Consider the following 72,089-nt stretch of genomic DNA (forward strand, 5'->3'; position numbering starts at 1 on the left):
CGTCCACAAAAATTATAAAATATCTATGTACAGTAGAAGAAATAGTGGGAGAAGGTCCCCAAATGTCACTAAAAATTAAATTTAAAGCAGAACTACTACAATGGGTTGATTCACGAAGCGTCAAACGACTCGATTTGCCTATTTGACAAGCTGGACACAAATGCGCAGAGGAAGGGATCTTGACATTAGGAACCATAAGATGAAGTGAACGATCATGAGGATGACCCAAAAGTTGGTGCCAACGATCATAGGAGGAGATCTGAGCAACATTGGTGGAGGCAGGATGTGAAGATGGCAGGTGGTAGAGACCGTCTTTGCTAGGCCCCGTAAGCAGTATGCGATTGGAAGTCGGATCCTTCACATGAAAATGAGTGGCATGAAATTCAAAGAAAACGTTATTGTCAGTGGCAAACTTATTAACAGAAAGTAAAGAATTAGAAAGCGACGGTATATGTAAAACATCAGAAAGAGATAAAGAACCAGAAGAGGAGGGGATAGAAGAATGGCCAACATGAGAAATGGGAATAGATTTACCATCACCAACCAACAAACCTTGCTTACCATTGTAAGGAGCATATGATGAGAGAGATTGCAGGTCAGGTGTCGCATGATGTGTGGCCCCAGTGTCAGGAATCTAAGAGGCTATGCTGGAGTTGGTGGAGGGCGGAGGGTAATGGCCATGATGGGGTGGATGGGACGGTTGGGCTGGTGGCTGATATGGGTAAGGCCGTGGGGTGGGGAGCAATGGGGCATTATTGTTCGTGGCAATATAGGCAGATGGTGTGGGAGTTTGCTCAGGCTGTTAGCCAGTGATCTTATTTTTGTAATAACAGGTGGCGGCCTGATAGTTTGTACAACCACAAATGGTACATGGACTATGTGCAAATGCATTTGACCGCCCAAAGCCACTTGGGCCACGACCCCTGCCTCGGCCACGACCACCAGAAGTGCCACGGCCTTGGGGCTGGGTAGGGGGATTGGTTTTGTATTGGGAGACATTAGCAATGGCATTGGCAGCAGGATCAACAATTGCTTGGCGCGACTGGAGTAAGTATTCATAGCTGACAAGGAGGCCATGTAGATTGGTATAGCTGATCGGGTCCTTGCGATCCATCATGGTTGGAACAAGGGGCTGAAATTCGGCACGTAGAGCACGAAAGATATGCAGGTTGAGATCCTCCGTGGGGAGGGGTTTGTCGGCAGCCCCAATTTTATCAGACATGGCGTTGGCCCGGCTTAAAAATTGTGTAACTGTCTTTTCTGGTTTTTGAACCAGCTGTTGAAGAGCGGCATTAATTGCTAAAATGCGTGGGGTTGAGGCATTGCTATAGGCAGCATGAAGGACGTCCCAAAGCTCCTTACTTGTCTTATGTCCGACTGCTAATGACATTGCTTCCTCAGAGAGAGAGGAAATGAGAATGCTCATAATCAGGGAGTCTTTTTCTTCCCATTGTTCAACCTGCGATGCATCCTTGGGGCAGGGATTGGAACCAGTAACATAGCTATAGAATCGCTGGCCCTTTAGATAGGGAACAATTTGTGTCTTTCAATAAACAAAATTTTTTGAAGATAGTTTGATAGAAAGTATTTGAGAGAGACTAGGTGTAGGTGGAATCGGAGAAGAGATAGAAGAAGAGGTGGGGGTGGTGGGAGGGGAGCCCATTTCGTCCAAGGGAGATGGGACGTTGGGGACTAGGAGGTGGAGAAAAAAGAAGATGGGTTATCTTGCTCGGTGGAGCTAGAGGCTCTGATACCATAATAGGTTGAGATCTTATGATTTTATGTGATGATTCATTACATTTGAAAGGCAATAATAGGTGTATATATAGGTGAAGGAATCCACATGTTGGAAACTCAATCACCTATAATACATATTCCAAGAATAAAGGATTACAATATTATATTATACTATGCATGGAAGATTGAGAGAGATATCATAGAAGATTGCATGGGATTGCATGAGATTGTGAACTTGATTCCCAAGCAACAACAGGTAAGGAAAGAAATCAGGTACGGTTGATATGGTCTGCTAGATGTTGTATATTAAAACAGTTCTGTTTGGCGGCAGGCATTCATTGTTTGCGGTTGTCATTCTTAAATCAGTCGTTACCTGCTTAGTATAAACTATCTCTGATGTTACTTTTATTTAAGAACAAAAGATTTGACCATCAACCCTTGCACTTTATGGACAGGTGTATCGTGTGACTGTAGAGCTAATTATTCCTACCATTTTTTGAGATCGAAAGCAACATGCTTTGTGTACTGACAGATAAGTCTGGCAATTCAGACATGCTTCTCAACATTGCACTCTGGAGTCTTACCTTGGATGAGTATAGGGTCAGATAATGGAAAGTTACTGAACATGTAAAATGTTATTTTCAGCCATTATTATTTTGTTGAAGGTAAAAAATTGTTAAATTTATTACTCGTGCTCCTTTTTTTTGGCTTTCTTCTCAATTTAGTAGTCATCATATCAAGGTTTATCATTCTTCTAAGGTTTGTCATTCTTATCGGTTATAAATTTCCGCAGTCCTATGTTACAAAATGGTTTCATTGTTATCATCCTTAGTTCTCTTATTTACAACTTACAAATGAACAAATAAATTCTGCCAGTTAATTATTGTACTTGGGTTTATTTTTTTTCTCTGGAAGCTGGAGTTTTGAATTCCTATACTTAAGTTTCAGGTAGTGGCATGACATTCACCATGCAACCTCTGCCTTTGAGAGCAGCAAAAGACGTTATATTGTTGATCAGTCAACATACCGTAATCAGAGATTTAAGTTGTGGCTTAGCTATTATTAGGTATATGGAGGGAAACTCTTTGATCTGCTCTGTGATAGGAGGTCAAATTTCTTTGTTGTTGTTTGATTGATTCCTTTTATGGCATGGGTCTTTGAATGCTCATATCTGATTATAGTTCCTCTGTTCAGAAATTATGGGAATCCTAGAATAAATTTCCCCTTCCCTGGGAAATGGGTCTAATATCAATGAATATCTGAGAGATTTAAATCTTGTTAAACAGGAAACTTTGCATGAGAGAAGATGGCTGGCAAACCTTGCACCAATGGGTTGTACCTGAATTTTATACATGAATCAGTAGACGATGGAAATGAATTACATTGTTTAAGACAAACTTGTGCAAGCCATTTTTACTTTTTTCTGGTTAGAACACAACAATCCCTCTGAGCCAGAAGATGTACAGCAGGTGAGTGACCCAGGTAGTGATTATACTCCCTTTTATAACCCACTTTTCTGCATCTATTACATTTTCCAATAATATGCATGTTATGCCATGTTTCTTAGGGCAACAATATTGCTCTTAAGCTCTCATTCACACTACTTAACTATCTTTGGACCTGAATAATTACTTCAGTGCTCCATCATATTGATGAAACGTTATCTGTCCCAGAACCTAAGGAGTGATCTGTAGTTGGTTCATTGTTACCTCAGGAGTGTTGTGTAGTTGGTGCATTGTTGCCTAAGTCATATCAACTAGAAGGGTCCATGGCTTGCTGAAAAGAATTTCCCAGAGCCTCAATACTTTAGGGATGAACTGTGAACCAGTAGACCCAGTGGATTTCATCCAAATGGTATTCATGAATCACACAATATTGAGTTCACAGTGGAAGTGGCATGTCATAGAAATCAAATTTATTCCATTCAATTCATCAGTTCTCTTCTTTCACAGTTTCACTAGCCCTGGGCCAAAAACCTGTCTCACTTTATTCCCTGGGATACCCTATGTTTTCTTCTCGTTTGTCTTGCCTGCTTAACTCGTTATAATGGATGGTCCTATGAGGTCAATAGGATTATCTTGCTTCGTTATTGGAATTCAGGCTTTGTTTTTTATTTCATAAGGTGGTATTGCTGAAGTTTTTAGCGTTTTGTCCAGCCTGAAACTCCCAAGCTTTTGATGCAGACTCTGATTAAATTTATTTCCCCTTTAATCCTTCTATTAACTGTATTTTGTAGAGGCTACGACATTCAACTAGGATCCATGTACTCAACCCCATTTAGTTGGGATTAGGCTAAGTTGTTGTTGTAAAATATTCAACTAGGGATAAAGAACTTTTGTTTTTTATTCTTTATTTCTGTACTTTATTGGGAGATTTTTTTTTATCCTTGTTCCTGTTTTCTATTTGTGCTATTTGTTCCTGAGGCTAAAACTTTTGTGGATAAGATTTGCACTAAGGTTTGAAATGTACTGCTCATATCTCTTCAAGCTCATGCATTTCTATCAAGATTTGCAAGTTAATATATTATGCTTTATAAATTGTTGGAAATTGGATCATGATTCAGCTGTGAGCATGTTAGCCGATGGATGGAAAAAGTGCCAAGAGTGAAAGCAAGTATAATGAAGGTGTTGCATTTTTCAATGGACTGTACATTTCGGATTTTTCAACTTTCGTAGAAGATATGGCTCTCTTCAACCGGCTTCTTTTGGTTACCCTTATACCTGAAATAATCGACTTCAAGGGCAAGATCAAATTGAGGGAAGATTGGATAGAGTTTTAACTAATTTGGAGTGGTCAAACCACTGCCTTGAGTCTTATGTTGAGCATCTTCTGATCACAAAGCTCTTATATTCCATACTGACTTGGCTCCCTGTTGGACTCAATGTCCTTTTCATTCTGAGGTTTGCTGGCTGATGGAACCGAGTTTTATGGAAGTGGTCGCTGGTTCTTGGGTTATTCTTCAAAGAGGTTCCCCATCTCATAAACTCATAATGAACTTATCTTCCTTGCAACACCCATTATCTCGATGGAATCATGAAGTAGTGGGCAACATTTTCAGAAAGGAATCTACAATACTCTCAGCCATTCAAAGCCTATATGAATATGACATAGATCTTCAGAATGCAGAGTGGTTCTATTCAGAGAATTATCTTCTTGCCCTCTTACAACGGGTTATGTCTTCACAAGAAATATATGGCAACAAAAGTCCAGAATAAACTGGGTTTTACAAGGAGTTAGGAATTCACGATTTTTCCATATTAAAACCATGAAACGTAGGGCGATATTATATTAGGGGACTTCACCACATTGATCTGTATATTTCGGAAAGGTCTTCTTGGCCACTATGGTTAAGGCTCACTTGTAGAATATCTTTAGGACCTTGAGTCCCTCGATGGAAGATTCTTATTTTAGGCATATTGCTGGAAAAGTTTCTGCAGAGGATAACACTGCTCTCCTTGCTCCAGTGACAGTGGATGAAATAAGGAAAACAATGTTTCAAATGCCCCAATCTAAAGCTCCTGGGCCAGATGGATAATCAGCCATGTTTTATACGAAATCTTGGGTTATTGTTGGTCAGGATATCATTGAGACTGTCCAACAGATTTTCTGCTCACCCTCTTAATAAGACATATATAACTCTTATTCCTAAAATAGAGGTACCAAATTCTATTGGTGATTTTCGTCCTATAAGTTTATGCAATTTTTGTTATAAATTCATCTTGGATTCTTGTGAATCGTATCCTTCCTCTTTTGCACAAGCTCATCTCCTTCAACCAAAATGGTTTTATTAAAGGTCGGCATATCCAAGATAATGTCCTTATTGCTTATGAGATCATGCACCATATCAAGGTTCAGCGTCGTGGTGGGCCGGGGTTGATGGCCATAAAAATGGATATGAGTAAGGCCCTCGATAGACTGGAATGGGACTTTCTGAGGCCACTCTCATGAATTATGGCTTTCATTCACATTGGATTAATTTAATAATGTTATGTGTGGATTCAACCTAGTTATCGGTGCTTTTAAATGGCTCCCCTTAGATTATTTTTCTCCTCAGAGGGGGCTTCGGCAAGATGATCCTCTATCTCCTTATCTTTTTGTTATGTGTGTTGAAGTCCTCTCTACTCATTTAGAGGAAGCAGCGGCTGTGCATTCTTGGTATAAAATTGTGGAGAGGCGGGGAATCTATTACTCATATGTCTTTTGCAGACGATCTTATTCTTTTCAGTCATGCATCTAGTTCAGAAGTTCGAAACTTGACAAAAGTTATTTCTACATACTGCTAATTACCAGGCTAACAATTGAATATTTCTAAAACAAGTGCCCATTATAGTCCGAATGCTTCCTCATCTCTAAAATGGGATTTGTCTGCTAGATTTCATGTTTTCTCAATCTCAAAGAAGGATATATATTTGGGCATTCCTCTTATATCGGGTAAGCTTGGAGCATCTGTCACACCTCACTCCCTATAGCTAGGGTAGTGTGACTAGGATTCAAACTTGCACCCTATTAACCACTAGGATCTCAGAAGTAGTAGCTAGCCCTCACAGTCCACAATCAAATAATCATAAATTAGAGCAATGGAAGACAGAATGTAACAGTATAAATCAAAGATTAGAAGTTAAGTTGTAATACCATATAAGTAATCATGCGTAGATATTCCTTAAAACATCCATTGTTCTCACCATGACATATGTACTAATTATCCACAAGTATTTACATCAAAGGAGAGAGTACTTTAAAAGTAAAAGTTGGGGTCATGTCCACCAAATATATCAAAACTGAAATAAATAAAAAATGTCATGAGGACCGCATCCTTAATCACTGTGCTTCATAATCACACTCATAATAGCTAGTCAGTTCCATGTCCCTTGGACTCTGGAACCCACCAGCCATCACCATGATCAACCGCATCGGAAACATCATCTGTGCCCACTGGTAAGCTAAGTCTTGCATCACAATCTAAAAAAAAAAATGGCCCCATGTGGTGTGAGCTTCACTAAGCCAAGTGAGAGAACTAGAACATGCAAGTATACACATATAGTCTATAAATGCAATGCACATGAATGCATGAATGAGTTCATTTTAATTTTTCACCTAAGCAATAAATTCTAAGTTTGGGGGTAAAGTACTACTGCAATACATTAGGTAGTATCATTGGTCCCGGAATCACCATCGGTTGCCAGTCCTTGAATGTACCATGGGTCACTCAGCAAGCCCCAACAACTCCGTCCTGGTGTTCGGTCCTGGAATCAACCATCGATCACTCGAACTCAGTCCGCCTCCGGTAAGAATCACATCGTACCACCAAAATGGTAACTTGGAAAATCTCATCAAGCACACCATTATGGGTTGTCTAACATCTATCCCCATGTTGGCAAGGCGTAGTACTAGGTTTTTCCATCCTAGTCAACATACATCTATATGACATGAGTCGCATGGATATCGATATGTATAGAGGCCGATCATGGTATCAAAATCATCCATCGGTCACACCATCCTCCTATCTCCTCTAACATACATATACTAAGAGTACGGCGAATACGGTACCAGAATCCTCCATCGGTCACACTGCAATTTGTTTCCAAGCCTAATGCAAGCAAATATCTCTAATGTAGCAATTATCAATTTAAAATAGTTTCTATGGCGAATACGGTACCGGGATAGATATCATGTTGCAATCACGGGCCCGATATTAATTCAGCTCCTGGATCCCATTTCTTAAATATCATTCGCATTTTCATGATAGCTTAAGTAATTCGAAGCATAGATTTCAAGAATTAAGCAATCATACATGTTGAGCAAGCATAGTGAGAGTTAAGACATAAATAGATTTAAGCAAGCATAGTGAGTAACATGAATGACATTAACTAAGCATACCTAGTAAGGGTTAGGCATACATCAAATAGGAATGCATGAGGTGCATCACACAAGGTTCCACATGCTCAAAAACACTCCTCAAATTAAATCAATCTGACCCACTCACCTAGTCCTTTAGACTTGGCGATGCAATCCCACACTTCGTGACCTGTGCGTACCCGTACGTCCTCATCGGAGGTTTGTATTTGCCCTAATTATCAAGTTATAGATTTATAAATTAGATGTAATTAACCCATGCAAAACCTCCCTAAGATACCCCTCCCTTAGTTACTGGTTTGCACCAAGCGACTGATGAGGAGTGAGGGGTCAGTTGTTATGCGACTGATGCAGCTGAGCTCAGCAAAGGAGGAGTGGCAGATCATGCGGCTGATGTTGATCTGCAACTTGGGATCAGCCATGCATGCCCAGATTTGTTGTATTTCAGCAAGGGTTTGAGTCTGGGCCTACCCAAGCTTCAATGCACATTGAAGAACTCCATCTGCACACTCATTTGAGTCAATTGCACCCAAGCAACATCTCCAAAACATGGGGGAGGGATTAGGTCATGGTTCCTAGCTTAGAAACCCAAGTTTTGATAGGGGAAAAAAAAAAGCCCCCAAATGAATGTTGAGGTTTTGCACACTTTGAGGTGGAGAGTTTGAAATGGAGTCTAGAACTCCAATTAGATTTTCAATTAGGTTAACCACAAGTGTGGCTTAGGTTTCCCAATCAAAACCCAAAAGAAAATCCCCAATCAAAGATCAACTAATGAAAGAATTGAGAGACGAGAGAGAAAAGATGTAACCTTAGTGAACTAGGTCACAAGAGGGGGTTTGCAACTGCACCTCTACCTTCTCCTTCTTCTCCTTCCTTGTTTCTCTTCTTGTCCTCTTTTCCACGAATTTCGTAGTGTGAGGGTGAAGATTAGGGTTTTAGAAGCCCAAGTCTATTTATAGATAGGTGCTACTAAGGCCTGTTTGGATACTTAATGTGATTCTCAGCCCAAAACTACATTATTCTCACATTTGAGCTATGTAGACCCATCACCATGACCCCACAAGATATGTGAAGGCATGGGTGTGTCTCACACTACCTAGGGCCACTCCAGAATGAGTGTACCTCAATGTATAGTGTGTCCCACCTCAAAATGACCCAATTTTATGTTGTTCAACAATGGTGCGGCGGATCATACGGCTGATCACCATAATCTGCCGCTTGGTCTACCATTGGCCTATTTCCAAGTCCAAATAGGTCATGCCCTTCATCAATACTTATGTCCCCTCTCAAGGACATAAATGAGTAGTCAAGGTACATCAAGGCCTTCATGTTACCATTCATTTAAGGTTGGAACCATGGGGTTTGGGTCACTCACCACTAGGTCCAAATTAGGTCTAGTTAGGGTCTGGGTGTAATAGCATCTCATTGCTTTGATCTTATTTCAAGGGTTAACTCAAAGTTGCAAGGTTGGAATACAAAGCTCCTCAATATGGCTAGGAAGCATATACTCATTCAATCAACTCTCTTAGCGCTTCCACTCTATTGTATGTCTTGCTTCAAACTCCCAGCCTCAGTTCATAAGGAGTTGGATTCTAAGCGTCGCAAATTCTTTTGGTCTAGTGGGAAAGGTTCTCTTATCTCAAAGGTTAGCTGGAATTCCATATGTCGGCCTAAATAATGTGGTGGTCTTAATCTAAAGTTATCTAGCCCTATGAACTCAGCAATGCTTGCAAAGAAAGCTTGGGATCTACTACACCCAAACAACTCCCTATGGGGCAGACTCATAAAACTAAATACTTTCCAAATTCTGATTTTCTACATGCCACTACTCCTACAGCTTCGTGGTGTTGGAAATCTATTTTGGGGGCAAGATCTGTCTTATTGAAAGGTCTGTTTATTCAAGTAGGGAATGATATGATGATCAATCCTTGGACGGATTTCTGGATTCCCAATACTCAACTGAGTTTTTCTCCCTATCCTTTACCAAGGAATGCTCCTACCATGGTTTTTCAACTAATAGACCAAGAGTTTATGTATTGGAAAGTGGATTTCATCTTTTAATGGTGGCCGCCGGATGTCGCCTTGCAGATTTTGCATATTCCAATTCCTATCACTGAACAAAGAGATAGATATATTTGGCTTCCCACTTCTAGTGGTGGCTTTACTATTGCATCGACTTACAATCTTGAAACTGAAGATTATAATAGGATGGATCTTGTCTGGCTCAAGTTGTGGCATATTCCTATGACACCAAAGATGTTATTCATTATTTGGAAATTGCTCCTCGGAAAACTTTCAACTGTAGACCTTCTTAACCAAAGGTTTGAGAATTTACCTGCTCAATGTCAAATGCGTTCCTTCCCAGTTCAGGATCCTAACCATTTATTTGTGCAATGCCCTATGGCATGGAATATATGGAGTTGAGTGCCATCTCTTTTGATGAACTTGGGAATGAATATTCAGGACACTGTACGACAACTTATCATTTCGGGCAAGGGCTCTGCTATGAAGAGTAAATCTCTATCAACTATATGCAGCTTTCTCTGGCACTCATGGAATAATTATTTATCATTCACCTTCCAGAGGCATATAGTTTTAGCTAGAGATTTGCTCTTTAAGGCAAGGAGATTTGCTAGGGAATTTCTTCCTAGTACAAGGCTTCAGAATTCCCCATGCAAGCCCACAAATATCTTTTGGTCACCTCCTCTTCAAGGCTTGGTTAAAATCAATGTTGATGGGGGCAAGTCACGGTAACCCTAGTGCAAGTGGTTTTGGTGGAGTGGGTAGGGACTCCTCAGGCTGCTTTCTCTTTGGTTTTTCTGCTAGATGTGGCAATAATGTGGTCTGTGTGTAGCTGAAGCACTTTCAGTAAAAAATGCCCTAAAGATTTCCCAAGAACTGGGTCTTCGTCTATTTGCATTGAAAGTGATAGTGCTTTAGTTATCTTGATCCTCAAAGGTCAATCTACACAAATTCCTTGGCGGATTCAATTCATCGTTAAGGATTGTTTACAGCTGGGGTCCTTTGATTCTGTTCTTTCGCATTCTCTATGTGAAGGAAATTTTGTGGCTAATGCACCAGCCTCGCACGGGGCTAACACCCAATGTCTGTTACAATACTTCTTCTCCCCTCCCCCTTTCTTATGCTTTTTGCTCTTTTTGGACTCTTGTAAGGTGGGATTTCCTATAGGTTTTCATTAATAAAGTTATTTACCAAAAAAAAGGTCTGAAATTCGTAGCAGATACTACATGACAGAGTAGTGTAATGTCAACTCTTTTACATCCCTCTCACGGGACAGGCATTGATGACTTTGAAATTATGAAACCAATCAGTCGTGGTGCCTTTGGGAAAGCCTTTCTCGCACTACACTGAACAACAGGAGATCTATTTGCAATAAAGGTGACTTCTGTCATGTGATCATGTTGATCCTCTTTTCTCCCTTTCCTTTTTTATTTTTTATTTTTTATTATTGCTTATATGAGGTTAGGTTGTAAGTAATAGAGAATTGTTCTCTATTGGGGAGTGTACTCCTACGTCCAGACATGTGGGGGAGGGAGAATGACCGCCCTACCTCATGAAAGGCAATAATGACTGCCTTGTTGATGCCGTCGTGTGCACTCCCATTGGCTCCCGCGCGTGCACAACCCCCCCCCCCCCCAAACAGAGAACTCTTGCCTTAAGTGACGGTCATGACCATACAACATTACAAACTTAAATGTAATTTTCAAACATATGGGTTGCAATTTGCCAATTGGTCAATTACAATTTTATGAAATTAGCATACATTTACAACAAACATTTACCTCCCTGCATATCTCTCTCTCTCTCTCTCTCTCTCACACACACACACACAGATACACTATATAACACACACATACATTCATGTCCACACGCGCGAGTTTACTAGTATCCTATAAAAGTACAAACCCATATTTTGACAAACTTTTCAAGCTGCCAGAAATACCTTTGACCCAAGGTTTAAAGTATTGGTATCGGGTATCGTATCGGTCAGGCAATTTTAAGAGACGTATTTTATTGTATCGTATCGAAGAATCAGAGATATATATCGAACGGTGCATAAACGCATGAAAATGGTCAAAATACATATGGAACTACACTTTTGGACACAAAAAACAATATAAACAAGCAATATATGACATATATCATGCATAAACTAAAATGGAGAATTATGTATAACTAGACAAGTGTGTTAAATTGAAATATTGTTATAAAAGATCAGATTTTTTACATGTAGAGTCACTCTATAGCTATGAAGAATGTTGGGGGTGGAACAAACTCATGTCTGGAAGGGTCTTTAAGAATAGGAGAGACTAGGATGATGTTGTGTACTGATCGAACATAAGCATAATACTAAACACAGTCGAAATATTGATGGTAATGTGTCTCCCACTTATAGTAGAATTGTGTGTATTGCTCTAGAGTGACTAATGTTGGTAAAGCACTAAGTTGTGGTTGTGCCTCATTGCATCCATAACTTCCATACCCTAAAGAAGCCCCATGTCCATAGCCTAAAGAAGAACCTGACGCATAATGCCCATGGCCTGATGAAGCACCAACATGATCTGAACTAATGCTAAGTGACTCTATGCTACTCATAAGCACATCACTATCATGTGGATTGTGGGAACGCTTACCCTTCCAATTGTAAGTCTGTTGATGACCACTGTGATCAGTATCTTGGGTAGCATGTGTGTAACCTCCCTCACATATGTGCTGCATCCTAGCATTATTGTGAAGCCCCACAACCACCAACACCACTACCACCATGTAGGGCTGTAAATGGATAACCAAAAATCTGAATTCGATCCGCATCCATATCCGTTTAGGGGCATCCATATTCAATTAGAGATATTCGGAAAAAAAATCTGAATCGTCCGATAAAAATCCGAATCCGAATACTTAATTATAAAAAATTAAGTAAATAACGATCTTGAGGGTTTTTGAAGATTCAACAGGTTCTAAAGTATGAGGAAAAGAGAATCATGATCTAAAACTATGGATTGAGAGTGAATTGTATCCATTAGGGGGAGGAAGGTTCGGGTTACACAAGGCAGAGGTGTAAACGGATGGTCAAAAATCCGAATTTGATCCGCATCCGAATCCATCCGAATCCGTTTAGAGGTATCCGTATTCGACCAGGAAATATCCAAATCCGATTACATCCGACCATTTTCGAGCCGAATCCGATCCATTTACAGGCCTACCATCATGGCCACCAACACCACTACCACCATCATCGATGCCTTCATTAGCATCAATATCATGTTGAGTTCCTCCATACGGATGACCTGACCTCGTCCTTCTAATTAAACCTTCATCAGGGCTACTAACATCATCTTCAACATTAGGATCTTGTGCTTGTGATGGTGCCTGTGTTTCATCATCATCAAATTATCGAATGATGTTCTCTATGATTGGATTAGCTGTGGTTGTTTTGCGGTCCTCAATTAACTGATCCATCACCAATACCTCATTAGTGTCTTCTATCCATACTCTAACTGGATCTTCTTCGTCAAGTAGGTAGTTGATGTCGATTGAGTTGACATCTAATTCATCCCCTTCTCTATCCAACTCTAAATATTTTACCTTCAACTTCATATTGTAATGTACATATACTAATTTCTCCAATTTTGAATAACTGAAATGATTGCGGGATTTGGTGTGTACAATCCGAATGTACTCCAATTACGTTCGCAGCCATTAGAGGATGTCATTAGGGATAACACATGAATTGCAATTGTCATTATGTGTGGAGCACTAGTACCCCCATAGTTGAGCTACCAATCAGCTGCACAATAATAAATGAAATATTTAAAGTTTGAAATAAATTTTAAATAACATAACAAATTATTAAACCTAACTTACCAGGGCGTTGTGTGCCCCTAGCATAGATAGTCATTCTATCAGTAAAACCACGAGTGAACTCTAAAAATACTTAGCCTAGAGAGGTATTAGAATATTAGTTAACCACTCAAAATGTTCTTACTTCTTAGTCTCAATCTTTTATATATTAATATATTACTAACCTCATCAATGGCAAGTGTGGCCTTGGCCACATCTGGCTCCAATCTGTTGACAACTCTCTTTACGGATTCCAATAGATCCGGTCTACACCCTATATTATTGTTGTATTGAATATTCATATTCTAATAATATGCTGCACATAGGTTGGAATTGATGGTTAGAATACTAATAAATAAATAGTAAGTGTTTAAAATGAAACCATAGTCATCTACATAAAGATGAGTTATAAGATTACCTGCCCGATTAACATCTTGAATCAACATCTTTTCCCATCGCTCGTCTATAATTTTCAAATACCTCTTGTTTGATGTTGGGTTATCATCATATATCTCATTCTTAACTATTTCCATAGCCTCCATCATCTTACTTATGGTCTGCTCCTTATCCCCATCAACCTCTTTAAGAAGACAAAAGAGTGGCATCATAATACCATCGAGTCAGCGCATCATTTTCCAAAACTTTAAGGAGGTGACAAGGTCTTGAATATATCTCCCAATTTTAGACCTTGCATAATTGCTCGTCAACTAGTTAGAAGAGGTAAACATCTTAAGCAGACCATCCTTTCGGGAACGGAGGCTTTCAATTGCAATATAATTTGTTGCAAATCTTGTGGTTGCAAGCCTCACTAAATCCCCTTTTGTGTGCCTCCTCATCAATGCTAAAACCACATCTAAAATCTCAAATGGGCTATAAGGAGATGGAACCCTACCTTTGGATGTGAAAATCCCTTTTCAAGCTTTTCCCTTTAATTACACTTTGATTCGGATGCTGTATTGCAAGTCCTAACCTTCAAATTCACAAACCCCAAATTTTGAATCCCTTCTCTTGCTCTTTCTCTTCTCCTTCTTTCCCTTTCCTTTCTTTCTTCTCTCCTTTTCTATTTTCTTTCAAATTGACTAAGTGTCAAATAAGTTTGGTTTCCACTTAATAGGTCACATTTTTTTACCAATCAGCCACCTGGTTGTCAACTGACTAAGTTGTTGTACTACCAGACGATTCAACTTCATCCAATTGCTTGATCCGGTCGACCAATAGACTAACCGGCATTAGTCGATTGCTCACTATGAGTTCTGCCTGTAGTCATCTGGTCGACCGCCACCATGAACTCTTAATGTCCATATCGGGTCCTGAACGCAATCTTTGGAATATCCTCGTTCTGTATCTTCAGCTTTGATACCCATATCTAAGATCAATCTTATAAAAGATCTTTGCACCCTGTAACTAGTCAAACATGTCATCTATATGAGGCAGTGGATACTTGTTCTTGATAGTGACCTTGTTCCAACTCTCTTTGGTTAATGCACAATCTCATCAATCCATCTTTCTTTTTTACAAATAACACTAGTGCTCCCCATGGGGATGAACTGGGTTAGACAAATTCCTTACTTAGGAGCTTGTGCAATTTCTCCTTTAACTCCCTCAACTCTACTGACAACATTCTGTATGGTGCCTTTGAGATCGGTGTTGTACTTGACACAAGCTCTATAGAGAACTTTGTCTCTCTGTTAGGTGGTAAGACCACTAAGTCATCAGGGAACACATATGGGGAGTCCCTAGAAACCTCTATGTCTCCTAAAGTTGGTCCCTTCACCCTTGTATCCAATATTGGCTAGAAATTCCTAGCATCCCAATCTTGGTAAACAAAAAGAGTATGCATATATGGAAGTACAAAGCAAGTGTATCAAGTTTACGAAATACACAAATACAAATCATACCTCCCATGCAATGGAACAGGTCTTGGTTCACTCTTTTATTTCTCTCTTAGAGAAAACAGAGGCAAAATTGTTTGAAACATCATCAACATTAATATCAACGCAGTGACTTAGGATGATGCTTTTGAATGCATTTTTTCCAACACTAACAACATATACGTTACAATTGGATATGTATAATTGTTAGGAGAAAATCCCCTAACAACATGCAGTCTGATCATGGAATTCCATATGAACTAGTTTTGTTCAATGACTATTTTGGAGAAGCTTTGAGGAGGGAGATGATATGCTGGTGATTTTGTGCTCGTCTTATGTTCATTGCGATGTTTGTTGAGGCTGAAAGTAGAGGTAGGGCAAGAATCATGCTGGTCAAGGATGAAGTATGGTTTTTTTTTTTTTTGTGTGGGGGGGGGGGGGGGGTGGCGGGGGGAAGAGAGAGAGAGAGAGAGACAGAGTTCATTGGCTCATTGCAAGGTCTTCTTTAGTGAATCAAAGAAAAACGAACATTTAAACCCCTGAAATCGTCTCTTAGATATTAAAAAAAATGCAACATATGCATCTTCATAAGAACATCTTAAATCAAATAATACAACACGGATCTTTATTTACAGATACAAGATAAGAACATCTAAGTTCACAGACAATTATTCAGCTAAAGAAGTTATCAGCTACCATTCTTAAATCAATTAAAAAAATCTGACACAATCTATATTCACTTCTTCACATCTTTCCAGCTGCTTGCTTAATGGAAAGTAACAAATTCATTACTTTCATATCTTCACAGCCTTCTTCATTGTCTTAATAGATGATTTGATGAAATTGTTAGTTGCCGCACGTTCCTCTTCTCCATCTTCATCAGACCCAATTACAATCGGCTTCTTCCGCATGCAATCGACTCCCTTCTTCATTCCCAATATCACAGAGGGAGAAGATGGAAACGGCCTGAAGGACCTGGCACTCTCACTCCGTACAAGCCCCCTCTCCTTACCACTCTTTTCTCTTCTTTCCTTGCCTTCAAAGCTCATGCTACCTCCAACGTCTTTACCTACATTATCCACTTCTCTTCCATTGGTTTTCTCACAAAAATTTCCACCATTTTCCTTCTCGACAATCTCTTTTCTCTTTCCACTGTCTCTCTGCTGGACTGCTTGTACCCCAGTTTCTTCCTGGAGTGATGGTTTCAGATCTGTTTTGTTTTCTGATAATGGAAACTGCAAAACTTTTACCTCCTGGTTCTGGGGGTTCTTGAGATTCAACTTTCTTATCAATTCCTCAGTCTTGCTCATCCCGTTTTCATCCACATTTTGAGGAGGCGAGTTCACAGCCGGTCCTTGCTCGGTGTTGTCTAACAGCATTTGAAGCCACTTCTCTACATTCCCCTTTCCACGTTGCTTCCTGCATTCTTCATCCTCCTCTATTTCAGGGCTCCGAAGAACAGAGATCCCCATGTTCTCCTTCCTTTCATCTTCAATCTCTAAATTTCGAAGATTTTCCTCAATAGGTATCTCATCGTCCACAACAGGAATGGGTTTATTTTGGTCCACAACCTTCTCTATATTAATAACTTTGATCAGTTCATTTCTTTCCTCATCGACATTTTCTTGCTTTCGCTCTTCATTAAGTGATAACCCTGCTTCAGATGCCTTCTGCTCTTCGTCAAGAAACACTCGCAATTCCTTCTGTAAATACTCCCTCCTGGAACTGATTCCAGGTAAGTAAAGAAGGGTTTCATCATCTTTTTCATAAAATATAGTATCATCATCCATCCTCGATCGCTTCCTTGCCTGGTCCCATTGAGGCCTGATCTGTTCCTCAATCTCGTTTCTTTGCTTGAATTTTATGTGGAGTTCCTTCTCCGAAGAATCACATATTGCTTTCTGAGCTTCGAGTCTTGCCATCAGAGAACTAGTTGCAGCTTGGTTCAATCTTATCTGTTCCTTATAAACAACACTCCTGCAAGACAGAAAAATGAGAGTAAATTATTTAGCACCAAGGGAAGGAATTGTGATTATCTTTTATTCTGTTTTCTGCAATCAATCTTACTGGTGCATGGCATCCCGAATCATCTTCTCTATTATAGCTCTGTAGGAGGACTGCGCTTCTGCAAGCCGCCTACACTTCTCAGCTCTCCTCCTACGCTTTATTAGCACCAATTCCAAATCTTGTAGAGCAACCCTTTCTACTTCATTCTTCTTCTTCATTTCATACAATTCCTCGTCCAATGTTCGTATTTCTGCCTGCATATTTTCTGCCTCATCCTTCTGCTTCAGGGAATCCCTGGTCATGGCAATTTCCATATATGGATTAGCAGTGATGTCAGGATTCTCATTTTCCTTTGATATACTCGGTCTGAATCTCTGAATTGAGTAGCAGTGTGGCTGATTGTTGTCGGACAAGAATTTTCTTGAAGCTGGTAATGTTCAGAGAGAAAGAAACAAAGAGGATGTTCAGTCATTAGGAAACGAAAAAAATGGATAGAAATAAATAATTTATTTTTGTTCTATCACTACCAGTTGCAGGGGAGTTTGGCCTGAATCGTCTGTTGGGATCAAAAGATCTTAATGCTGATGATGCTTCACAAGATTCTCCCTTGGATAAAACGATGGCAGCTGGAGCAATGCCTATTTTTCGCTTTGTATCAACGAAATGCTTTGGAAAAATATGTGACTGTACTGTCTGTGAATCATTTAATTCTTCATTCTCGCCTTCAGAGAATAAAAAAGAGAATGCTCTATACCTTAACAATATTTTAATCTCCATTAGTGAATTCTAGTTTTGATCATTGACAAGTGAAGAAAAAACATTAGGAGAAACCAAATGATTGAAGGGATGGAAAGGTATGAAGAAACTTACCTGAAATCAGAATTGGAAGAAGCAAATATGTTAAGGAACTGGTTTACAGAGATACCCAGCTGAAGATCCCACCAGGGAATGAGAAATTCCAACTTGTTGTGCTTCTTTTTACATACTTGCCATTGTAGTATCCTCAGATTGCTAGGAACAGTCCGTCCTCCCCCTGCAGCCCCAACAGAAGAACCACAAAACCTTCATATGAGAGAGAGCACTTGGGAAGTAAATTTTAGGAAAAAGGCTGATAAGCCCTTACTTGAGCAAGGAAACCAATGATCGATATTCCAAGAAAGGGGAGAAGCCGAATCAGCATGATAATACAGAACATTGCCATATGGGTCTACTCGAAAAATTTCAGGATCGAACCCAGCATTCCTGGAAAATGAAACTCAAGATAAGATTAAAAGTTCAGATTCAGTTCCATCTCAAAATTCCATTTTTCCCCCTCCTTTTTATGAGAGCTCTACATAAGGAGTTCAGGCGGTTACCCGAGATGGTTGAGTTGCTTCCAGAGGAGGCTGGCATAAATTCTAGGCTTCGTGGAAGGTTTAGCTTCAGGATCAATTATTGGGAACATCTGGTCTAACTCCCTAGCTCTCAAATCCTATACACATAAAAAAATACAGAGATTGTAATATCAAAACAAAATGAAAAAATAATAATTTCTAATTGTCGAGTTAAACTCATGATTAAACTGATCTGCACCAAATCTATATATAACTGAAACATGAATGACAGATTGACAGTCGAAAACTACACTAATATGATCCAATTTAAGAATGTCAGTTCGATTTTTGAAGTTTAATCTCCAAAATTATTATCGGTACAATGAAAAGCAATTTCAAGCAAACCAGAGATTAACATTTACACTTTACACTATCAACAATTATTTCCTCCATGAAATCTGAAATGAGAATCAAAGAAAAGAGGGAGATTTATTTACCTCTTGATGCTGAAAACTATAGGGAATGAAAGTGAAGGGAGGACCATGACTGTATGGACTGAGATGGACATCTCGACAGAGCTTCGCATATAATTTGGGGTAGCCGAGACCATCGTCGACTACCATTTCTTCTTCTGTAAACGACGATCTAGCCGCCATGGTTTCTGGTGATAACAAAAGTAATGGAGATAGCAGAAGGAATATAGCTGAGCCAGGAGACGTGCTTGTTGTGTTGTGTAGAAGAAGATTATAACGGTCGATTTGCTTTTGAAAGGCTCTACAAAGGATTTTTATTTTTTATTTTTTTAAATTTATGTCACGACAAAGAGGTGGGAGGTGCAACGGCTAGTCTCTAAATTTCACTCTACCCACCAAGGCACCAACATTCATAAATCCTACTTCTTACCGCTCGGGGCATTAATCGATCACCATTTACACCTAGGAAACTTTTGAAAAGACGTAGTTACCCTCCAAAAATCTCACAATCACAAAATTGCCCCTTCTCTTACGCATTAGTAAGGTTGCAATACGGTCAGGTTGGACCGGGTTTTTTTAAAACCTTACCCCAATCTTGCGTCCCCTTATCTGGGCCTAGGCCAGGCCCTCTCAAGGCCTGAAAATCCAACCCCACCCGTTCTTAGGGCGGGGTCAGGTTGACCCTGATTGACCCTAACCATTGTGAGGGGGAAAGGAGATGCAATGGTTGGGTCAGGTCGGAGAGAAGAAGAAGACTGATCTGGGCTGGGCTGGGCTCAATCCAAGGCCTCAACCCTAGTCCGGCCCATTTTTGACTTGAGGCCGGAAATTTTCAGCCCTATCCCTTACTCAAGCCACAGTATCTTAGCCCAAGCCCTATTCAGGCTCAGTGCAGTTTCACCGACAGGACTAAACTACCACCCCTAGATATAGGTATTGTTCATGCCAACATGATCCAAGACCCTTGATCTCCTTATACTCTGGTAAATTAACCTGTAGGTGCAGTATTTGTGTAAAATATTGTGCAGATCAGCTCACCAGTACCTCAAGGCCATATTTTTATTTTTATTTTACTACCCCAGATCCGACCACCAAACAGGCAAATGATTTCCTACCAAAAGATAGAAAAAAAACACAGGAGGAAAACTTTCTCCAAAGAATAAAGGGTAGAGACAAAAAGGGTTTCCGGCATCTAATTCATCCTTTTGGGTTCAAACTTGAACTAAATGATAAGATTAGTGAAGGCTAAAAGCTCCTTTTGTGGACATGATAGATAATGAATGGACTCATCACGTCAAGGTAGGTTGGGGCCCAGCCCGGATTGATATCAGGAAAAATTTTAAGTCCGGCCCAACCTTAATGCGGACCTGAGTGGATTACTGGACCCATAAGCCTATTTGAAATTCAATAGTGTATATTCGTTATAGAACAATCAATCCAATGATACATATTCCAAGTTGTGACACAGCGATTCAAATCAAATTGTGCTTGTCCAATCAAGCTTTTAGTCATATGAATTTCTTGTTATGTGTTTAATGGGTTCGATCTATTGAGCCACGAGGAATGCGATGAGCGACGAGATGTGCCGTTGATATGAGTTCCGGCAGATTCAAAAATACAAAAAAAAAAAAAAAAAAAAAAAAAAAGAAAAAAAAAAAAAAAAAAAAAAAAAAAAAGAGACATGACAAGCAAGTTAATGAAGGTAAAAAGGGTTTTTCTGGTTTTGGGGGTTTAGGGCTCCACTATGATTAGATGATTGTTTCTTCCACGAAGTCTACTATTTGTAAACTTCGTGTTGTTACCGTAGGAGAGTAATGGTATGCCTCTTAATCACCAATCTCCCTCCCCAAGGACCTCTCCTCATCTCTTCTGTTACAGGATAAGTTGGAGATACGTTAGATGAGGCCAACGTGGCCGCATCATCAACATCTCCCACTTGGCTATGTTGGTCGAATTCACATTCTTACTTTCCATTTTCGGAAACATCTATCATGACATTTTATTTCTGTTCCCATTTTCAAGAACATCTGTCATGGCATATTTATTTCCGTTCCCATTTCCAAGAACATTTGTCGTGACATTTATTTCCATTCTCATTTCTGAAAACAATCAAAAAATTTTTCATTGTCATGACAAGGAATATTCAGTTCCTATTCCAAACTTAGAAACTGCTCTAAGTCCCAAAAATATTTCAAACATTCAGTTCTAATTTCAGACTTAGATTGCTCTAAATTCCTTTAAATTTGCATGTTTAATGTAGGCATCCGCACGAACTTTCTTTGTGAGGGGATCGACTACCATGTCGCTCGTAGGTATATAAGTTATTTTAATCTTACATTTTTCTACTATATCTCGTATATAGTGTTGTTGTATTTATATATACTTTCCTTTCGAGCTATTTGCACCACTATGTATTAAGTTTATTACCGCTTGATTATCACAGAATATGTTATACCCGTACCCAAAACCATAGTAATTTAATCTTATCTTATGTGCCATGTAGATGAAGCAGCAACCTACGTCAGTGAGTTGTTATGATGGTCGTCAAACGAACACATGAGATTAGTAGTCGATGATAGATTCCTCAACCGATAGTGGGAAAAGTTCGTCGATGATGATTTCACCGACTATCCTCCTAGTAGAAATCCCGGTTGCGAGAAGTTCCAAAAGGAGAACCCAATATCTTGCCACCTAGATACTCAGTGCCTTTGTGAAGTATGCATTGAAATGAGGAAGCTCTTCGAGATCTGGGAAGACACACCTTGATGGACAAGGGGACTACACAAAGGTGAGCTTTCAACCCTTAATGTCATCTGTACATATCCACCCTGGAAGCCCTTGAAGTTTGAGCCAAGGCCCGGAAGGATTGGTTGTGGAAATAGCCCTTTGAGTAGGGATTGTTGATCATGCGGTTGTAGCTGTTGATGAAATTGCTCGTGCAACCACATGAGCTAGAATGCTCTAAATGAGGTATAATTGGATGGGACCCACTTGCCTCGTAATTTGGGCAATGAGTTGGTGTCCCCGAGCACTATGGACCCCATCCACAACTTTCCATACTAAGTGAGGTCAAGTTGGTGGGCCCACACGGAAGTGGTCATCTCTGCAATACCCAACCCAAAGCAATTGCCTCTCCCTTGGTGGTCATCAACACAACCTCCTCATTGACCTCAATATCATTCTCAAACGTCAGCAACCTAGGAATCATAAATTTGGAACAATATCTAATAGCATTCACTGTAGAATCCTTAACGACCAACCTCTTGTAACTCGTTAGCACTACTTCAAGGGGCATTATAACCCTCCTCAGATTCATCTCTGTAATTTTCATAAACCCACTGAGTATCCTTCTCACCTAAAATCCCAGACCGAACGGGCGGAGCTCCTGCATATGCCCTACAACACCCAAAAGCAGACCCCAAATGGACACATAGCGTTCTAACATAGGTACTTGCCAATAAATCCAAAAAACTACTTAATGCTTATCTGCGTCATACTCAAGAAGCTTACTTTCATAAATGGTTCAAATCCTGAGTTGTCGTTTCACCGTAGAAATGAGCAGAGGCTGCTGACAGCTCCAATAAGTGTTTCAAGAGCTTTGGCGCCCTCAGAAACATTGAGTACCGCAGAATGAATCCTTGCAATGCAAATGCACTCTTTCTCAGCTCCCTACTGCGATTTTACGAGGCGGGTCGCTCGATCGATGCAGACGATGAGATTCCCGATCACTTTGGGATTGAGGGTTCCGCTGTGACCGGTCTTCTCGACATGGAGGATATGTTTGATGCACGCAATGACTTTGTGAGAAGAAGGGTTTGCAGGCTTGTTGAGATTGAGGACTATGTACTTGATGTACTCATGGAGGGCACGCTTTAGAGGAGAGTAACCAGAGGGGAGTGGAGTGTAGTGGTCGGTATGGATGTTATACCCATACCCTAAGACCCTAATAACTTATTATTTATTTGGTGCCATGTAGATGAAGTTGCCACCTATGCTGGTGAGTTGTATGCGATGGTCGTCAAGCCAAGAAACAAGATCATCGATTAGCACACTAGTTTAGTCGTCGAGGATAGATTCCTCAACCGGGAGTAGGGGAAGTTTGTCGACGATGATTTCACCGACTATCCTCCAAGCATGAGCCCCTGAAGTGAGGAAGTTCAAAAGGAGAACCCGGTGTCATGCCACCTAGACCCTCAATGCTACTATGAAGTATGCACTGAAATGAGGAAACTCTTCAAGCCTTGGCAAGGCACGCCGGACAAGAGAATCACACCAAGGGTAAGTTTCTAATTTTAGTTACCACTTGTACACACTTCCCTATAAGCAATTGAAGTGTGGGCCAAGTCCCGGGAGTAAAAGCCTTGTGAACAACCCTTTTCTCCATGGGCAGTTGAAAGGGCGGTTGTAAGACTGGTGATGTAACCGGCCTTGCAACTGCCAGTGCTGTTGAACCTCTTTTGAGATGGATCTCGTGTGGGATCCACTTGTCCCATGTTTCGGGCACAGGATTAGCACCCCCGAACATGGTGGATCCCACCCCTCATCCTTCCTTACCAATTGGGGCCAAGAGTGTGGGCCCACAAGGCCCAATTTGGGGTTTAATGGGTTTTAAACCCTTGCAACCTAAGCCAAATAGCCCCTAAGTGGTCTTTATGTATAAATAAGGAAAGCAGGCCATTCATTGGCCATTTACTACCCTCACTAACCAAGAATCGTGGAAATTAAGGAGGTGAGAAAGGTGGGAGAAAAATTATGGAGTTTGGCCCCACTTGGAGATCAACTATTGGTTTCCACCCTTGCCCTAGGTAAGTGCATGGACTCCCCCTCTTGCCTCTTTGCACTTTTAGGTTTTTGGGATCCTATTGGGTGGGAAATGACCTAGGGTTTCACTTGGAACCCAAGGATTTGAATGTAACCCTATGCTAACCTATTGGGAGATGGATGCTCACTCCATGGAACCATCAAAACCTCCCTTCGAACATTCTAAGTGAACCTAGGGTTTTAACTTGCAAAAACCCTAATTTCGATTGTGGTGGTATCCACCCCTTTAATCCCCAAAATCCGCTTGAATAGATAGGTCACAAAAACCCTAGGATACCCTACCCAAGTCCTTGAGGCATTGAATCCCAAGTGGAATGGGTTAGGGAGGTGAAGACCTTCAAAACTTGGGTTTTACCTTGGGCGATCGCAAGGGCGGTTGTTAGGCATATCTTATACCTCATTTTAATGCATTATTTACTGTCATTATTTTATTAGAACAGTGCTACTTGGGTATTTTTTTTTTTTTTATCATTTTTCAGGTTTAGGGACATTTTGGTCAAAGTGGAGAATACATGTCTAATTGGACCACAAAATGCCAAGTTATAAGGTTGAAGAATTCAGCCGGATTAGCTTTCCATTGCGTAGCGTCAGAAGTCACTTGGTTACGAGCCGATTCGAGTTTAGAGGAGAAGAAGAAGAGAGAAAAATAAAGTATAGGGGCATAATGGTAATTTTGGTAAATCGAGAATCTTTCAAGAAATATTAGATATTGGACTCATATCGTCCAGAATTTAAAATGGTGCAAGTTTAATTCTCGGGTTGGGTCCATCCGAGCCCAGGATAGAAAGATATAACCTAAAAAGTGAGGTTGACATTCATGATGAAAGAGTAGAATAAAAAAAGGAGCAAAATCTCTCACTCTCTCTCTCTCATGTGATAACCATTTTTTGCAAGGCTCTTAGAAGTTCAAGGATATTATTTGAAGATGAAGACTCACTCTTTCACATGTGATCACAATCGGCTAGGGTGATTGGGTGGCGATTTCTTTGCAGTCTCCTAATCGAAGTTGATGATCAAGGATACAAGATTGAAGAGTCTCACTAATCAGAATTTGGGCCACTTATATTTGGTTCTATTGGGTAAACTAAATTAGAGTTAGTTAGTTTAGTTCTTTTTTTTTTATCTCCTAAGTTAGTTAGGATTCTAAGTGTAGGGATTTGTTTATTCTTTCTATTTTGTCAAAAGGGAAATTGTATTTGGGTTGGCAACTACCACGGTTTTCGGGTGGTTATTGGGAATTTTATTCCTTTTGTGAGAATAGAACCGTGGAGATAAGAGAGAGGGCAGGAAAGGAGTTTGAAAAGAATGAGAAGAAGGAACCGAGCAACATATAAGGAATGCAACCAGCCCCTCTCCCTCCGAGTCCTTTGTTTTCTCTTTTCAGTTTTAATTCTCTGTTCTAGACAAACAACAACAACATCAATGTCGTTTCTCTCTTTGGTTTATTTTGATTTTATTTATTGTTCTTTTGAATGCAGCAGTAGCAAGTTCTTCTTTCCCAGTTTCGTTTAGTTCCCTTTTTTGACTTTGTTAGATTTTATTTCAATTTTAGTTTCCCTTTTTAGTTGATAGCAGCTCTCTTCCTTATACCCGATCTCTCATCCTCTCCTTTTTAGGTTTTTTTAGATCTTATGTATTTAGGTTATCATATGTAATTTTAATTTTTAGAATCATTGTTAGGATTATTTTTACTTTTCCCATCCCTAAGATCATATTTGTACTTTTTATTTACCACTTATGTAATTTGGTTCTTCGTTGTCAGATGCGGTGAATTCGAGTGATGGGATTCAAGTGATGGAATCATCTTCATTGGGGTTGTGCAACTTCGTTAACCAGTTAAGTTCTTCTATTTTATTAGTTTTCTGTTTTTAATCTTTTAATTAGTTTTAGTTATCTTAATTAGTTTAGATCACTCAACCATTAATTTGTGTGCTCTGTCTTAGTGGAAATTAGATTAATCACCTCCCTGTATTCGACCCATAACTACGATTGACCCATACGCTTGCAGTATTATTTTAAATTCAAACAAGTTTTTGGCCCCGTTGCCGGGGAGGCAACGTAATTCAGTTTGTTACTAATTCAGAGTACTTTTGCATTACTTTCTTTAAAAAAAAAAACAAAGGATTTTAACAGAGTTTTAATTTTTGGTTTTTCTGTGCATGCGAGTTTGGGTGCAAAATTCTAAGAATCATTTAGAGAGAATAGAGTTACCAACCATGGGTGAGGAAGAAACTCCTTAAACTCTTAGGGATCGTTTCTATCCCGCTAGAACAACCCAACCATCATGTATTCGTTTGCCTGCTGCCACTGGGAATAATTGTGAGTTGAAATCCCAATTCATTAGTATGCTGCCCCATTTTCATGGGTTGGCTTTAAAGTTTACCTAGAGATTTTATTACTACATAGGATCAATTTACTATTGTCTTTCTAAAAAAAATTCTTTCCTTTGCATAAAACGAATAAACTTAGGAATGACATTCTTCAATTTAGCAAAAGCCAAATGAATCATTTTCCAAATTCATGGAAAGATTCAAGGATTTGCTCCAAGAGTGCCTTCATCATGGACTTCCTACGTGGCATCTTTGCCAAATAACTTATGAGGGAATTGATTACCATACCAAGCAATTATTGGAATCCATGTGCCCAATAGGATTCACATCATTCATAGATGAAATTGGGCTTGGGAGTTTTTGGTCGATCTGGCTGATAAAACTGGTGAATGGGAATCAACTTAGGAGAGTGAGAGAATAGTGTCAGGAAAGAGTTTCTTTCTTGAGGGAGTTGTGGCCAAAGAGGCTCAGTTGGATAGTCTTATTAAGAGACTAGAGGCCATAGTTGTTAAAGGTCCTTCCCAAGTCAACCAGGTAGGCCCTTGTGTTCCTATGTGTAGTTGGTGCCAATCTCCAGCCCATGTGATAGAGGAATGCCCCAACATCTCTGGTATGAATGGTGGCTATGAGAATGTTACTGCTATGTTTTAGAACAATCCCTATAGCAATACTTACAATCTTGGGTGGAGGAACCATCCCAATTTCTCATGGAACTAGGGCAATAACCAAGTAGGAGTAGGTCCATCTAACTTCTAGCTTCAAAGTCAAGGTCAGGTTGCTCCCCAGTAGGCTAACCAAAGGTTTTCCCCCTCATCCAATAACATTAGTCCAACTCCCCTACCCCCTCAATTTGTAAATCAGCAACCCCTTGGGTTCACGAAAGGTGGTGACTCATTCAGGATTAGTTCCTTGGAAAAAAACATGGAGCTTATCATGAGTATCTTTATGACTAGTCAACACAACTTGGAAAAACAAATTTCCCAATTTGCCACAACCTTACATGAGAGGAAAAAAGGGAAAATGCCAAGTCAACTTGATCCCAATCCAAGGAATTTAATTTAGCACTCTGCAACCAATCAGTTGAATTCAATTTAACAGAGTCCACAAAAAACAAATTCTTCTAATCAATACAATGCTATTTATGCATTGAGAAGTGGACGTGAGTATGTCCAGGATAGCCCAGATAAACCAAACTCCACATCCCCTACTGACCATCCTGTTGTAGTGAGTGATCCATCCCCCATTCCAGGTTTGTCTGATGAACCTGAAGTTGTGAGTAAGGAGCAGCCTAGTGAGCAATCTGAGAGACTTTATGTTCCTAAGGCTCCCTTTCTCAAAAGGCTTATGAATAACAAGAACACTACTGCCCTGGATAAAATTTTAGAAGACTTCAAGAATGTTCAGGTTAATATTCCATTATTAGATGCCTTCGCTCAGGTACCCGCTTATGCTAAAGTCCTCAAAGACTTATGCAATCAAAAGCGGAAAACAAATGTACCCAAGAAAGCTTTCTTGGATACCAATGTTAGCTCTGTCTTTTCCCAACAGATGGTGGCTAAATACAAGGATCCTGGCTGTCCTACTATTTTTTGTGTCATTGGTAACACTAAAATTGACCATGCCCTTCTTGATCTTGGCGCTAGTGTCAATCTCTTACCATATTCTGTGTACCAACAATTAGGGTTAGGAGACCTTAAGCCAACCACTGTCACACTTCAATTGGCAGATAGGTCAGTCAAGATTTTTAAAGGAATGATTGAGGATGTTTTAATCAAGGCTGGAGAATTTTTGTTTCCTATCGATTTTATTGTTTTGGATACCCAACCTGTCTCCAACATCAGAGACCAAATCCCAATCTTCCTTGGAAGGCTGTTCTTTGCCACTAGTAATGCTTTGATTAATTGTAGGAATGGTCACATGATACTTTCTTTTGGTAACACATCTGTTGATTTCAATATTTTTAAATTGGACAAGCAACCAACTTTGAATGAGGATGTTCACATGATTTATGAAATACCTGATTACATTGAGACTAATTTTTGCATTGATTTTGACTCAGGTTTCAATGAGTGTATGGAGCAATTGGGTGACTCTTGTCCACCTGGCGTCCCAAGCCTTTCATTGAGGAGCCACCCAAACTCGACTTGAAGGCGCTACCATCACACCTCAAGTATGCTTTCTTAGGTGAAAATCAAACTCTCCCTGTTATTATTGCGTCTAAGTTTACCCTAAGTCAAGAAATGGAGTTAATCAATTTGCTAAAATAAAATAAGGAAGCACAAGGATGGACAATGGTTGACATTAAAGGAATTAGCCCTTCTATTGTGCAACATCATATCAACTTTGTTGAGGGCTCCAAGCCTTCAAGGGACCCTCAAAGAAGAGCTAACCCTGTAATGAAGGAAGCCATGCAGAAAGAGATTTTGAAATGGCTAGATAACGAGATCATTTATCCCATTTTTGATAGCCAATGGGTTAGCCCAGTCCAAGTTGTGCCAAAAAAATATGGAGTCATAGTAGTCCAAACAGCCAACAATGAATTACTTCCAACTAGTATCCAAACCAGTTGACGTGTTTGCATTGACTATTATAAGCTGAATGCAGCCATTTGGAAGGACCATTTTCCCTTGCCTTTTATTGACCAAATGTTGGAATGTTTGGTTGGTCATGAGTAATATTATTTTTTTAGATGGACACTCGAGATATAACCAGATCTGAATTGCCCCTGAGGATCAAGAGAAAATGACCTTTACATGCCCTTTTGATACCTTTGCATATCGTCGTATGCCATTTGAGTTGTGTAATGCTCCAACCACTTTTTAGCATTGTATGATGAGTATTTTCTCAGATATGGTGGAGAACTTTCTTGAAGTCTTTATGGACGATTTCTCCATTCATGGTTCCACCTATTCTAAGTGTCTCCACCATCCCGATTGGTCTTAGAAAGATGTAGGGAGAAAAATCTGATTTTCAATTGGAAAAAGTGTCATTTCATGGTAAAAGAAGGCATCATTCTAAGCCATTTGATTTCCAAAGAGGGGGATCAAAGTGGATAAAGCCAATGTGTACCTTATTGTCAATTTACCGTCCCCCAAAACTGTAAAAGATGTTAGATCTTTCTTGGGGCATGCTGGCTTTTACAGACGATTTATCAAGGACTTCAGTAAAGTTGCTAAAACCGTAACCAATCTGTTGGCCAAGGACCAAGCCTTTGTCTTCTCTAAGGAATGCCTTGAGAGTTTTGAGCTTCTGAAAAGAGCGTTGACCACTACCCCCATCATTCAAGCCTCTGTTTGGAATGAACCTTTTGAATTGATGTGTGATGCTTCTGATTTTTCTATTGGGGCTGTTTTAGGGCAAAGAATCAACAAGTTGTCCCATGTCATTTACTATGGAAGTAGGACCCTAAACGATGCACAACTCTATTACACTACCACTGAAAAGGAATTCTTAGCTGTTGTATTCGCTTTGGAGAAGTTTAGGTCCTAATTGATTGGATCACGTGTAATCATTTACACTGACCATGCAGCACTCAAGTATCTCTTAGCAAAGAAAGATGCTAAGGCCCGTTTCATTCGTTGGGTCTTACTACTCCAAGAGTTTGACCTAGAGATACAGGATAAGAAAGGGACAGAAAACTCTGTGGCAGATTACCTTTCCCAATTGGCCCAATGCTTTGATTGATGAATCCCCCATGAATGAGAGTTTTCCTGATGAGCAGTTGATGGGAGTGTCTAGTGAATCATGGTTCGCTGACATAGTAAATTATTTGGCTACGGGTGTGACACCTGATCATTGGTCCACCCAAGATAAGTTTTGGTTTCATTCATAGAACAAGTATTACTTTTGGGATGATCATACTTATTTAAGACTTCTTCGGACCAGATTATCCGACATTGTGTTCGTGATCATGAGCAGCTTACTATCTTATCTTTTTGCCATAATCAAGCATGTGGGGGACATTTTGGTCCTAAGAAGACAACGGCCAAAGTCTTGCAATGTGGTTTTTATTGGCCGACACTTTTTTGGGATGCATTTGATTATTGCAAGGCTTGTAAAGCATGTCAATCTTTAGGTTGTGTGACCAAGCGGAACATGATTCCCCTCAACCCGATTTTGGTAGTTTAAATTTTTTATGTGTGGGGTATCGATTTTATGGGAGCATTCCTAAACTCTTTTGGGAATTTGCATATTTTATTGGCAGTATATTACGTTTCCAAATGGATAGAGTCCATAGCTTGTAAATCCAATGACCACAAAGTGGTGGTCAAGTTTCTTAAAGAACATATCTTTTCCTGCTTTGGTTCACCGCGTGCTTTGATTAGTGAAGGGGTAAACATTTTTGCCATAGACCCTTTGAGGCTCTCATGAAGAAGTATGGGATCACCCATAAATTGGCCACCCCTTATCACCCCCAAACTAGTGGCCAAGTGGAAGTTTCTAATAGGCAAATCAAATAGATCTTGGAGAAAACTGTTAATCCCAACTGCAAGGATTGGTCTAACCAATTGGTAGACGCTTTATGGGCTCATAGGACAGCTTTCAAGATTGATCTTGGTTGGTCTCCTTACCGCCTTGTGTATGAGAAGGCATGTCACCTTCTAGTTGAGTTAGAACATAAAGCATTTTGGGTCATCCAAAAGCTGAATTTCGATTTACCTACTGCCGGTGCCCATAGAAACCTCTAGCTAGCTGAGTTGGAGGAGATCCGTAATGATGCCTATGAGAATGCACGGATCTAGAAGGCAAAGACCAAGGCCTTTCATGACCAAAGGATTCTTAGGAAAGTTTTCACAGTAGGTGATAAGGTACTTCTCTACAATTCCCGCTTACACGTATTTCCAGGGAAGCTGCTATCCCGATGAGATGGCCCCTATATTGTGCAATAGGTTTGTCTCATGGAGCTGTAGAGATTCCAAATCCCAAGGATGAAGTGATTTTCAAAGTCAATGGGAAGCGCCTTAAGCCTTATTTGGAGTTGCCAGCTATTTCCGAAGAGGTCATGGATCTCCATGAGCCTCTTTACCCTGAGCAACTATGACCACGTCAGGTATATTCCCCTACCTTGTCCTACTTTACTTTACTGCTTTTTATTTTTCTACATGCATTGAGGACATTGTATCATTTAAGTATGGGGGGAATTCATTGAATTTGTAGTCTCTACTTTGGTTCGAGATGAGTTTTGTAGCCTCTTTGATTTATTTTTGAAAGACTTTAAGAACATCCAAATACCCTGCACTTTAAAGTAATAAAAATTCTGTGATGAGGAAGGGAATTGAAAAATATCTCAAGGTGGGATTTTAAAACAATTAAGTAAAAATAAAAGCCCTGTCTACTAAGGGAGTCGATTTTGTTAGTCATCTTGTTTACACGAGTTTTGTTAGGAGTTAAGGTTGGACCGTGGCACATTTGCATGATATAGTTGATTGAAAAAGAAAAAAATAATTTGATCTTTTCTCCAGTCTTGGCTTGTAGCCTATTTGGCTTGAGTAAGTAAGTTCGAGAGGTGTTTTACACCTAATTCCTTAAAGCCGTCTGGTTTGAGAGTAATTGGCCTAAGCTCGCTACAAGAGCCACTTAGAAAGCTTAAGAGGTCAAGACATTACACGGATTGGAGTAGTATGTTTTGAAAAAAAGAAGAAGTAGGAACTTATATTGTATCAATTTCTAAATCCACAAAGTGGCAATCAAAAGATATATGCACTGAGAATCTATTTCAACATTACTTAGTAACTTGGGTGTCTGGTACAAGCCCTGCATGTCTGTTGAATTGTATGATGTATACTGTGGGAGTAGACTTGGTATTCTATTATGTAATTTTCCCTTTCTTTATTTCCATTTCTCCCCTATCTAATAACTCTAAATATTAGATTTAATTAGAGTAGGAGTGGTTGTATAATTTCACTTCTAAGTGACTCTTTATAAATAGAAGCTTGACTGATCTCATTGATCATTCAAGCACTTCAGCTCTATTACTCTTCTTCTTAGATTCTAACATGGTACCAGAGCAGGCATGGGTCACGATATCGAGTCCCCCTACGAGTGGGCAGGTGTTGAATTATTTATCCACCCGTGTCCCCCTTGGGATAGTCCGCCGTGTTAGAGCTCCTGTATGATATACATATTGCTTCCTCCCTTTCCTACAAAGTCAGGCTTTTAGAGGAAGTAGTTCCAACATGGTATTAGAGCTGAAACTGATCTAGAGACTAGAATAAACATCTCCATTGTTTCTCTCCTTCTCTAACAGCCTCTTCTTCACCTTTTTTCTTCTCCTTCTTCTCCTTCTTCTCTTCTCCTTGGTCCTAAATCTGTAAAAAGGACAGCACGTATGAGGTAGACATTGATCTTGTGTTGTCCTTCCTTTACCTCAATCAGAATATGTCTTAAAGACAGTCCACGAGAGATCGAGAAGAGCTGCTGCCTTTATTTCTGCATTTTTGGAGTCTTCATCCATTGAAGATCGAACCAATTATTGGAGTTCGATTCTTCCCTCTTGAAGATCCACACCAACATAACTTGGACAACAGTGTATTGATCATCTCCATAAAAAAAAATTTAGATTCAGCCCAAAAAAGCAGAAAAGTCGATCTCAGCATTTAGGGTTTCCCTTTTTTGTTGAGGCTGATCTTTTGAGGGTAGTTTGTCTCATATTAGGAAAGTACTCTATCCAAATTTGAGCCTTTTCTATTAGGTATTTTTTGAGTTACTGCTAGAGCACTTCTCAGCCCTTCTACAGTGCTACCAGGGTGCTCAACAGGTGTTTGATGAATTGCCTCTTATAGTTCTCCTTCTCCGATTGGTTTGAATTTTTGAGGACTACTTCCATCCTCATTGAAGAGTACTCAATCAAATTTTTTAGCTTAGTTCATTGAAGATTTCTTGGGTTACTGCTGCTACATTTCTCAGCCCTTCTCCTACATTGCTGCTTCTTCAACATGACTGGCTTAGGGACTGTTTTAGATGTCACTTCATCATCCTTCTATAGATAACCTAGGAGTGATTATCTCCCTTATGCTGCTGCCCTTAAACTTGATAGTACCAACTACTTAATGTGGTCCAGATCCATGTACTTGACTATTGCAGGCCGAGACCTTACTGGACACATCATTGGCACCACTGTTAAACCCGCTAAAGAAGGTCCTACCAAGAAAAGATGGATTGCAAATGACTCTAATGTGATGTCTTTCTTACTCAACTCGATGCAATCTGATATTTCTAGTGGGTATTTGTTACTAGATACTGCAGCCCAAATTTGGGTAGGTGCAAAGGAGATATATGGTCAAGTTGGGAATGATGCCCACGTGTATGAACTCCATAAGAAGGTTCATGACACCACCTAAAAGGAACTATTTGTCTCCCAGTACTGGGCAGCCCTCCGAAGCTTATGGCAGAAACTTGATCATTATTCCGACTACCAGCCTACCAATGCTGTAGATGTTGCTGCATATTGTAAGCATGTGAACAAGATTCGAGCGTATGATTTCCTTGCTGGTTTGAATGTCGAGTACGATCAAATTCGGGTTCAGATTTTGAGCAGAGTTCCTTTTCCTTCTTTGGAGCAGTCCTATGCATTGGTCCTCATAGAGGAGAGTCACCGAGCTGCTATATTGCACGCTCCTACCATTGACCAATCAGCCCTCCAAGTTAGGGCCAGCCCTACTCCCACTACAGATATTTTAGCTCATTTGGGTGCTTCTTCGAAAGAGGTTGTTCGATGTGAGAATTGCAACAAACCATTTCACACAAAGGCTATTTGTTGGAAGCCCCATGGGAAGCCAGCTGACTTTGAAGCCAAACGTGTAGCCAAGGGTAAACCCAATACCAAGGCTCATCACATAGAGACAGTTGACACTTCACCTCCTACTGATGTGGGTCTTTCCCTAGAGGAGCTACAGGCCTTCTGTCGCATGTTGAGGGCTTCATCGGCTTTAGTTGCATCCTCCACTGCCACTACACCTACAACTTCAGGTTCCCATTTTGTCCAGTCGGTATTCCTTTCAGTGGTCATTGTGCATCGGTTGTTTCCACTCCGTGGATTTTAGACTCCGGTGCCACTGACCACATGATAGGTTCTTCAAATCTATTTCATAAGTATTTTCCTTCATCTGCTAAAGACAAAGTTCGAGTAGCAGATGACACCCTCTCTTCTATATCTGGGAAGGGTTCCATAAGCTGCTCTCCCTCTCTTACCCTGTCTTCAGTTCTACATATTCCTAACTTTACTACTAATCTTCTTTCTATTAGTAGTTTGACCCAAGATTTGAACTGTAAATTAATATTTTATCCTGATCATTGTGTTTTCCAGGATCTGGCATATGGGAGGACGATTGGATTGGGTAGGGTGCATGGTGGTCTCTACTTGCTTGAGGGCACTTCTACATCAACAGCCTTGCTTTCTCAGCTTCATTCTCCTCATCCTCAGCTTTCGTCTGCATTTTCTAATACTTTGTATCAATGGCACTGTCGTTTGGGTCATCCCCCCTTAAGGATTTTATCTATTTTGTTTCCTAAACTAGTTCAAGAATGTAATCAAATTGAGTTTTTTTTGTGAAGCCTGTGTTATGGCTAAACAAACTCGTTCTACTTATTCTCTTACTAATCAAAGAAGCAGTGCTATTTTCATTTGGTTCATATTGATGTGTGGGGTCCCTCTCGTCGTACTTCCATTTATAGTCATCGTTGGTTTGTTACTTTTATAGATTGCCATTCCCGTCTTACTTGGGTTTATATGATGCAACATAAGAGTGCGGTATTTCGTTGTTTTTAGCTATTCCATAAAATGGTTCAAACCTAGTACCAAACTACATATTAAAATTCTTAGGAGTGATAATGGTACTGAGTACACAGAGGGCCAGTTCCAAAAATACTTAGCTGATTATGGCATTATTCACCAAACCAGTTGTGTTGACCCCCCTGCCCAAAATGGGGTGGCCGAAAGAAAGAGCTGCCACCTCTTGGAAGTAGCCCGTGCTCTCATGTTTTCTCACCATGTCCCTTTCCAATACTGGAGTAATGCTGTTCTTACCGCTGCTTATCTCATAAACCGCATGCCTACTCATTTTTTGGGCGCTTGATCTCCTATTGAGATACTGGAGGGGTCTTCCTCTTTTATTGTACCTCCCCGCACTTTTAGATGTGTCTGTTATATCCGTGACACACATTCTCCTGGCAAGTTTAAACCACGTGGGCTACAGTGTATTTTTCTTGGGTATTCTCCAACCCAAAAGGGTTATCGGTGTTACTTTCCTCCTACTCGCTGTACTATGGTGAGTATGGATGTTATCTTTCATGAGTCAGTTTCCTACTATTCCCCACCTCCTCTTTAGGGGGAGAGTACTAGTAATAGTGAAGATATGGCTGTCTATGAATATTTTCCTCCTATCATCACTGAGATTCTAACACAGGGGGAGCCTACACCTCAGGTTAACAAGAAGTTGATAGATGATCCCAACCTCACAAGCTTTTATCGAAAGAAGTTAAAGAAGAACAAGCAAGTTGAGATCATTACCACAACAACACTTGAACCTATCCAATTGGAGCCTCCTGAGTCAGAACTGAGCTCCACTGGTAATCTCTCTTCTCCTCATCCTTCTCTTGGTCTTGATTTACCTATTGCTCATCTTAAAAGCACCAGGTCTTGCACTCAACACCCCATATCTCATGTTATTTCTTATAATGCATTATCTACTTCCTATCGTACATTTGTTTCTTCTCTTTCCTCTGTTGGTATTCCACACAATTGGCAGGAGGCCCTTACAGATTTAAAGTGGAAAGCAGCCATGGTAGAAGAAATGAATGCCTTAAAGAAAAACAATACATGGGACATTGTAGCTCTTCCTCCAGGGAAGAAACTAGTCGGGTGTAAGTGGGTGTTTGTGGTCAAGCAGAAGATTAATGGCAGTGTGGATAGATACAAGGCAAGACTTGTGGCTAAAGGATTTACTTAAACCTATAGGATTGATTACTAGGAGACCTTTAATCCAATTGCCAAGCTAAACACAGTTAGAGTCTTATTGTCATGTGCTGTGAATCTAGGGTGGGATCTTCAACAACTTGATGTGAAAAATGATTTCCTCCATGGAGAGCTTGATGAGGAAGTGTACATGGAAGTTCCTCCTGGTTTTTCCTCTGACACAACCAGTGGCCAAGTTTGTAAGTTAAAGCATGCTCTATATAGCCTCAAATAGTTTCCTAGAGCTTGGTTTGGCGGATTTCATAAGGCCATGACATCTGTGGGATTCAAATAAAGCAATGCTGGTCATACTCTGTTTATCAAATGTTATGGTGATAAGGTCACAATCCTTATTGTATATATAGATGGCATAGTTGTGACTGGAAATGACAGTGAGGAGATAAATCACCTTAAAGAGTTCCTCGAACGTGAGTTTGAGATCAAGGACCTAGGAAAGCTCAAGTATCTTCTTGGGATAGAAGTTGTCAGATCATCAAAAGGCATCTATCTTTCCCAGAGGAAATACATCCTAGACCTTTTATCAAAGACAAGGTTGTTGGGTTGTCGTCCAAGTGATACTCCTCTTGAAGCTAACACCAAGCTAAAGGAAAGTGATGGAGAACCAAGTTGAAAGAGATCATTTTCAAAGGTTGGTGGGAAAACTGATCTACTTATCTCACACACGACCTGGCATTGCCTTTGTTGTGAGCCTTGTATGCCAGTTCATGCATGATCCCTATTCCACACACATGGAGGTTGTTCTTCGCATTCTCCATTACTTGAAGGCAGCTCTAGGAAAAGAAATTCTCTTATCCCCACATGATCACTTGAGGGTTGAAGCCTATAAAGATGCTGATTGGGGTGGCTCTCCAGATCATAAGTCAGTGACAGGGTATTGCACCTTTATTGGAGGCAATGGCGCTGCAAGAAGTAAAATATGGTGGCCAGATCAAGTGTCGAAGCTGAATTTTGTGCAATGGCCCAAGGCATTTGTGAGTTGTTATGGATTCAAGGTTTACTTCAAGACATTGGTGTTCCTACTCCTCTTCCTATGATGCTATATTGTGACAACAAGGCTGCAATTAGCATAGCCCACAATCCAGTTCAGCATGACCGTACTAAACATGTGGAGATTGACAGACACTTCATTAAGGAAAAGCTTGAAAGTGGTCTTATTTGTATTCCCTTCGTGAAGTCTAAAGATCAACTTGCTGATGTGTTCACTGAAAGGTTGAGTGGAAGGTTATTTCATCCTTTTGTATCTAAGTTGGGCATGATTGATATCTATGCTCCAACTTAAGGGGGAGTGTTGAATTGTATGATGTATATCGTGGGGGTGTACTTGGTATTCTATTATGTAAATTTTCTTTTCTTTATTTCCCTTTTTCCCCTATCTAATAACTCTAAATATTAGAGTTAATAAGAGTAGGGGTAGCTGTGTAATTTCACTTCTAAGTGACTCTTTATAAATAGAAGCTTGACTGATCTCATTGATCTTTCAAGCACTTCAGCTCTATTACTCTTCTTCTCGGATTCTAACATGGTATCAGAGTAGGCAGGGATCACGGTATCGAGTCCCCTGGGAGCGGACATGTGTTGAATTATTTATCCACCCGTGTCCCTCCTTGGATAGTCCTCCATGTTAGAGCTCCTGTATGATATACATATTGTTTCCTCCCTTTCCTACAAGGTCAGCCTTTTAGAGGAAGCCATTCCAACAATGTCATTCAAGCCAAACGTAGTAGAGGAATATTTGAGTTCAATTTAGAATTTTTTTTTTTGGGGGTAAAGATCAGCAACGTATATATTAAGATTAGAAAAAGATTGTTACATCAAGCAGGAGAAGGGAGATAAATAATAGCCAATGCTGGCCATTCCCTACTCACAAATACAAACATCTCGCTCTAACCTCATAAATGTTAGAACCTGTAATAAGGGCGACCTGAAGCTTCCCATTCGATTGCCTGGGCAATGAAAGGGGGGGCAATGGTCCAAAAGGAGGATTCTTGTTGCGTTGCTGCCTTTTTGGCGAGTGCATCCACAGCCAAGTTAACCTCACGGGAACAGTGTGTAATGCGCCATTGTATGGAGCAGAGGAATCCAGAGATTGCACACCACTGCTGTAGCAAGTGCCATGGAAATGAGCTTGAGAGTATTGAGGAGACCACCGATGTAGAATCACACTCCACCCATAAATTGCTAATATGAAGCTCTTTGGCTTCTCTAATTCCTTAAAAAAAGGCCGCCATTTCTACATTAAAATTAGTATCTACTCCTTGGAAAGTTGCAAAGCACCTGATTGGGTATCCAATGTGGTTTCTGAAAATCCCTTCTGCCCTTGATGACCCCAGGTTTCCCAGGGATGACCCATCTATATTTAACTTTGTCCAACCTGGGGGTGGATGAAGCCATTTGAGTTCTAAGATAGATCCTGCTGATGGCCTAGCAATGGCGACTTGGAACTGTCTTGCCATAACCAGCTCTTCTACTCTCATCACTCGAACTGCACTGATGCTTGAGCTATCAGAAACTTCTCTGAAGTAGCGTTTCACCACCTGCATCGGTGTTCCGTCTCGATTGTCGAATCTTCTTTTGTTGAGTTCAAACCAAATTTGCTGGCAACCAATGATGAGAAGCAGCTCCCAAACTTGGCATAAGGGCACGCTCTTCACCTTCCTTCGCCACCATGAGAAGAGAAGTTCCATCGAGGGGAACCCAGGCCAATTTTCCTTAAAGTAGGAGAGGATTTCACACCACACCTGAACAGAGAAATGGCAATCTAGGAAAATGTGCTGATTTGATTTGCATGCCTCATGGCACAATTCACATCTTGACACAATAGGAACAGATCTCTGCCTTACTTTATCATCTGTTGGAAGGGCTCCATGCGCCATCCTCCAACCGAACAGAGAGTAGCGAGGGTGCAGTGCGCGTTGCTATATAGCCCAGCACCACGATGGTAGGCCTGCCTTCAATCTCAGTCCATCCCAAGCTGATTTAACCGTAAAGTTCCCCGTTCTTGAATGCCCCCAAATCCAAAGGTTCTCTCTGGCTGTAGCTGTGATGCCCAGGTCCTTGATCTTTTCAAACATAACATGGATCGCCGGAGATGTAACATTAGGGAAATCCCAATGATCACCATCTAAAAATTCAGAAACTATTGCGGTTAGATGGAGGGGTATCCGGCTAGGCTTCAACAGGTCTTCAACACTATGTTCCCCCACCCATTTGTCATACCAGAACCAGATTGAGGATCCATTGCCCACTACCCACCGTTCAGCAGATTGTACAAAATCCCATACCTTGTGAAGCCCAGGGAGCACTGTAGATGATCCAGTTGCACTCTTTGGGGTGCCATCCTTCTTCAATAACCTTCCCCTCAAGAAAACAACAAAGTTTGTCTTCTCCATTTTTATTGACCAAGCCAACTTCGCAATCAGGGCCAAATTTAGGTCTCGAAGGCGACGAATCCCTAGTCCCCCTTCCTTCTTGGGCTTGCAGAGGCTGTCCCATCGTACAGTAATTGCCTTGGATTTATCTGCTTCCCCCATCCAGACGAAGTTACGGATCCATTTCTCCATGAGTTCAATGACTGAGGCTGGCCATAGGTAAACCGAGAAATTGTGGACTGGAATACTACACATCACTGATCTGACTAATTCCACACGCCCCGCCATGGATAGAAGGCGCCCTTTCCAAGCCGACAATCTTCTTTTAAATTTATCAACCAAAGGCATAAGCACCTCTCTTTTCACTCTTCCTTGCACCAGTTCCACACCTAAGTACCGGGTGGGAAGCTTGCAGATAGGAATTTGTAGAGCTGAAGACAATTGCTGCTTTCTGGTTGCAGTGATTCTTCCTAAAAATACTTTGCTTTTTGCAAGGTTGATCACCTGACCCGAGTAGGAGCCATAGTCATCTAAGAACTGCCGTACCCGCTTCACACTCTTTAAGTCTACTTTCATGAAGACAAAAAGATCATCAGCATAGAGGAGCTGAGATGGGGTGTCTACCTGCCGTGGTCCTGGGAGAGCTAAAATCTCTCCTGTTCTGCGCAACTCTGTGAGTCCTCTGCAAAGTACCTCTTCCGAGAGAATAAACAAGAGTGGTGAAAGGGGATCTCCCTGCCACAGCCCTCTTTCCACCCCAAAAAAGCCCACTGGACCTCCATTTATTAAGATGGAAATCTTGGTAGTCTGCAAAATCTGTTGCACCCACGAGATCCATAGCTGTGAGGAACCAAAAGCCCTTAGGACATCAAGAAGAAAGCCCCAGTCAAGTGAGTCAAATGCCTTTTGTATGTCCAGCTTCATGCCCAAACCCCCACCCCTGCATTTTAGTGACATGATGTTGGCCAGCTCTGACGCAACACCAACGCTCTCAAAAATCACTTTCCCCTTCTGGAATGCTCCTTGCTCTGGGGAGATCAGCTTGTGCAAGATCTTAGCCAGTCAAGTTGCCATGATTTTAGGGATCAATTTAAAAAAGAAATTCCCTAAGCAAATTGGGTGAAACTGCCCCACTTTATTTGCGCCTTCCACCTTCGGTACCTGGGTTAGGAAATTACTGTTGATGCCCCTTGTGACGACACCTTCTCGAAAAAATTTTTGAATTCCCCTGCAAATATCTGCTCCAACAATGTCCCAGCAAACCTTGAAAAAAATGCCTGGAAACCCATCTGGTCCTGGCGCACTGGAGGGGTCTAGATCAAATACAGCGGCTTTGATTTCCTCTGGCGAAGGAACCCTTGCCAGCATCTCATTATCTTCACTAGAAACCAGCCCCGGTATTGCAGATAGCAGACCCTCTTTCATGGCAGTTACTCCCTTTTTGAAAAAAGACTCAAAGTGCAAGGCCATACAATCTCCAATGTCACCCACATCAAAAAGTACCACCCCATCATCCTTTTTTAATTCTCGAATGGTATTTCTGACCCTTCTAATTTTTGCAGACATGTGAAAGTATTTAGAGCATCTGTCTCCCTGCTTTACCCACTTATCTCTGGCCTTCTCGCTCCATAGCTTTTCTTGGAGAAGAATTACCTGATCATATTTTCGTCTAGCTTGCAGCTCACTTTCGAATAGCTCTTCAGAGAACCCCTGACTGTCCATGGAAACCTGAATTGCTACAAGACTCTCCCTTATTCGGGTGACTTCAATATCAATGTGGGGGAACACCTTGTGCGCCCATTCCCGCAAAGGGCCTTTGAGCCTTTTTAATTTTGCTGCCACCACAAAGAGGGGAGTACCCCGAATAGGTACCTCCCAAGAGTGCTGCACGAAACCGTGGAAACTCTCGTGCTCAGACCAGAACCTCTGCATTCGAAAAGGGGCATTTGCAGGGCGCACCACCTTATTGCAAGAGATCACCAGGGGAGAGTGGTCAGAAGACCCCCTGACCAGAACCTGCTGCACACACACCTCATATCGAGACCACCATGCCTCGTTGCAGAAGCCGCAATCTAACACTACCCGAACATTACCCACCTTCCGGTTGTTCGACCAAGTGAACTTGCAGCCCACAAAGGGGAGCTGTAAGAGTGAGGCTGCTTCTACCATTGCTATAAAGTCCTCTGCCAAGCCCACATTAAACCGACCCGAACCCCATTTGTCTGCTGCATAAAGGTAAGCATTGAAGTCACCAATAACCAGCCACGGGCAAGTGATACTTGCAATAGAAGCCAAATCGCACCAAAGTTGTCGCCGGGCCGCACGAAAATAACTTGCATGAACCACCGAGATGACACTTTTAATTCCCTATAACTTTACTTGTAGGGAGATGTGCTATTCCGAATCCATGATGACCATTGGCCGTGGCAAGCCAAACCTCCATAGGAGCCAGATGTTAGGATACCCTGCTTCACGCCTGTTGGTGATAACCTTTGCGTGCAAACCCAGCCTAGCAAAGAATTATAAAGGGCACTTCTCAACCCCAATTTTGGGCTCGACTAAACAAAGAAAATCTGGTACCCTTTCCTTCATAAGGCACTGTAGGTGAGAGCATACCCGCTGGTTTCCAACTCCTCTATTGTTCCAATAGAGGCATTTCATAATTAATTATTGGATGGCAAATCAGAGCGCTTGGCACTCTCTCTTTTATCTCCCTGCAGACCTTCATCAACCAAACTTACCTCCTGGGTTCCATGTCCGCGGCGACGCGAGCCTGAGATTATATTGGCCATTTGAAGATGCTTCGCACGTTCCTGCCGACGCCGAGTTACCTTAACGAAGGGAGCTTCATCAGTCTTGGCATTGTCAACCACTCCAGCATGAGTGACAACTGCCATTCGGCCATTATCGTGACTAGCTACTGATATTGACGATAACACCACCTCCAGGGAGCCACCTTCCTGTAAAAAATCCACCTGATGTGTCGCTTCATGGTCACTCCATGGGTCACCCGAGTAGTATCCACCAAACTAGGCCAAGAGGACTCCACACCCAACACGACTTGCCCAACTGGCTGACCTGGATCTCTCAACTGCAATGCACCTATAACCGCTTCTTCTGTGCTATCATATTGAATAGAGTCACATACCCTAGACACTGAATTGGAGTGGGACTCTTCCACTAGACCACGGCCAGCTTCCTCCTGAATTGCCTCTCTCAACCTCTCCTCAATCGTGACACGTGTGCTCCCCTGGCCCACCTCTATAACACCATTTAAGTGGCCTACGTCTCATTCCAACGTCCCACCAGCCGGAGAAACCTACCGCCGTTCATCCCTGACAAATCGCCGAGTGCTGTCAATGACCATAGCCCCTGCTGGTGACGCTGCAGGGGCCACCATTCTCTCCTTCCCCGGACAGAACTCCTCCTTGTGGCCAAAATATTGACAACCCGCACATCGTGACGGTGGCTCCTAAAAAATAATCTGCTGCTTGAAAACGAACAACTCTAACGAGCCTGCTTGCTCCCTTTCGACCAGAACTTCCTCCACCCGTGGTATGGAATCATCAACATCGACGCACACTCGTGCATAATGACCAAAGTGCAAGTCTTTGGAGCATTTGTCAATGGAAACCGGCTGCCCCACTGCCTTGGCGATAGATAATAGAATCTCATCGTGCCAGTACTCATGGGGCAAGTTTGGGAAGCGAACCCAGATGAGCCTGTGCGTAATGGATTGCGCCTGAACCTGAAAATCTTTTCTCCACTGTTGAAGACGTAGGGTTTGGCCATCTATGCGAAGAGGGCCTCGCCTCCAAAGTGCAGACATATCTTCAGCATTACTAAATTTGAAAATAATGAAACCCTTACCAATGGATTTTAGGTGCACCTTGTCCTTCAGCACCCAAGACTTTGTCGCCTCTCGAACCCTTATCATCGTAGTAAACCGGAAATTTACTCTCCCCAGAAGCGCAAACTTTAGCTTATCCAGTTGCGCAATGTAGGCAGATTGGGGTATTTTGATTCTAGTCAAATTTCCATCCCTAACCGACCACGGCAGGCTTGCAATCTCCCGCAGCCTAGGCTTCACCACCGCCGCAAACGTCCTCTTGGGAGCCACAAACACCTGAGGCTGAGATTGCAACTCCGGGAACCCTAGGAATCTTCCAAGATCAACCACTTCATGAAAAACCCCATTCTCCTCTGCAGACATTCTCTCTCCACACGACTTACCCTAATCGACCATCCAACTCACAAACCCTATTCCCACCTACCTAGATGAACTCTCTCTATATCCTTAGAAATATATTTCAAAGTGAAACAAAAGTGAAATTGAGACCGTGCAAGTGTTTAAAGGTTCTACCAAAACTCTGAGTTGAAGTCTTTTGTAGCCTAGATGACCTACTCGATCTAATCTCGAGGGAAAAGTGTGACCAACCTAAATCCCAGAGTTTCCCTAATTTAGATGTGTGACAGTTCTCCAACTCAAAGTGGGATAATAAAGTTCAAGTGTGGGGGAACATCTAGAAAATCTTAAAGTAAGTTATTTTTATTTTGGGGCTGCATTCTTTATCTTGGTCATAGTATGGATTTACAATCGAATTTTGTGTGTATATTCACTGCAAGCACTCATGAGACACAACTCGTCTACTAGGGGTAACCTAGGGGTTTAAAGGCTTGTTGTACCTGCTAAGTACAATCGTGACTCCTACGAAAGTGAGTTCAGATTTTCGTTTTGTTTTGCTTTCTAAGATTTCTTTTTGCTCGAGGACAAGCAAAGTTCAAGTATGGGGCTATTTGTTAGCCATATTTTATACCTCATTTTAATGCATTATTTACTGTCATTTTATTATTAGAACAGTGCTACTCTAGTATTTTTTATCATTTTTCAAGTGTAGGGACATTTTGCTCAAAGTGGAGAATACATGTCTAATTGGACCGCCAAACGCAAAGCTACAAGGTTGAAGAATTCAGCCGGGTTAAAAGTCACTTGGTTATGAGCCGATTCAAGTTTAGAGGAGAAGAGAGAGAAAAATCAAGCATAGGGGCATAATGGGAATTTTGGTAAATCGAGAATCTTTCAAGAAATATTGGATATTGGGCTCCTTCTGTCCGGAATTTAAAATGGTGCAACTTTAATTCTCGGACTGGGTCCATCCGAGCCTAGGACAGAAAGATATAGTCCAAAAATGATTTTTAGTGAGGTTGACATTCATGATGAAAGAGTAGAATAAAAAAAGGGGGAAAATCTCTCACTCTCTCTCTCTCTCTCATGTGATGATGATTTTTTGCAAGACTCCTAGAAGTTAAGGATATTATTTGAAGATGAAGACTCACTCTCTCACATGTGATCACAGGTGATTGGGTGGCGATTTCTTTGCAGTCTCCTAATCGAAGTTGATGATCAAGGATACAAGATTGAAGAGTCTCACAAATCAGAATTTGGGCCACTTATATTTGGTTCTACTGGGTAAACTGAATTAGATTTAGTTTAGTTCTTTTTTTTTTTTTATCTCCTAAGTTAGTTAGGATTCTAAGTGTAGGGATTTGTTTATTCTTTTTATTTTGTCAAAAGGAAAATTGTATTGGGTTGGAAACTACCACGGTTTTGGGGTGGTTATTGGGAATTTTATTCCCTTTGTGACAATAGAACCGTGGAGATAAGAGAGAGGGCAGGAAAGGAGTTTGAGAAGAAGGAGAAGAAGGAAACCGAACAGCATATAAGGAATGCAACCAGCCCCTCTCCCTCTGAGTCCTTCGTTTTCTCTTTTCAGTTTTAATTCTCTGTTCTAGACAAACAACAGCAACAGCAGTGTCGTTTCTCTCTTTGGATTATTTTGATTTTATTTATTGTTCTTTTGAATGCAGCAGTAGCAAGTTCTTCTTTCCTAGTTTCGTTTAGTTCCCTTCTTTGACTTTGTTAGATTTTATTTCAATTTTAGTTTCCCTTTTTAGTTGACAGCAGCCCTCTTCCTTATACCCGATCTCTCATCTCCTTCTTTTTAGTTTTTTTTAGATCTTATGTATTTAGGTTATCATATGTAATTTTAATTTTTAGAATCATTGTTAGGATAATTTTTATTTTCCCCTTCCCTAAGATCATATGTGTACTTTTTATTTACCAATTTTGTAATTTGGTTCTTTGTTATCGGATGCGGCGAATTCGAGTGATGGGATTCAAGTGACGGAATCATCTTCATTGGGGTTGTGCAACTTTATTAACTATCTAAGTGCTGCTATTTTATTTAATTTTATTAGTTTTTCATTTTTAATCTTTTAATTAGTTTTAGTTATCTTAATTAGTTTAGATCACTCAACCATTAATTGGTGTGCTCTACGTAAGTGGAAATTGGATTATTCACCTCCCTGTGTTCGACCTGTAACTACGATTTACCCGTACGCTTGCAGTATTATTTTAAACTCAAATAGCGGTCGCAAGTTGCGGTTAAAACCGTCTGCCTAGTACTTTACCTTAAGCGGTCACACGACTAGTTGCAACCGGTCATGCAATCGTTGGACTCTGCAGGTGGGCGGTCGCAGGGCCGGTCGCTCAGTAATATGCAACTACCCCTACAACTGTTGGGCATCCGAGAGTCTATACCTGGACGATCGCAAGGGTGGTCGCAAGTTGCTGATGTTACCGCCCTTGCAACCGTTCTTGTTCTAAAGGCCTTAGCCTTAGGCAACCCTAAGGGGATCCTCTTGGGACCCCATCTATTGTTTCTAACCCTCTTTCACACCTCCCTAGGCATCAACACTCAGGTGGGAGACGTATTAAATGGCAACCGAACGACGAACCTAAATTTCAATTCGTAAACCATTCGGTGAGTGGGTTTGGATTTTGATTTAATTTGGGATTGTTTGACATTATAATATGCTTTGTATACCATCCAACATGCATACTTCATACTTGCATACTTGAACTATGATAGTGGTTATGTTAGTGAGATAAATTTGTAAGTTAGAATGGTGTGGTATTGGATTCATGTGTGATGTTACAAATTGTCTATCATGTGTAGTGTCATGTTGGTACCCAGGCGATAGATGATATGGGATGTTTACGCACCCGAAATACCTCTCGATACGATAGTACCATATAGTATCATGTGGGTAGGATGATGTTCCCATTGTTATGACCCTTACGAACAGATGTTTAGGTGTTGGGTAACCAAGGCTCCCTGTGTGCCTGAGGAGTGATACGAGGCTAGATCAGGGTTGATCATTGGTTATTGAGGTCTGCCTCTGGGTGGCATGTAGCTTCAACCGATGTGGGCCCCAATATAATAATTAAGGTTTACTTTGGTGATATGATACGTGATCCGCGGTGTCCCCCGAGTTGTTGTAATAGCAAGAACCTAGTGACTTAGACATGTTTGCTAGGTGGCTAATTGGATAATGATTCATGCATCATGGACTATGTGTAATTGCTTGCATGCTCCCCTTCCCCTCATTGGGCTCAGTGGAGCTTACTCCCTTTTTGTGCATACTTTTAGATGCATTCGCAGATTAGGGTTACTTGGCAAACCTTGAGGTTCATTATGGTGATTACGACTTTATTGGTGTGGAGGACTCGGACCCAGTGACTGAGGATCATGACGACGACTGTCCGTGTTATGATTGTGCCTTCGAGACACCTTGATTGAGGATTATTCCTATTTTTTATTCTTTTGGGGCTTTGCCCTTGTATAAACATTGTTGTTATATTTTATTTTTTGTATAGTTATATGATGGTCATTTTGGGAAACTTGTAATTACAGTACTGTTATCACCTTGATCGAACTGAACAACAAGTAACTATATTTATTAAACACTTCCCAAACTTTCCTTTTGTTAGAAATGTTATATTTCTCATTCTTCGTACTCTGATATTGACTAAAATGTTAAATTAGTTTAACTGTGATCCAAGCCACAACATCGGGGTCATGCTACTATGGTTGGATGACACGTGTCATCCTAGTCATACCCTGGTGTTTGTACTAAGTGTCCCTGGTTGGGATAGGGGTGTGACAACGGACGTTGAGGCGGTCGTAGTTCTTAAGGAAGATAGACCATTGGGCAGTGTCTAATATGGAAGGGGTGAAGCTGTGGGGTTTGATCATAATCGACTTAGTCATTTGGGTTACTTTTATTGCTACGATCCTTCTTCTTCTTCTTCTTTTCTGAGCGTGAGTGTTCAATCTCATACATGGCAACCACTGCCACTGCTGATGTCTCAACGATTTTAGTGAAGACTAAAACTTCTAGAGTTTTTGGTGAAGGCTATTGTTGTTTTCCTAGTTCTCCATGGAGCAGGATTTGTTCACAAAAGAAAAAGAAGAAACAACTTTTCTAAAATAAAATCCAAATGTCTATTTTACCCTTACTTCTACTACTTATGAGCACGTGCTCATTAAACTTGAGAAAAAAAATGAAGGAAAAACATTTTTGGCCATAATCCATAATAGACTCTTGACTCTATTATGATTTTGGGGGTGTTTTCATTTATTTTAGGGTAAATTACTCCCCCCTCTACTCAATTATGCCCTAATGACAAACCCTACCCCTGCATATTGAGTAATTACTCTCCCCTCCACTAAAATTAAAAGATTCTATCAACCGTACCTGTATTGGCTGACGGTGTTAGAAATATAATAAAAAAGACAATATTATCCTCATCTCTAACCTCATACCTTTTTTCTTCTTCTTCTTCCTGCAACTAATGACCAAAACCATCTAAATACCACAACTTCCAAATCCCCAACTTATTATTCTCCTTCTCCTTCATCTCTCATCTGCTCTGTTTTCTTATGTGAAAAGCCAATTCAAACCTCCAAACTCCATGGCTTCCACCAACTGAACCCTCTTCTTCCCCTTTGCTTCTTTTCTTTTTCTTCTTCTTTAATACCTTAACCCTGTAAGATCATTTCTATGGATTAACTAGGTAATTCCAAACCCTATGGATTCCAGACCTTAAAAATTCTAGCACCAGACCATTATTTGAGAGATAAATTCCTAAAATTAGATCTGGCGGTAGGTTTAGAACTAGATTTGAAGTTTTCAATAAAAATGTCACAATAGAAGACTAGGTTGGGGTCTGGGATCTAAGGGTTGAATCGGCCTATGGAGGTGCTTTAAACATTGGATACGTCTGCCATGGCTGATTCCCTTTGATACCTCATGGCTTCTTCGACAGAGAATGTAGAAGAAACATTGTTCTAAAGCAAGTCAGTTCACGGCTCAAGAGATCAGATCAACAAGAGTTTCAAAATAAAAATAAACAAAGCATGATCTTTTTGTTTACATCTAGTGAAAAATTATGAGATAATTCATCTTCTATTATAAGATATTTTTGCTTTCTTTTTTGTTCTTCCTATCCATTTTCTACCTATTCATCCCCGTCTCCATCCTCCTTGAGACTGGCAGATAGAGCAGTAGCAGTCTCAGCTTCCCCAGTCCCATTTTTGCTCTGTCCCTTAGAATGTCTATTATCCTTTTCTTTAACATAAGAGTTAGAAGATTTTACCAGGCCTGCTTTCTCAACCACCCTAAGACCTAAATCTGAGAATGAAACTTTGGCAGCATGACCATTGGTATTAATGTCCTTAATTTGTTGATTTTCTTCAAATGTGCAACTGCAATTACTAGATTGTTCATTAACCCCCTCTTGGGCCAAATCATTGCTTCATAGTTTCTTGTGCCATTGCTAGGTCTAACCTCTTCGAGTTTACCTTCGTAAGCTATGGATAAAGGAGAGGATTGAACACTATGGGTAACATATTTTTCGGGGATTGGTGTTGGTGTTAAGCTTTTCCCAGGAAAGTTGGAAAAAGAAGCACGGTCATTTTTTGGGCTCACAGGATCAGAGGACATGTCAATTGATGATGAACAAGAAGAGCTCCCATTCAGATGTTTATGTTCAGCAGTCATCGGCTTGTCCTCGGATATTTTTGGTACCTGCTCAATGGATATCAACTATCGGAGAGTGTGCTTCCAAGGTCTGGTTACCGCCAGAGTGTTCGAATGAACGAAGAAGAAGAAATTCTTTGTTTTCATTTCATTTAGCCTCTTGTTATTAGGGGGTGTTAGGTCATATACACCAAGATCTAAATTAACTAGGGTTTGGATCATACCTGAATGTGTACGAAAGCGCAGCGGAAGAAGAATCAATAGCCAAGCTTATGGTTACTAGCACTCGAACGAAGCTCCTCACGATCACGATAGGCTTCCTATAGAGAACTCCACACCACAAATCCCTAGGAAGAGATGGAATCCCAAAGAGAACACAAACACTGGAGAGAGGGAGAATTTTTGGTTTCACAGATCTACTGGTCTTAGGGTTACATGCTTTCTATATAAAGCCAAAACCCTAAGACCCCTGCCCCTTTTAGACTCCCACTGGGAATCTATCTAAGAGAGAGGAAGAGACCCAGCCACTTAAGTGGCTGGTTCTTCCCATGCACACCAGGGTTGGGTCAGGTCCGACTTGCCCCTTGTGGGTAGCTTGGACCGGGCCTGGCCCATATTCTATCTACATCTCCCACTCACCCACATGGGGCGCAATAGTTTAACTATGCATCCAAGTCTCTCTCAATTATGTAACTCTTCATGCAGGAAATGGGATTGGTGTTGGTGTTAAGCTTTTCCCAGGAAAGTTGGAAAAAGAAGCACGGTCATTTTTTGGGCTCACAGGATCAAAGGACATGTCAATTGATGATGAACAAGAAGAGCTCCCATTCAGATGTTTATGTTCAGCAGTCATCGGCTTGTCCTCGAATATTTCTGGTACCTGCTCAATGGATATCAACTGTCGGAGAGTGTGCTTCCAAGGTCTGGTTACTGCCAGAGTGTTCGAATGAACGAAGAAGAAGAACTTCTTTGTTTTCATTTCATTTAGCCTCTTGTTATTAGGGGGTGTTAGGTCATATACACCAAGATCCAAATTAACTAGGGTTTGGATCATACCTGAATGTGTACGGAAGCGCAGCGGAAGAAGAATCAATAGCCAAGCTTATGGTTACTAGCACTCGAACGAAGCTCCTCACGATCACGACAGGCTTCCTATAGAGAACTCCACACCACAAATCCCTAGGAAGAGATGGAATCCCAAAGAGAACACAAACACTGGAGAGAGGGAGAATTTTTGGTTTCATAGATCTACTGGTCTTAGGGTTACAGGCTTTCTATATAAAGCCAAAACCCTAAGACCCCTGCCCCTTTTAGACTCCCACTGGGAATCTATCTAAGAGAGAGGAAGAGACCCAGCCACTTAAGTGGCTCGTTCTTCCCATGCGCACCAGGGTCGGGTCAGGTCCGACCTGCCCCTTGTGGGCAGCTTGGACCGGGCCTGGCCCATATTCTATTTACATCTCCCACTCACCCACATGGGGCGCAATAGTTTAACTATGCATCCAAGTCTCTCTCAATTATGTAACTCTTCATGCAGGAAATGGGGTGTGCGACCTATCGAGATAACACAAGATAGGAGTACTATATCAAGCTTCCATCTAACCAACATACTACATCACTCACAAACAATCTCGAAATACCCCAAACGATCCACTTACACCAGATCTAACACTCTTGACCCCTCATGATGAGCAATGTTAATCCTTGGTATGTAATGTACTCATGACTGCATCGATCACAAATACGACATGTCGCCCGGGCAATGAGTCACATAACAAAGGTGTAACATCTGATGGTTTTTCCTGAGCCCCTCATGTCAATTCAAATATCCCCAACAGCTTTCCCTATCACTTCCCACTGGACCGCATCATCCATGATCCTAAGAAGAACGTCAAAGTAGCATCATTGGGTGTCTTTTTCATGACATAGTCTCAGGTAATGAGGGTACTATGGGATTAATATAATCCACGTGACTCACACAGTGACGAAGCAGGGATCCATTCGATCACTCTCACTATCGGTCGTCATAAGCACATGCAGTATGATATGCATGCTATGGCGTAACTCCCACTAGGGTGGGCATGTCACTCGCAATAAATAAACACCATACAGATCTAAGTCTAGTCGCTACTCTAAGCGCCTAACCTGAGTCTGTAGCGCAGTCACCCTCATGGTTTCTGCCTAGAACCTCACATCTGGCTTCTAACATGCTACTTGGAAGTGTGATATCTTCCAAGTTGGACCAAGTAAAGGTCTCATTGTAGCTCTAACTAAGGCATCATCGAGCACACATGCTGTCACACCCCTATCCTGATGTAATAAATATTGCCACATAGGGGTATGACTTGGACAATTATACATCATCCCAACACCTACCAGGATCGCGGATACAGTGTCACGAGCCACAGTCCACCCTGTCATCACATCTTGATAACAGAAAGGAACATACAAAAGGAATAAACCATTCCAGACAAAGAGTTAGCAGAAGCGAAATTAAAATAAATCATGTGAAATTATAGAGCATCGATTCTCTAACACATATGACAATTCTAACATAAGTAACCATTCATTACTCTCCCTATAAATAAACACACAGTTTATACATACATGTAGAGATGAAAATAGAAATAATAAAATATAATTAATTGCCCTAAGGGCACCAATCTTGGGTGTACATCTACATCTAAGTCACAGCTGCTGGTCCCACTTGATTCGCATCCAACGGTGCTCATCCAAGTAGTACCTCCTGCATAACAACTAAAAAGGGGTTGCATAACGGGGTTAGCTACACTAGCTAGTGAGGGAGCAAAGGGGAATGCACATACACCATACAATCAATATCAATCAGAATAATGCATGCCAATGTTAGATTCATTTTTCACCTAGCACACAATTCTATCGGTCAAGTATATGCTACTGTGATAACTCGGGAAACACTGAGGGTCACTTATCCTATCGCCCCAATGAGACTTCAATTGTCACGAAGGGACCTGCGCCGGTAGAAGCCATCATGACCACCCAGTGGCAAACCCCGATAGCCATCACTACCCCTGCCCTGGCCTCTCCCACCTCCACAGACCGCAGGTGCTCAGACTATCCAACACATAAACCCCTGTTGGCAAGGGTCGTAGCATAAGGGAATAAACATCCTAGCCGCAGATATACTATATGGAGGGTCCTATCGTCCCGAGAGGTATTCCAGGTGCATCAACATCCCATTCCATCTGGTACCTGGGTACTAGCACGGCACGACACATACAGATCAGGATGATATACAACAGTTTTCATAATTAAATAAATTGGGGCTCCGGTATCGGCACACCCGGCACCGTAACCCGATACAATAGTGAGCATGCTATCACATTCATAACAATTCACATTTGGATAATAATGCAATGCATACAATGCTTATAGATATACAATAGCATGCCTAAGATTCCATATTAAATATATATTCAAGCCCAACAAATCACCCAGAACCCACTCACCTAACACGGACGCCTCCGTGTGTGGTTGACATGATTCTCACTTGGGCTTCCCGCTAACCATCGAGTTGGGTAGCCTAGGAATACAAAAATAATTAGTAAAGCATGCATAGAAGGGTCCCATACTAGCCCCATAAGGTTAAAATCAGATTTCAACCAAGACAGCACGAGCGGACTCACGGGCAGTCTTAGGCTAGCTAAATCCGCCCCTGACTCAGTTCAAGCCAAAAGGTGAAAACAGAGCCAGCGAACCTACGAGCGGATCTTCTTAGTTGAATCCGATCGTTTATCCATTCGACACCTGAGACAATCATAAAAGGGAGCGAATCCATGGGCAGATGTGCTTCTTGGGTCCGCCCCCTCATCCGTTCGATTCTTGAGACAGGACCCAAGAGCAACAGGTCCCCGGCGGAGGCAAACAGAGTGAATCCGTGCCTTCGTCCGCTCAGGCCAACACACAAAGTTTATATTGGGTGGACTGACGGGCGGTACCACGATAGATGGATCCGGTCGTTTGTCCGTCGGCAGTCTCTCCCGAGATTGCAGAGGGCTTCAGCTCCAGCTTGAAGCTTGGAGCTCCAGCTTGAAGCTTGGAGCTCCATAGCACCTCAGGGTCATGGAGAGGGTGTCTAAGCCTTCCTAGGGTCACTAGGTACTAGGCTCACCTCAATGATCCAAGATCCTACAAGGTTTGGGTCTCACATTGGTCCATGGGTTGGGATTCAAGGTTCAAACCAAGGGTTCATTGGCTATGGCTGTAATTGCAGCACTAAGAGGCCTAGGTCAACATCCATTAGAGCTCCCAACTAGGGCCGAGCTTCACCTTGAGTCCCAAATGGAACCCTAGGTTAGTCCTAGCTCAAGAAACCAACAAAATCAAAGGGAAATGAGGGAGAGCTAGGTTGAGGGAGCTTACCTTGGTGGGCTTCCTTCTTCCAGCCACTCTCTCCATCTCTTCTCCTCCTCTTTCTCTTCTCCCTTGGGTCCGGCCAGCTGGGGAGGAGGTGTGGAGCTGCCAGCCATCTTTGCATGGCTTCCACCTTCTTCCCTTCCCCTCCTATTCCTTTTCTACTTCTCCTTCTTCTTCCTTCCTCTTCCTCCTTCTCTTTTCTCTTGTCTCTTCTCCTCCACGGTTTATGGGGAAGGGGGAGAGATAAGTGAATGAGAGGGGTTAGGGTATCCTTTAAGGGGTTAGATGGGCCTTAGGGTGTGTTTGGTTTAGGGGCCTTAGAATGTAGTTGGCCCATAGGTCTTTAAATGGGTTTTGGTTTAGGTCTTAGGGCTTGTTTGGCTTTAGCCATACCCATTAGGTCCATTAGGTCATGTTTGGGGTGCACCCTAAGTCCACAGGACTTAGTTGTCCACTAAGGTCTGTTTGGTTTAGGCTAGGGTGTATAAAACCTATTAATCACCTAAGTTAAGCCTTGTGGGCCCACTTTCATGGCCCACTCAACCAATCCATGGTGAGGGTAGGGGTCCATATGGTCCAAAGGTTCAATTAGGGCGTCTAGGACACGAGGGTGTGGGTCCCATAAAAAAATAATCCAAAAAGGCTGATGACAACACGGGTGGATTCAGCAAGAGTGAGTCCGTTCATAACTCAGGTGCTATTGTCATGGCCCAAACTTCAAGGAAAGTTGCGGGGCTTTAGCCCACACTTCCAAAACTTTGAGGGGAATCTTTCTATGGTATTTTCAGTTCAAGGTCATCAGTGTTGACTAGTGCCACCATGGCATTGGCTCTAAGGTAAAGGTCCAAAGTGCCCTGGGTATAAGGGGATAGCTGGGGTACGGGTGTAACACATGCTCATGGGCTCATCTCGCTTGCTACGCTCAAGCGCCGAGGCGAATCACCCATGTGAGTGGGTTGATTCAATGCCTGGTGACATCTTTACAAACAATGAATGTATACGCACAAGATTAATCAAACAAATATATGCTCATTAATAAATGTAAGAGAAATATAGATAAATGTCCATCACAAACAAAGTGTTCCCAAAGAAAAAACACATCAAATCCGCCTGAGTCCCAAGTTCCTAACGTGAACTAGGAAAACATCTCTGGCAATAGGCTTAGTCAACGGATCAATTAACATATTTCCAGTGGAGATATACTGCAGAACAACTTCCCCTCGCGCTACCATGTCTCGAATGTAGTGGTACCGTATGTTAATGTACTTGGCTCTACCATGGAATTTGGGGTCCTTCGTAAATGCAAGCGCTGCCGTGCTATCACAGTGTATAAGCACAACGTCGTTTGAGTGAGCAGAAACACTAAGTCTCTGCAAGAACCTCCTAAGCCAAACGACCTCCTGTACAGCTGCCAAACATGCGACATACTCTGACTCCGTCATGGATAGGGTGATGCAGGTCTGTTTCTTGCTACTCTAAGTGACAGCCCCACCTCTCAGGACAAACGCATACCCCAAAGTGGACTTGCGCTCTTCTCTATCACTAGCCCAATCAGCTTCACTATAGCCTCTCAGTCTCAAGTCTGAACCATTGAACGTGAGTGAGAGGTCTGTAGTACCATGTAGGTATCGAAGTATTCTCTTTATTTCCTGCCAATGAACTGGCCTTGGTTACTCTGGTAATGGCTCACCATGCCAACGGTAAAGCAAATATCTGGACGCGTGCACATCATCACATACATTAGACTGCCTACTGCCGCTGCATAGGGTATTTTGGACATTTAGTTTCTCTCTTCATCACTCTTAGGGCATTGGTCTAGGCTCAAAATGCATGCCTTGTCCATTGGGGTATCAATGGATTTTGAGTTATTCATATAGAATCGCTCCAGGACTTTCTTTATTTAAGTCTCTTAAGACAAACTAAGAAGTCTCCTAGCACGGTGCCTCAAAATCTTCACACCCAACACAAAGTTGGCCTCACCCATGTCCTTTATCTTAAAAGTAGAGGACAACCACTCTTTAGTGGCGACAATCATTTCAATGTCATTCCTAGCCAACAAGATGTCATCAATATATAAGGATATGATAAGAAACCCTGCCTTGGACCGTTTAACATACACATAGTGGTCCTCTTCAATCATGTCAAAACCCCCGGTGGTAATGGCATGGTGAAATCTAATGTACCATTGCCTGGACGATTGCTTAAGGCCATAAGTGGAACATTGGAGATGACATACTTTACGTTCATGTCCCTTCTTCTGAAAGCCCACAGGCTGAACCATAAAGATCTCCTTGTCCAGTTCTCCATTAAGAAAAGCAGTTTTAACGTCCATTTGGTAGAGTTCCAAATCCAACTTTGCGACAATGGCTAGAATGAGGCGTATGGAGGCCATTCTCACCACATGGGAGAACGTCTCATCATAGTCTATACCCTCTTTTTGGGTATATCCCTTCGCCACCAGATGTGCCTTATACTTGCCAATTGATTCGTTTGCCTTTCGCTTGACCTTCAGGACCCACTTGTTCTCGATGGCCTTGCGCCTAGGTGGAAGATCAACTAACTCCCAAACTTGGTTCTTCCTCATAGAACTCGACTCGTCTTCTATAGCAGTTTGCCACATTTCCTTAGCTGGAGAAGAGAGCGCCTCACTCACTGAGGCTGGATCATCCTCGTCCCTCGGGACACAGACGAGGGCTGCGTCTCCTTCAATCTCAAAAAGACATCGGGGAACGTGTCCACGTGCACTTTTATGGGCAGATGGTTCTTGACCCACGGGTTGTGCGCTTTCATTAGGTAGTGCACTTCCACTGGGCTGATGATCACTCTCACCCTCTCTAGCGATCTCTTGATGAGTGTTTAATTCCCCACCCTTGCCAAGAGTAGTTGAAATATTTTCATCAGTCTCTATCTTGTAGAGATCAAGGTCTCTGCTAGCATCACTGATGCTAGGGAAATCGGTCTCCAGAAAATCCACATTGCGGGACTCACTCTTTGTCATTCCTCCATCTTGATGTTCACCGTACACTAAATAGCCTTTCGAGGTATCGGAATACCTTATAAAGATACTCTTTTTAGCTCTACGGCCAAGTTTCCCAAACTTATGGGAGGTACTATGAACATATCCTACACAATCCTATAGTTGCATATGCCCCAAAGTGGGCTTTGCGCCTTTCCACAATTCATAGGGAGTGGAAGGAACTAACTATGATGGCACGTAGTTAAGGACATAGGTAGCGGTCAACATAGCATCCCCCCATAAAGATATTGGGAGGTTGGCCTGCGCCATCTTCAATCTAACCATATCTAAAAGCGTCATATTCCTCCGCTCCGCTACACCATTTTGCTGCGAGGTGTGGGGAATAGTGAGCTGTCTAGTGATTCCTTTTTCCTCACATATCTCTTTAAATTGATCTGACAAATATTCGCATCTTCGGTCAGTGCGTAGAGTTTTTAAACTCTTGCCTTGTTAATTTTCAACCTCTGCTACAAAACGTTTGAAGCAATCTAGCGTTTCATAGCGGTGAGTAATCAGATAGACATAATCAAATCGCGAGTAATCGTCGATAAAGGTAAAAAAATAGGAAGCACCATGATGTGCCTTCACGTTCATTGGTCCGCAGATGTCCGAATGGATAAGCTCTAGGGTCTGGGTTGACCGTTTAGCCTTTCCAAAAGGCTTTCGGTGGGCCTTACCCGCTAAACAGGCCTCACATGTTGGTAGGTTGACTTTAGCAAGTGAGCCAAGAAGGCCTTCTCGAGCTAGCTGTCCCATCCTATCTCGACCTATGTGTCCTAGTCTAGCATGCCATGTAATTGAATCAGGATTGGTATTAGAATCAACTACAAAATATGAAGAGGAAACAACAGGAAATATTAAATCTAATTTAACAAAACCATTTTCAAGTTTACAATATCCAAAAATACTACCATCCAATCGCATCTCAAATGAGTCACCATAAAAAATAAAGGAATATCCTAAAGTCAATAATGCAGTAGCAGAAAGTAGATTATGCTGGATTTTTGGTGCATATAGCACATCATGAAGTAGCAAGATGCGCCCAGTGCGCAAGGTGAGCTAGTAGGTACCAACTCCTCGAACTGCTTCACTCGTGCCATTCCCCATTTAGATACTTTGGGCGCCATCCAAAATCTTTCTATAATCTACGTACCCTCCTCGCTCTCGCGCTATGTGTCATATTGAACCTATAGCCACAATCCAGTCAGATTGGGTTTAGGCCATAGTTTGAGAACTCGCGAGATCTCGGCGAGTTTCTCGATTTTTTGAGAAATCGAGACGAGTTGGCATACGAGTTGCAAAAGTGCAACAACTCGACTGAGATCTCGAGATCTCGCCGAGTTCTTGAGATCTCAAGAATCTTGACCCAAACTCCTTTATATGAGTGCCAGATCTCGAGATCTTGGTGGAAAATCTTAGTATACAGACACCTATGCATGCAAACCTTGGTATACAGACACTTATTTAGGCCAGGAACTAAGACAGATATTTATTTATGCCTAATATCATTTAAGTATAACATTTACTTAAGATATTATTCATAAATAAGCAAATATCCCCTTATTTGAATCCAATAAAAATAGTTAAAAAATAAAATTCCAAAAGGAAAAAAAGTCAACCCCCTGTTCAAGAACAAAAATTGGATTTTCGGCGGTAGATGCAATTTTCAACTTTCTAATGCTGAGATTTTTCTCAAATCTAAAATTTCCATAAATCTTAATATGGTAAAACATTGCTAAAAACCAAAAGTGCAGTAAAATATACATTTGTTTTGATGTCCAAGAAAATATTTTCATTCAGAGCGATTTTGACAACATTCGTGCACACCAAATTAAGTTTGACCGGTACAAAACTCCTATTTGGACTTTGATTTTGCAAAATTCGATAGTGCCATTGTGTTTAAATGGCCTAAAATAGGCTAAATATCAAGTTTCAGACCCAAACTAGGCATAAAACCCATCGAGTTGAGGCTTTGAGTCGAAAAAAAAATACACCAACTCGGCGAGATCTCAACTCAACTCGGTTTTTCAAGGGACCGAGTTGGTATCGAGTTTCGAGTTTTAGTACCTTAGTTTAGGCAACCAAAACATGTATACATACAAAAGTACAAGGAGAGAGGGGCAGAAATGGTACCTGCTTCGCTTCAGTGCAGTCACGAGCGAAGTGGCCCATCTTCTGGAAGTTATAGCACTTGACCTTTGTGATATCTTTCTTTCCACCTCACTTGCCACGTCGGCGCTTGGTGGTCTTACTCTCAGTTGGTGCAATGTTCTGAGCTTGGTCCTGATTGCTAGTGGTCCTCTGTCTCTTGCGCTGCCCCTCTTGGGCGACAAGGGCATGTGATTGGGTCGCCTCTAGGCGCTCCGCCTCTAGTTCCACATGAGCGGCAATGTCATTAAATATCTTGATCATGACAGTGTCGTTATGTGTTAGAACTTTCTTCATTTTCCCCCAGGAATCAGGCAACTTCCTGACGATGACTTGTACTTGCTACTCATCATTAAGTTGTACCCCAGCATCATCCAATTTTCGGTTTATGTCTTTCACGACCCTGAGGTGTTCAACCATAGGGTGCTTGGGGTTCTTATGGTACATCTCAAACTTCAAGGTCATGGACCTAAGCCTGGTAGTGGATGTATTGCCACAATCGAGCTTTACCTGGTCCCACATGGACTTGGTAGTCTCGCACTTCTCATACTGACCGATGAAATCATCGTGCATCGTGCTTAACATAAGAAAGCGCGTACTATGATATCTCTTAAACCAATTGTCGTAAGCCTCTTTTTCTTGATGGTGACGGGCGGTAGTGCCCACTTCAGGTGAGGTCATTTCAGTGGTCAGGTGTTCAAGGTAATCTTGCTCATTTAGCAAGAACTGGGCATTTCGGTGCCACATGTCATAGTTGGTGCCATCCAACTTGTTGCCTTGGTTAAGGTCAGCAACAACACTTTTAGAGGCCATCACTACAATGTGCAAGGGAGGACATTTAGTATACATCCATAAACCAAATTTGTTCAAGAAACCCTAATTAAAATTAATGGTTTCTTTTCCCACACGGTGAGACCAAAAACTTTGTTAAACTGGTAATCAAATCTCATATTGTGTGGGTCTGGGGACGTATAACTTTAATTGATTTTGAACAAAAATAGGAGGAAAAAACATCTCCTAACCACAATTTAATGCGCCATACATCGAGTACGCAAGGGACTCACATAAGATACCCAAATTGGTACTTGAAATGATATGCTGAGTCGGTAAGGGTTGTGATACGTAGTGCAGTAGCTCCCATTACATGACTTCTCAAAAAATATTAAAAATTACAATCGACTCTTTACATTCAAGATTCCTACTACAAACTACCGGCGAACACTGCACTTTGTAGCACTTCCAGGTACCAACTCTAACGCACATACATCTCGAAAAATATATCACTATGCAAGCACCAAATCCATCCCATGAAAAAATAAAAATAATAAAAACACATGTTGTGCATAGGATGGGGTGTTTGACAGCATTACTCCAATGGTAGCATCAAACCGGTCTAGACCGCAATGGGAGGTTTATAATTGCTAATTTAAATTTGTAAACACATAACAACAAAAATAAATACAAAAGCAACAATTAAGATCCAAAAAAAAATGGCCCATACCTGTAAATATAAGCCCATTAGGAAAAAAATGTAAGGAGGTGGATGAAGGGATTCCCACTTCACCCATCTTCTTCCCCCAAAAACTCTAAAAAAAATCCTAAAAAAAATGAATCTGACCTTTTTTTCTTAATTTTTTATTGTGGGACTGACTGCCATGCAAGCAGCCTTGTGGCACACAGGCGCGGCAGCCACAGGCCACGGCCTGTTGTTGCCGCTGCTGTGCGCACAGGCACATCACGGGCAGAGTTTAAAAACAGAAAACAAAATGAATTGCTGTTTAAAATAAAACACAGATTGTTTTGTTTTTTTTTTTTTTTAAAATCAAATCATAACGTAATCATTACCTTTTTAAAAGACAATCATGATTACAGTGACCATGATATCATCCACTAAATAAAACTTTTCCTTATGTTTTTTTTCTTCTTTCTTCTTCTTTCTTCTACTTTCTTCTCGTTTTCCTTTTCTTTTACTTAGCAACAGCTGCTTGGCCCAGCCAGCGGCTGTTGCCATGTGTACGCCCATCTGCACAGAGCTGCGGCAGTGCAAGCCACGGTCCACTATGCTGCTGTGCATGGCTAAGTTTTGCGTGCCCCTACACACACCCGCGGCAACCATTGGCCGCGCGGCCTGCTGCTGCGGGCGTGCACCAAGGGCAGCGAGGCATGGGGAAGAAAGAGAAAAAAGAAAACAAAAATGGACGAACCATAAGCCAATAGCTCTGATGTCATCCTTTGGTCACATACACCAACATCCAAATTAACTAGGATTTGGATCATACTTGAATGTATACGGAAACGCAGCGGAAGAAGAATTAATAGCCAAGCTTATGGTTACTAGCAGTCGAACGAAGCTCCACGATCACGATAGGCTTCTCCACACAGAACTCCACACCACAAATCCCTAGGAAGAGATGGAATCTCAAAACAAACACAAATACTGGAGAGAGGGAGAATTTTTGGTTTTACAGATCTACTGGTCTTAGGATTACAAGTTGTCTATATAAAGGCAAAACCCTAAGACTCCTGCCCCTTTTAGACTCCCCCTGGGAATCTATCTAAGAGGAAGGAAGAGACCCAACCAATTAAGTGGCTGGTTCTTCCCATGCGCACCAAGGTTGGGTTGGGTCCGACCTGCCCCTTGTGGGTGGCTTGGACTAGGCCTGACCCGTGTTCTATTTAGAAGGGGTAATATTGAAATATCACACTACATAAGGTCATTAAGGGTGAGGCCATTACTTAACAACATTTTTTCATGCAATGGGTACGGCTGATAGAATCTTTTGATTTTAGGGGAGGAGAGAATAATTATCCAATATGCAAGAGAAGGGATTGTCATTAAGGCATAATCAAGGAGAGGGGACAGTACTTATAAAAACAAGTTTCAAAAATGATACCAAATACATGAAAAAATGAAAAATATATGAAAAATGATACCAAAAAGACCCCAGCTTGTAAGTTTGTTCCAGCCCAAGTGCAACAATAATGGCAAGCCTTAAATCAATTAGCGCCCACAGTCTAAAAGGACCAATCTCATCTCCTAATGAAGGAGATTAGAATCAATATCATTAGAATCTATGGATTTGTTGAGGCTTGAAGAGAAACAATTCAATTCCCTGAGCTTCAGCAGCAAAAACAGAACAATCCCACAGCCGAAACCCAAAGCAGCACTTGAACCAGTCATCGACACAGCAGCACAAAGCAGCATTACGAAAGACTCTTCCTTGGTATTCATGTCCTTGGAAGCCATTGCCAATTCAATTCCAGAGAAGAGCAAGAGAACCCCCAATAACCCAATTGGAAACTCACCCAATATCTTCACAAACGAGTTCCCAAAAACAAGCCCCAAAATCAGTTTCCCTATTCCCAGAAACAGCACCGAAGCACCACTTCGTCCCCCGAAACGGTACTGCCCTGCTAACCCACCTGCGCCATGGCAGACAGGCATTGCACCGAACCAGCAACCCACTAAGTTCATGACTCCCACACTTACTGAAACTGCCGTGGCCGACACCTCCTTCTCAGGAAATAGGTCGGCTGATAATTTACAAACTGCAATCACAGAGTTGAGAACAGAGAGAGGAATCTGAGGGATTGCAGCTCGAACGAATCCGGTTTTCCAGTCGTCCCACGAGATCTTGACCACATGTATCTTCGAAGGGCCGAACTTGAGATCCTTAACAATGGAAGGGTTACGAACGAAACAGAGAATTAGACCCAGGAGGAATACCAGAATCGCAGATGGAATTGCCGATAAGATACGAATCCTTCGAACCGGACGACGGCGACGATGGGGTTCTCTCGATTCAAGCAGAGATTGAGGTTCAGATTCATCGATGGAATCTCCAGAACCCGTTGTAAGGACAACGAATAGGAGCGCGGAGAGGGCAAGGATAAGCCCATCTAGGCCGAGCCAGGAGCGAGCAGAGCCCGATTTAGAAGTTGCGAAGTCTTGATTGTAACGGATGTATTTGATGGCTGAGAAGGCAAAGGAGAGACCTTGGGAAAGCTGAACACCGCGAACGACGGGTAAAGGGATGAAGCGGTAGAAGAAGGACATTAGGCCGGTGGCTCCGAGGAGGAGGAGGACTGAGGCGGTGGAGATACCAGCGGCCATGATTTGGGGAACGGTGAGGTGGGTTTGGGACTCGGAGATGGCGACTGCAGCGATGGATTTCATGGGCTGGACAGGCATGGGAATACCAAAGAGGAATCCTGTGATGATGTTATAGAGGGCTGTGAAGATGAGTGTGGTGCCCAGATCCAGTTGGTTGACCAGTGTGAGAGCAAGGACGATTGGGATATAGGTGCCCAGGTCACCCACGGAGCCACCGAGTTCGGACCAGAATGAAGTCTTGAGGCGGAAACTGGTGGCGCAAGAGAAGCGGGGAAGATAGCGGCGCCACCTCCCTGGGAGGATCGGGGAGGCAGTCTGGTGTGGTGACTCCATGGATGGAGAGAGAGAGAGAGAGAGAGATATGTCTCTGTGCTCTCTGTTTTTTTTTTTTTTTTAGGTAAAAACTCTCTGCTCTCTGCTCTCTGCTCTCTGCTCTGAGAATTGTCGGAGATTTTTCGATTTTTGGGCGACCCTTCGTATCTGCTAAAAGTTTTCCAAACCAACAAGTCAAAAGCAAGAGTTGGCCTAACAAAACCAAAGAAATACTTATCGTCCGTGATGCCACGTGTCACGATATGTTTATTTTTTTGGGTAAAATGTCACGACATGCTTCGTGTCGCTGCAAGTTTGGCCCTGTCGGCGAACCCGCTTTGAAACCGAACAAGGCTTAGGTTAAGATTTCTGGCCCTGAGGGCGGGTTAGGGCCAGAAATTTCTGGTCCTGAGTCAGGGTCAGGTAGAGTCAGGGTTGAGGTCTCGGGTCAGTCTGACCCTGATTTTGGCTTTGAAAAAATTTCTTTATTTACTAAAAAATAAAAGATATCATATGTAGATCAAGTTCATAGTGCACTTGGTAGTTTGTAGTGTATAAAATCCAATAGTTATCAAAGGGTTTTGGGTTCAAGCCTCCTCTCTCACATGTTTTATCTTGTAATTTTAATTTAATTATTACAGGGCCTGGTTCAATCAGGGTGGGCTTGGGCTGGGCTTGACCCGTCAAGGTCGGGGTTAGGGTCAAGGTATTTAGGTCCTGAATCAAGGTCAAGGCGAGCCTGGGCCCAGCTAAGGGGACTCAGGGTTGGAATAGGGTTTTAAAAAACTTGGCCCAACCCGACCCTGTTGCAGCGTTTCGTGACGCAAATTCTAAGTACAGTCTAGCGGAATAATGAATTAGAATCAATAGGATCAGTAGGGACAGATCCCAACCCTCCACCGTTCTTCAACGTTAGAACCAGAATGAAGAACGGGTATGGAACTACGAATAATAATAGGCTATATGATATACCCCAGCTAGAAACCGTTAGTTAGGAATCAGGAATTAGCAAGGTGGGTTTTCACCACTGGATCATAAATGTTAAGGTAAAGAAGTTTAAAAGTGAATCACACTACATCTACAGCTTAAAATAATTGTTTGGCAAAAGTTTGCACGACCTGACCTGCAATAAATGCAGTCAGATTGTTAATGTAAAATGACATAAAAGCCCCTGTATTCCTTGTTTGATGGAATTGATAGGAGAATCTCGTGTATGGATACGGGCTGGTGTTCGTGTAGAGAATCCCTTCCCATAATTGTTTCTCACAATGATATACCAAAAGTATTGGATACGGGCTGGTGTCTGTATAGAACTGGTTTTTAAGGATGTAAACCAATTGAATACGGATCAAATACAAATCAGATGTGATTGGATCCAGCTATATTTTGGTCGGATGCAAAGACTACTAATGGATACAGATGCAAATTGAATTCGAATTTTTGACTATTCGTTTGCTTCTATGATTTCTATAACCAAACCTTCCTCCCCTCCGTAGATATGATTTACTGTCAATCCATGTTTTTTAATTATTTTCCTCAATCTCTAAAACTTGTCAAACCTTCAAGAACCCTCAATATCATTAAATATTTAATTTATTATTATTACTTAATATTTATTTGGTTCCGATAGATTTAGTTTTAGGTTATTCGGGATCCAAATACCCTAATAAATAGGGATGCGAATCAAATTCGAGTTTTCGACTATCAATTCATGATGCGAATCAAATTTGAATTTTCAACTATCAATTCATGTCATGATATGTCGGCCAATACTCTTAATTGTCATCTATATCCTTTTTATTTTTTGATAGAAAGAAGGCTATTCATTCCATTGCTTGTAGAAGCCAAAATAGATAATTTTTTCGTTATGTCATCATCATTCCTATTGAAAGCTTGCTCTACTCATGCTGTCTTACAAAGTTTAAAAATTATATATTTAAAATCATTGACCACTAATTTGAAGTAGCCAGAAAGATTTGGAAAGTATAAAGATCACCTTACAAGTGTCTAATCTCTCTATAGTTTCTAATGGTTATTATTTCCCATATAAAAAAGGCTTCAGTTACAGATTAGAATATAGGGATTGGATTCCCTCGGACGCCAGAGTAGTAATTCTGGCGATCGGAGGGACCCTATTACGAATCCTACTTACCATAAAGGGATTTTAGAGAAGACTGTTGTGGGGGCTATCATTTATGTTTCTTGGCGTGCCCAAGGCGTCTGGATCCTTTTCCCTCAAATATAGTATGAGATTTGATAGAATTAGAAAACATAATTGCTAATAAGACTTGGGGGAAATGGTTTTCATGCAAACACAAGAGAGGTGAAATGACGGACCAGGATTCTCTGGAGTACCGCCGAGTGTGTAGTGCACATCCTGTGGCACAACAGAGGTCACGTGGCATACATGGCACACATGGCCTCTGCTGTGCACATCCAGCGGTACTACAGAGGATTTTAATTCTGAGATGACCACCAATCCCAAATGAAATGTGAAGTAACTAGTCCTGCTGATGCTTCCGTATATGCTCCCATTGGCCCCTACATGTGTAGAGGCCATGCTCCTCCACAGGAAACACTTACCGTATGAGTTAACATATTTTTATCTGCTCCATTTCTTGCCCGCTCCATTTTCCCAAGTTCCTATAATAGAGGGGGGTGGATTCCACCCGGGTAGTGTATTCGGGCAAGGGTAGGGTGGTCATTTCCGCTCCCTCTATTAGAGGAACTTGGGGAAATGGACCTGCCCAGAAAATGGAGCAGATAAAGGTCCGAATTCCCTCTCATATGATTTTTTTTTTCTCTTATATTTTGAATAAATGAGCCTCATATGAATGATACCTTTTTAAGACAATCATTGGTGTCATGTGCAAATTTCTTCCCACACTGCCAGCATGGGAACCACTGCCCCGTTAATTTATGACTTGAAAGAACCATATCATTATTTGGAAATCATGATTTGAGGTACTATCGGAAGCGATTGGAATCAGCCGATCCACGATTCTGGAGCATTGCAACGATGCAGGTAGTGAATCGGATTTGGACAAGGAATTATTAAATCCGACCCAATTCCATCAGATGTGAGCTTGCCACGATGTAAGTTTCATGTATTTAAAAAGGGAGAATGTTCTTTGTGCCACAACGCAGGCTGTGCCCAGGCACATGGGACTGCCACTCAGAGGGGCATGGTGGTCATTGTACCCATCCCCATGTGCCTGGGTGCAGCCTGCCCTGCGGCACAGAGAACAACGCCCCATTTAAAAATAGGGTTTGTTACAAATGCCTTCTGAAAATGCTCATTTGTCCAAATGCACCCCTACAACTTTTCTAATTGCAAACTCTCCCTACTTTCAAAACAATGTAGGACTTTAGTCCAGTCCGTTTGGGACGTTAGACTTTAGTTTTAGGAAATCTAATGACCAAAATACCCTTCTAATAAAAACCCACCAAAATTAAAGAATAAAATGACCAAACTGCCCTCATCTTCCCCAAATAGTTTAGGGTTTGAAACTGAAAAAAATTTTCCCAAATTGTTTAGGGTTTGAAACTGAAACCCTAAACCTAAACGATTCCAGAGAAAAATAGAAAAATAGAAAAATAGAAAAACTGAATTGATACTATGTTAAGAGATTTGCTATACCTTATTTATGATTTACATGATTTATGCACTACGAATTTGTTTGGCACAACAGAGTCTTGAGTCCCAGGCAATACATGATACTATGTTAAGGGATTTGCTATACTCTTTCAAAGAGAGGTTTTTCATAAGATCTAGTCTTGGAGAACAACCTTGAACATCCACCATTGGTTCCAGATTGCTCTGTTGGCACAGATAAACGTTCCACAATGTCTCCGGGCAATCACGAAGAGCTAAGTTAAACCATTTATCCCTTGGCTGATGCCGGTGACTACAGTGGTTATGCGGATCGTTGTCATTAAGTGGAAAGAGGAGCAGCTGGACACAGACGACGAAGCCCTCTAAAGAGCTGCTGGAAGGAGTCTCCATGAGAGCTGTTTTTCTATTTTTCTCTGGAATCGTTTAGGTTTAGGGTTTCAGTTTCAAACCCAAAGTGATTTGGGAAAGATGAGGGCAATTTGGTCACTTTACTCTTTAATTTTGATGGATTTTTATTAGAGGGGCATTTTGGTCATCAGATTCCCTGAAACTAATGTCTAACGTCCCAAAATTAATAGACTGGACCAAAGTGCCACACTATTTTGAAAGTAAGGGGGAATTTGCAATTAGAAAAGTTATAGGGGGCATATAGACAAATGGGCATTTTCAGGAGGACATTTGTAAAAAAACCCTTAAAATAAATAAATAAAACACACACACCAGAATTTCTAGAAAGTGGAGAAAGATAGTCAAACTTTCACTATTAGATGTTATCGTTGAATGTAAGAATTTTCTTCCTTTTGCATTATTTGGTTGAGACATGTTTAGCTAACCCCTTTTGTTGTATTAAATGCATCATGCATCGTGTTCGAAATGAAATCAAACAACGAGGGTACTCCTTGTTGTGCCTCTACCCTCAGGGAGGTGGGGCACATCATACTAAGTACTCTAATATCGGATGATACCCACTTCCTACACTACTATCATGCACACACAACACTTAATGGGAACACACAGCCCCGTGGTTAGTTGTTGAACCCCATGTGTAGTCATGGGTATTTCGTAGTCGAAGCCACAACCTTTGATATTTACTGTACGGGTCTAGAATTACCAATGAGGGTATTCACTAGTGTGCCGTGGGGTACTCTGCTACTCAAAAATAGCACCAGATTGATTACTCTGAGATCACGTGATCTATTCCCTAGGCATATTAAAAGAACCACGTACTCGCAATTCACTATCATGAGCGATAGGTATATTGGTCCTGTCAAGGGTGACCTTGTTCTGTCATATCAGCCTACCTATTGCATGCATCATGTAAGAAATTAGACCATATACGACTAGGATTCGCCACAAACTAACCTCGTAGCTTTTTGGGGCTGAAAGTGAAAATCTCAGCAGCATACTTTCTCCTAATGCAGAATACCAATCAGGGGAAGAATTCTATTTATCCCTCGAAAGTCCCTCAAATGTCCCTCGATGCACGTCGCATATCCGTTTAGATCAGTGTATCGAAAAATGTAGCCTCGATTGTCCATCGGAGAAAGATACACTGTCTAAATAATACGACAATGGTAGGATTCTGACGAGAGGAACTCTGCATTAGGAAAATGTGGATTGTTAAGAGGTCCTTGATTAGATCTCCTCGTGATGATTCAAATTTGATCTGCGAGATCTATTAAACGACGAAGGATCTATGGCAAGCTTGCATCATATCACAAGATCATGAGGGTTATTCCTGGGTAATCTCGAACATTAATGCAGACTTTGCCATCGACTACCCGAGTAAAATATAATCAAGAGAGTAAAAGTGAATTGTCACTTTGTTTGTATACATATATGCGTGTATATATTTGCCTATAAACAAAAAAAGTATAAAATATTAAAACAAGTTAAAAAATGAATCGCCCCACTTGAGTCCTAAATTTGTCCCCTTTTACCTTTGCAAGGCTTAATTCCATGACAAAGAAAATCCTCATTACTCGTATGGAACTTTCATGGCGATCAATTGAATCGGGCCATTCTCTACCAGATTCTACCTTCTAAGCTTGTTGAAAATTCTGGTTCACCTCCCTTGACTTCTAGTCGAAAGGTTTGCTACGTTAGTTTGTGGCGTATCCTAATCATATATGGTCTAATTTCCTACGTGATGCATGCAATGGGCAGGCTGATCGGATCGAAAAAGGTCACCCTTGACAGAACCGATATACCTATCGCTCGTGGTTCTGAATCTTCAGTACGTGGTGCTTTTAATATACCTGGAGAGTAGGTCACACTATCTCAGAGTAATCAAAGTAGTGCCCTTTTTGACTAGCGAAGTACCCCACGGCATACTAGTAAATTCCCTCGTCGGTGATTCTAAACTCGTACAGTTGTAGATGCTGAATTTTGGCACCTTGGAAGTGTGACTCGCCGATGATGATCAAAGCTCGACTGGCTTGCGTGGTGACCAAATGGTAGAAAATTACCAATTTACCCTTACCCCACTTTTTGTAACCAAACTATCCCAAGTAGAGCCCAAATCCATAGGATAGCCTTATTTAACCATTTTAAGCCCACATATGAAATTTCACTTCAATTTGCCACCTTTTGTCAAAATGACTGTTTTACCCCTGGCCTGGTTCTCGGTATTTGGACCACCCGATTTAGTCCGAAATACTTTGGATGACCTCATTTGGTCATATTAAGCTTTCACGAAAAGTTTCAGCCAAATCGGATAACTTTTATGAAAATGACCATTTTGCCCCTGGCATGGTTCTTGGTACCCTAGTCACCCGATGTGACCTGAAACCATTTGGATAACTTTATTCTGTCATATTGTGCTTACACGTAAAATTTCATGTACTTCCGGTATCATTTGGATCTTGATCGGTGCGAAACACCATTTATGTGTTTTCCTCGATATTTGTGCCACATTTAGGCAAAATACGGTCATATCGGCCACACGGATGGAAAGTACGTGTTGAGACCTTCGCAACGATGTGTGGCACGTCAAAATTAGGCCATCTGGTTTGGGAGATATTAGCATTTGAATGTGGACCGTTAAAATGGAAAATAACAAAATAAAAAAGTTGATTGAACCGAGTCAGACCGGGTTAACCCGACCCGGACTGACCCGTCCTGACCCAACCTGGCTGGCCCTGTCGGCAGCCTAACCCTGTCGGTAGCCTAGCCTTGTCGGCAGAGGCTACAAAGGATAAGGCCCAGGTGCACAGCCCATGGCCATGCACCTGGCCACAGCCTGCAGGCACGCTGTGCGCGCAGGTCAAGCCCACCAGCCCCAACCCCCTTTTTTGTCAACCTGTATTAAATGCCCAGGGTTCATTCAGTCATTTTGTCGAACACATTTTTGCCTATAAATAGGTTGTGTTGTGGAAGGTTTAAAGACCCAGAAAAATTCAAGAAAAAATACGTTCATGAATTTCACGATCCCCACTTTTCATCCATACCGTATAAATCCCCATATCATGCTTCCATAGATATCAACAATTCCTCAAATACCCTTTGTTCACCACTCTCGCTATTCGGGGCAACCACACTTGGAGCGGCTTTCGGTGCCTTTCGGCAATAATTCCGGCCATCCAAGGATATGTAAACTGAGCCCAGACATTGCCACGCTTCAAGGGTAGTTTTTATATATTTTTAATTATTTTAGTGTATTTCTTTTGATTTTCTTTAGTTAAAAGAGGCTGTTTTCAGTTAGAAAATCTTCAAAAATAACACAAGAGTGATAAAATTCTGAAATTTTCAGGGATGATGTTTACCAATATTTTTGATATTCATTAATTTTCTCAAGCTCCAAATCACGGTGTTTGTGACATTTTTACCCCTATGAAGGATTTCAGACTATGTAAAATCTAAACACGTGGGTGGGTATTTGGACCACATTATTATGACCATATTTAAGATCATGTTTTGATTAGTGGGAATGGACTCTGGTTTGATCCAATTCGGATCTGTGATGGAGATTTTGTATTTTTCTTTGTTTTCCCTTCTTTTTAGCATTTCAGAAAATATTAAAAATAGTATCAATGCATAAAAATTCATAAAAAAATTATGGGATACATATTTCATCAGGATTGATTTTATGGGATCATTAATCACTGACATGAATGTTTGATCATTTTCATAGGTGTTCCCTACCCTGTTAGGAACGTAGATGTCATTTTTCTATTTGTTGTGAAAATCCAAGAAAATCAGAAAATAATATATATTTCTAAGCATTAAATTCTGTATTAAGTTGTTTTAGAATGTTTTCATGCCCATACATGCCCATCATGAAACATAACCATGCATAAAAAGTCACTTCTACCCTTAGGGGTATTTTGGTCATTTTACGACCAAATCATGTTTAGGGTCTTGAAAAGGTTGCTGTCATTTCCTTTGCATTTTTTAACATTCATAAGCATGTCTTAAGCATATTTTTTCTTTTTCATGAGTTTTTCATGCATTTTGCCTTCTAGGGGCATTTTCGTAATTTTGGTCATTTTGATCCTTAAACCATTTTGTTTATCAAACTTATCCATGATATTACCATTGCCCTAGGATCTTAATAATTTTGCACAATTGACCATGTTTTTGACCATAGAGTTAGGTTTTCTAACTTAGGCAAAAAATTGTGCACTAGTTTGACCATTCTGAGATCGACTGATCTACTCCCTTGGTATATCAAAGGAACCATGTACCCATGACTCGCTTATACGAGCGATAGCTTTAATTAGGGGCATAATACATATAACATAATAGTATATAATAGAGTTTGGTCCAGGAAGACCGGTCGTCAGTCGGGCGGTTGCTGGGTGCCTAACACCTTCCCAGCCCGTAATTTGACACTTACCCAGAGATCTAGAGCAGACCATCCATTGAGTCATTGGAGTTAATTTAGCGTCTTTCTGCGAAGGATGGGCACCATTTGTGGGTCCTAGACCCTGATCTAGGTAGCGACTCCCTACACCATCAACAATAATCCCCGTGCCGCTCCCACACTCAAGTGCA

At 41.4% G+C, this 72,089-nt stretch overlaps 2 protein-coding genes, 1 non-coding gene and 1 pseudogene across 3 annotated transcripts; all 4 read right to left on the reverse strand.

The window, feature by feature from the left end:
* Positions 1 to 15,891: 15,891 nt before the first annotated feature.
* On the reverse strand, positions 15,892 to 19,332 carry LOC122672776. Its single transcript, XM_043870265.1, has 7 exons — positions 19,141 to 19,332; positions 18,686 to 18,801; positions 18,454 to 18,572; positions 18,201 to 18,363; positions 17,858 to 18,084; positions 17,391 to 17,757; positions 15,892 to 17,300 (listed from the first exon to the last, which is right to left on the reverse strand). Exons 1-7 carry the CDS (start codon positions 19,297 to 19,299, stop codon positions 16,118 to 16,120), a joined length of 2,334 nt encoding a protein of 777 aa, XP_043726200.1. The 5' UTR covers positions 19,300 to 19,332; the 3' UTR covers positions 15,892 to 16,117.
* Positions 19,333 to 22,175: 2,843 nt separating this feature from the next.
* LOC122672205 lies at positions 22,176 to 56,632 on the reverse strand (annotated as a pseudogene).
* LOC122638467 lies at positions 26,399 to 26,504 on the reverse strand. The gene has a single exon (XR_006329460.1). It is a non-coding gene; the product is annotated as a small nucleolar RNA R71 (small nucleolar RNA).
* A 5,440-nt stretch (positions 56,633 to 62,072) lies between the features above and the next one.
* Positions 62,073 to 63,532, reverse strand: LOC122672639 (molybdate transporter 2-like). Its single transcript, XM_043870101.1, has one exon. It carries the CDS (start codon positions 63,497 to 63,499, stop codon positions 62,090 to 62,092), a length of 1,410 nt encoding a protein of 469 aa, XP_043726036.1. The 5' UTR covers positions 63,500 to 63,532; the 3' UTR covers positions 62,073 to 62,089.
* Positions 63,533 to 72,089: the final 8,557 nt, after the last annotated feature.

The sequence above is a fragment of the Telopea speciosissima genome, chromosome 8 (genome assembly GCF_018873765.1).
Source record: "Telopea speciosissima isolate NSW1024214 ecotype Mountain lineage chromosome 8, Tspe_v1, whole genome shotgun sequence".
Lineage (NCBI taxonomy): Eukaryota > Viridiplantae > Streptophyta > Magnoliopsida > Proteales > Proteaceae > Telopea > Telopea speciosissima.

Bases quoted from the DNA above. Each gene is read 5' to 3' on its own strand.
- LOC122672639 (XM_043870101.1), bottom strand. From the start codon at position 63,499: ATGGAGTCACCACACCAGACTGCCTCCCCGATCCTCCCAGGGAGGTGG.
- LOC122672776 (XM_043870265.1), bottom strand. From the start codon at position 19,299: ATGGCGGCTAGATCGTCGTTTACAGAAGAAGAAATGGTAGTCGACGAT. The intron at 18,573-18,685 runs GTAACCGCCTGA...TTCATTTTCCAG, and splicing joins AAGCAACTCAACCATCTCGG to GAATGCTGGGTTCGATCCTG. The intron at 18,364-18,453 runs GTAAGGGCTTAT...TTGGGGCTGCAG, and splicing joins TCATTGGTTTCCTTGCTCAA to GGGGAGGACGGACTGTTCCT.